Source organism: Athene noctua, chromosome 2, assembly GCF_965140245.1.
Source record: "Athene noctua chromosome 2, bAthNoc1.hap1.1, whole genome shotgun sequence".
NCBI classification, from domain to species: domain Eukaryota; kingdom Metazoa; phylum Chordata; class Aves; order Strigiformes; family Strigidae; genus Athene; species Athene noctua.
In genome coordinates, this window is record NC_134038.1 from 94,812,540 (window position 1) to 94,884,628 (window position 72,089).

At 45.0% G+C, this 72,089-nt stretch overlaps 1 protein-coding gene across 1 annotated transcript; it reads left to right on the forward strand.

Annotated features, from left to right (window-relative positions):
• Positions 1-5,224: 5,224 nt before the first annotated feature.
• Positions 5,225-31,944, forward strand: LY86 (lymphocyte antigen 86). Its single transcript, XM_074897891.1, has 5 exons — positions 5,225-5,465; positions 19,539-19,625; positions 21,084-21,212; positions 28,203-28,255; positions 31,194-31,944. Exons 1-5 carry the CDS (start codon positions 5,237-5,239, stop codon positions 31,287-31,289), a joined length of 594 nt encoding a protein of 197 aa, XP_074753992.1. The 5' UTR covers positions 5,225-5,236; the 3' UTR covers positions 31,290-31,944.
• Positions 31,945-72,089: the final 40,145 nt, after the last annotated feature.

The following is a 72,089-nucleotide window of genomic DNA, read 5'->3' on the forward strand; positions in this document are numbered from 1 at the left end:
TTACATCAAATTTTGTCGCTTTGCAGCAGTCTCAGCCCCAGCTCTCAGTTTGGTCCTGGAGCATTTGCAGGGACAAGGGGTGACTGCAGGAGCTGGGTGCCCACCAAGCGGATGCTGCGTTGGCAGCCAATAGGGCTGGTGTGTCCCAGAAACTTTCTCATCCCATGGAAGGGAGAAGCCTCGGGGATCGAGGCCCCACTGGTCTCTGCTCCTGCAGAGCTTATGGAGTGCCTAAGCCCCATCAGGCATCAGCACTTCAAACACCTCCAGCCTTGTGAAGATCTCAGAAAACAAAACTCACCTCTCAGATGCAGCTAGAAATGGGTGGTGGTGGCACATTAGCTTGCATTGCATTTCTAGGCCTTGTTGGGTTTTAATTAAAATATTAAACACACTATTACAAGCACAGTAGGAAAAGTTGACTTTTATGGAGAGTGAAGGTATCGCCTCTGAAAAGTCTCATCTATTTGCTGAGAAATTTTCACTCACTGTCTTTCACTAGCAGGAGACCCACGATGTGAAATATGAAGCAGAAAGCTTTTGTTGAGATGGAATTGCATGACAAAGGAAGAAAAATCAGTGAAGCTTTGAATGTGAAGCTTTCTCTGTGGAAATGTTTCATTATACGATACAAGTGTACACAAAGATGCCAAAAGCAAGAAAAAAAGATTTTGGCCTGGAAGAACTTAAACTTTGGTTAGGACTCACCCATACTGGACTTGCACAATAGAGAAAAAAAAATCTTTAAATAAAAGAAACTCTTAAGAGCAAACGCCATTGCTGAGAGATCAGGTGAGGCACTATCCGGGTCTACAATTGAAAAATTTTTGCAATTTGGCTAGGAGCACAGGAAAAACAACATACCCATAACTATTCTGGCAAAAGTCATAGTGTAGGTGCAGTCGTATGAACACAAGCAAGAGGCCCCGCTGGAGCACCAGGCTTTATGACTAGCTAAACCTCTGCAGGGAACCCAGAGATTAATTAAAACAATTGAAGGGCAAGGATGCTGTGTGAGAGCAAAACAGAACATAAAAAATCCACATAGCTTTGTTGCTCTGGTATGCAGGCTGCACCACAGATATGAAACTACTTGCATTAATTAAGGGTGGGTAGAGGAATCAAGGCTAAAGTAGAATAATTTGCCTTAGTAAGCGTATGAAATAGAAGAAAAGGCAAAAAAAGCATTGCCAGTATGAACCAGATAATTGCAGAGGATTTTTAGAATGCAGTCTTAGGAAGCTGCCTGTGCCTCTGCAACTGTATCAGTAATATCCTGTAAGGCCACCACAGCCTGACTAAAGGTGCTGGAAAGATCAAATCTGAGTACAGATGTAGCAGAACTAGGGAGGAGGGGAGGAGGTGGAAAGAGGCGTATTGCTTGGTTGCAGAGAGTTGGGGTAAAGAAAGGGAGCTGGTAAAGGAAGGACAAAGAGGATGGGTCCTGAAACAGAAACAAGGAGGAATAAGACATCATATCAGGTAAAGAAAAAGAGGGTGGGATCTTCTGACAGTAGAGGTACAGGCACCTACAAACAGCACTGAAGCTACCTGTGCACCCAAGCCCACCGGGACACTGAAGGGAAGCCCTGCAGACAACCCATACGACTCTCTCCATCAGGTCTGCGCCTGAAAGAGTAGGGGCGAGTAAAGAGGGACAGGATTGCACTCTGGCACCAAGTGGTGTGGGTGAGAAGAGTGGCACCATTATAACAAAATAGTTGGGTGTGATTTATAAGATCTGAAAATGAGAATTAGTTTTACATTGTTATAACTGTGCAAAATAATACAATTGTAAATTAATGGTAACTGTATCTATTAATAGTATATAATTAGACAATAGTATGTTGTTTAATCAATAGATGTTGCTGTCTGTTAAATCAGTTATGACAATATTGACTGCATTCTAAAAGGGGAGAATTGGACTCTGAAGTAGCAAGGAATTAAAAAAAAACAACAAAAAAATCAAAACCGAACAAACCACAAAAACAAACCAAAACGACCTCTTTATTGCTATACTTTCTGCAATAAACTGGTACTACTAGTGGCAGGTGTTAAAGGCTAGTGGTATAAGCTACCTGGGGAGAGTGGTATATGATTTGCTGATACAGTTGTATCAGCTGCCTTCTATCAGCCAACCCAAGAAGTCACAGATATTGATGTAAGATTTATCTGCTTATTAGTCTGCTAGCCTTATATCTTTTACTCTTCCCAATTATATTACAGATATAGTAATCTTCTTGATAAACAACAGGTTTTTCACTCTTTAATACTGCACAAGCATCCAAACAAGGTGAAGAGTGCTCTAGATAAATGAAGCCACTGCCCCTCTTTAAGTAAATAGCTTTCTTTACAGGCATTTTTTAGCTGCTTATCTCCATGGTCAAAGCCTTCGATCAGGCAGATAAAGAAACACGCTTGTTGGCCAGCTAAACAACCTGCCAAAACAGAATTCCCACTGCCAGCACTGATACCACTTCGTTTAGATGTAGTTTCTCATCCCACAGGCTTCGGCTGTTTGAAGGGAAAGCAGTTCTCAGAACAGATGGAGTTGGTAATAAAGCTCTTTCTAGGAGATACAAGGATTACACAGGGAATGAAATGGCGAAACAGTGTCTGGAGTACACGTTGTAAACTTGAACCACTCTAAGTAAAATTCCCTTCCCACTGAGAACAACATGGTGGGGCAAAGTGGAAGTGACAGCACAGCTTTCCAAAACATTAGCTATCGTGGCTGTTTCCCCTCAGAACATTGGCTACCCAAAAACTACTTGAGACATACATTCCAACCTCGCACCCACAAAAAAATCTTGTGACTTGTCATTTTGAGTCAGTGTCAGGAGCACTGCCAAAAAAAAGGATGAAGTAGCTGTCTCAAAAGAGCAAGAAACATTCTATGCACCAGACGGGAAAATGGTGCAGGCACTTGCCTGTGTATAGCAGAGCTCCTGAGCTCATCTACAAAGTCATATTACATTTCCACTAGGAGATCTACCCCAGCCATCCTGTTTTCCGCGAAGTAGGAAGACTTGTATCCCCAAAATCTAGCCTTGTCCTACTTCACTGGGCTGTCTGCTTGTGCTTAAACTGAAATCTCTGCAAGGCAAGGCCTAGACTCCTGGATATCTGCAGAGCAGCTGCCACAGGGCTTCTGCAAAGATGAAAGACCACTTTGAGTCAGCACTTTGAAAGCTGCAAGCACCTGCAACACTGTTCCAACAGGATGGAGTGGGCAGAGGGAAAGGGAGGTAAAGAACAAGCCCAGTGTCCAGGTACCCGTTCTAGTTCAGACTGAGGCTCCATTTAACCCAGTAATCTGTGCCCAGCAGTGTGGACAAGCAAGAATACAGAGAAGAGTAAAAGCAGGGCAAGCATGTCTGGTATTCCCCCCCACATATTTTCCAATGATTGTCATCTGAGGAAAGGTTGAGAGTCTGATTTGGTTTATTTAGTGAATCCCAGTGGGTCTCTCTTTGAAGCATTTGCCCTATCATTTGATTTGCTTTGTTCATTGTTATTGAGCATTAAGGTGACATTTTAAATTGAGGACCATGATGATGTCATTCCTAAAAAAAAAAACAACAACAAAACTGGAGGTTATGTTCTCACAGTCCTGATCTAAAGTACTTTGTATTGTGTAATAAATTGCTATTTCTGATTTTCTCTGTCTTTGTAGACCTCAGTGGGAATGACTTTCACTTTATGTGATTCTAGTTTAAAAGTATTACAGTAACCCCAAACATTGTCTACCCTTACTATTCCCTTTGCAATTGCGCTCACTTTCATCAGCTCACTTTCGTCAGGTGGGTACAACTAAAGTCCAGTCAAACCAGACAGATCTACAACCCAGATCTCTTTCCATGACTCATACACGTTCCATGCCTAAGGACAGTTGCCTGGATTCTCACCCTGCCCTGGGTGTAATACTTACCATTATGATAATATCCAAAAACATGAAGCAGGCCTGAGCCTCGTTATTCAAAGCAAGGTTTCTTGGATTGCATTGAATTGGCTTTTAAATTTAATACATCGTGGCTGAAATCTTGGCTCCCTCTTTAATCTATGGGATTACTTTTACTACCTTCATTCAGGCTAGGATTTTGCCTGAGGAACAGCTCTATTGTTCAGCATTATTTCCTAATTATTTTGTTAGGTGCTCTCCTGTTCAAAGTACATAGGCTTTTCCCTCTTTGACTTTACTCAGTGGCAGAGCAAATGATATCTCGGAGCTTTCAGAGCAAGAAAGACTGAGATGGCCAAAATGATCTTTTATCCAACTCTGTCATACTACAGAGCCAATTTCTCCTTGTCTCCAGCTCAGAAAAGACTATTGCAGACATTTGCTTTAGGGTTGAATTTAGCTTATAGCTTTTTTCCAGTTGGTGCTCTGTCCAGAAAAGACCTTTTTTGGCAACTGCAGTTTGAAATTCTATTCCAATCCTGGATCTTAAACTGAATTGGAGAAGTTTACTGGAGATGCAGAAACACTCCCTCCTTTCCTTACTGATCATTCCCTGTCATCTGCAACAGCCACTAATTTTTACATAAAGCACAGCCTTAAACAAAAAATCTAGTGCAAATAAGAAATGCACAGTATCGCTAGTGGGCAGTTAAATAACTAGAAAGGCAGAAAGAAAAAAATTAAGTCTATGTTTACCTGATAGGGTATACTGTTACATAGTACATTCTTAAAAACCATTGAACAAAATGAACATAAATACAGGATTTAGCATAGTCAAGTAGAAAGGATTCATTCCTAAAAGTTTCAAGGCTTGTTTATTTGGTGTCAGCTTCACCAGACACACTTCTCTTCCCTCTAGCAGATAGATTTGTTACTAAGAAGAACATACAAACCAAACGGTCTGCCTTGCAAAATTTGGTCTGACTGTGTGTGATTAAGATGGGGTGATTTGGATCACAATGTTTTGCAGCCGGAAGGGTTGAATAAGCCTTTCTGAAGTCTTGACCCAAATGCTTTGACTTCAAGTGAAGAAACTGACAGCGAGAGAAAAACTAAACAGTTTGCTGCATTGTTCCAGCAGGCACCGAAGCAGGGCTATGCTGTGCAGCGAGTAGGTGTGATTAGCTCATTTGTCATTAGTTTAAACTAACATGAAGCAGAAAGCAGAAGTCTAAAGCACACGGAAATAGCACCCTCCAGTTTTGATTAGCCTCTTGTTTATACCACATTGTGGTAAGCTAAGGCTGCATTGGCTCACTTAACCCTTCTACAGACATGAATCTGGTAACTCCCATCTCCCTTGGAGAAAGGAACAACTCCCTCCACAGAGGGTTCACAAGAAACAGAGAAGTAATCCTGCAAACTACCACCACCACCACCATCATGAAGACATCAAATACTCTTGTTCTCATCTTAGTCCTGCTTTACATCAATGCCAGCACTGAATGGCCTACGCACACAGTCTGCAAAGAGGACAACTTGGAAATATATTACAAAAGCTGTGGTGAGATTTTTAAAATTTCCATTTTCCTTTTAGCTGGGCAAGAAAGTTTTTCTTAATGCAGTGAGAGGCGCTTATAAACCAGGCAACGAATGGAAGGGTTACACTCCCAACCAGCACTGGGCTGCACAGCTAGAATATTTTCAGTCTTTCAAACAAAGCTGGTTTGGTGGACACACAGACACACACACAAATCTAACTGTATTTAGATAAAAGATAATAAAGAGTAAATAATGTGACCTAATTCAGAATAATAAACTGCTGTACAAAAATCCAGTTCAGCATGAAAGAGATGACTAGGATTTTCATCTTGAAGTTAGGTTAAAAAAAAAAAGAGGAAGACCCTTGATCTTTATGTTTTTTACCCCTGGGACACAGACTCTTCAACACACTGCTCTGCTGTTTTCCTAATGTGCGGCAAGGCTGTGGTGATGTGCTTTCTGTCCTCCCACTTGGAGTAGCAAGGGACCCAGCATGACAGTGGGAGGGATTCGTGTTCTCCACCGTTGCCACCGCGGTTAGCGAGACTTCGGCAGCAGCACTTAACAGAGGCATTTCCCAGGAACCATAGGGTTTTGTTTGTTCTTTAAATCTGTAGAGAAATGGAGCAAGCGGCACTGGGATGACTGAAAATGAATTCACTGAATGGTGCCTGCTTTCCACCTCCTGCTTTGCTGGCCTTGTGCCTCTCCTATTGTGCTGATCTGCTTTACAACTGGGACAAAGGGAATTAGATTCACAGACGCCTCATTCATTTTCCGCACGTGATGTGAAAAGCGATTCATGGCAAATGAGCACCCTAGAGTTTGTTTTTCCAATTCATCCTGATACAAAGAGTTTCCCAGGGGGCTTTTTCTCCCCTGTAGCTTTCATGCGGTTTTGCACACCCATTAAAACAAAGCCAGTGAGGGACAAGAGAAGTAAATAAATATTTGTAATGCTATTCTTTACTGGCCCACTCCCAGAAGACTGAAGTCAGGCTTCACATATTATAAATGGGTATACTGCATTAGGAAAATATTTAATTAGATATTGAATACAAGCTTTGGTATTACCTTTATTTTAGTAAGAATTCATTGTATGAGTTAATTCTGTTCCCTTAACAGGTTTCAGTTAGCATGAGATGCCTTGACCAAAGGTACAGGCTATAGTTTGAGTCAATTCAAATCATAATGAAATTTGTCTGCTGGGCACATGTCAGTCAGGCATTGCTTCGTACTATGCACCACTGGCCTAGCTAATAAAATGCATTTGTTTAGAGCTTGTGCCACTTGTTTTTATTTGCCACACACAGAAAGGTGGGAGGTACATTCATTCAGGAGGAATTCACAGTTTAAGAAGCACAAGCCAGAGATCATACAGGTCAGGTCCCAACACCGAGAGTGGCTTTCTGTTCTCCTGGGCACAGCTATAGGAGATGAGAAGATTACACAGACATGGAAACAATGCAAGAATTAAATCAGATTCCTTGTTTGAAGCCAGATTCCTCACTCCCTTAACAGCTTTAGCAGATTCAGTTGTGGCAACACACAGTGGCTGTCACAATGTCCTGCCCTGCCTTTTTCCAGAGGCTACCACACCTGTAGAATCAGACCAGCGGGCACCATCTGCATCTCTGCTGATCTAGCTCAGTCTGGTAGCTTCCATAAAGCAGAAAAATATAAGGTGTTTTGAGCTGAGCCCAAAAATCTACAGGTGGGGAAAATAAATCCAAACACACTACTGTTATTCCTTCAGAGAAGGCATTGCTCTTACTGAGCTCACTGACAAGCTCATAACAGTGCCAAAGGTGCCAATCACCCTTTCAGGAGAGGGCAAGCCTTGTTCCCACTTCATTTCACTGTAGAGCACATCTAGATGGGCAGAAGATACCTCCGTTCTCTAGCTCTGTCCCACCAATTGTTCTCACCCAGGAGGGAACAGACATTCTAGTGCCTAGGTTTGACAAGACCCTTTCCCAAAAAAGCCTTCTCATGACAAATTTGGACTGTCATCATGCAGAGTCAATGCTAGGCAACTGCCCATTCTCTTTAGGTATTTCAGGGGAAGACTGCCCCGCATGTGCCTTACAGCCTGAGAAATTCCCCATGGCACTTCCTGCTCCACTGAAGATGCCAGAGGATGACACATTTTTGGGACACAGTAGCCACAGTGAGGTGTCTAGTATGAAATCTTGGATAAAGGGTTCTCTGTTGGCTTCAAGAGGATCAGATATCACTTCTATTATTGTTACTATAAACTCTAGGATGTTATCAGTGAGTCAGGGTTGAATCAAGTAAAATTTAAAGAAGTTGAGAGAATTTTAGCCAAGTACTTCACAACTTTATTTCTGGAGCTGAATGCCCTCTATCAAGAGATTAATAGAGTTCAGTCTGAGCATTTCAAAAGGAGCTCAGTGTTTGTTTTTACTTTGCAGTTTATCAGATCCTCTCCTATAATGCAGTAAAAATCTGACTAAAGCCAAAATTATGAGCTAATATAACTGTGATAAATGTAGCAATCTTAGGTGGATAACTGAAGACAGAGAAAGCATAGCAATATCCTGTACCCAAGAGCAAGTCCCAATTCCCTGTTGCAAACAGTTGCTCCTAGCTGCTCCTGCCCCTATAATGCATAAGATACAGGTGTGCATCAAGTCCTCAGCCTCACTCCATGTTCTGGATCCTATAGAAAAGATCCACATTCAATGAAATGTTCAGTATCCGGGACCCTAAGGCATGCATCAAAAGAAAGGGCTAGACAAGACCCTAGTGATCAATAAAAGAAGTCAGACAAAAATTCTCAGCAGCAAGTTGGTGGTGAGAAACCCAGACTGAGAGACGGGTGGTCTGAAAGTAAAGTAAATAGACAGTATGCTGCCTCCTGTATATTAACCACAGGAGACATAACACTGAGACAGTCTATAGATAGCAAAATGCTTCCCATCAGTGCCACTCTTCCTCCCAGGAGCAAGTGACAAAAATGAAAGATCTCAAATGACCACAAATCACTTTAGAAACCTGGGCAGGAATCCTGAGATAAAAGCAACACAGGTTAACATCTCCAACTGAGAAAAGAGAACCATAATTGGCAAGTCCATGCAGAGGCATAAAAAGAACCTGCTACACAAATGGCTGATTTCTATCCCTTTTAATTTCACAGTGATTTTTACAGTAATAGCTCTTTTGATCTTTCCAGCTATATTTTAAAAGACAATTGTCTGGGAACAGAAAGGCAATGGTAGCAAAGTGCCCCAAGCAGATTCCAGTGCTATTCGAGTGTCAGGCATCCACCTGAAAGTGCAAAGTGCAATGCAGTCAGAGACTACAAAATATAACTCCTCAACGTGTCTACCAGCACCTGCTTCTAAACCATTCATGTAAGCCTAATTGTCTTAATTAGCCATGAAAACATTCTTAAAATGTAGTATTCAAATAGGGCCCTCCTCATAGCAGGTGACTGCTGCTGCAGACACATTAAAAACATCTTCCAACTATTTTTACAGCTCTTTCTTTAAATGTTAGCTGGGCCTACATCAACAAATCTGTGTCTCGGAATGACTGCTTTTGTTTCGACCAGCAAACCCAGACCAGTATGCTCTGAGATAAATAAAGTTCTACATTTAGATCAGGACACGGGATATTTCAGAGCTGTCTGCTGCCTGAAACTGTTTTCTTGACAGTGCAGAAAATGTTACTGATAAGGCAGAATGTTCTTAGAAAGGGGCTGGAAAGAATCAACCATTAAGGACTGTTTTCTGTGCATGGGAGTAAATAACAGGGATTCCAGGGAGATCTTCAGGAGAGTCAAAATAGTAGTATTTGAAGATGACATCTTGAGAAATATTCTCTCGGCTTTATAAAACACTGTTCAGACCACATGGGATTTTTTTTACTATCAAACGCATTTCCCAATTCATGTCTGACTTTGCCTTTTCTTCTTTTTTATCTGAATCAAGATTAATAGCCATTAGCTGCAATTTCAGGAGAAGGAGCAACCAATTAGTATTAATTTCAACTTCCAGAACCTAAATATGAAGCTTTATATCTGCATATCTACAGATTTAAAAATAATTTTTAAAAATATTTAGGGATATGGGTAACCATTTGCTTTAATTAATGCCTTCTGCTAGACAAAGCAGCAGGGCCCTACGGTCATCTAGAGAATTATTTTTACATGCCAATGCCTCTTCTTAAACAGAGCAAAGTCAGACTGAACTTTTGTCCACTGAGCTCCATGACTGCTTCTATAGCTCTATGTCACACTTCAAGCAGGGTCATTTCTATAAAGCTTTTTCCTACCCTACATTGCTACAGTTGAAGAGAGAGCAGCACTGCCCACTTCAGAACAAGGTTGCACCAGATTGTATTTGCAGATAGAGAAACTCTAATTTGTATGGCTTTTCTTTAAACTTGTCGGCTCAGATTTGGATCTCTGTTAAAACGGCCAGCCCCTTGAAGTCAGCAAGGTTATTCTGGTGTAGAACTGCTCTGTTCAGATAGTGCAGTACAGACACCCGCCTGTTAAACTCTTCTTTGAGGGAACTTTTCAGTGAGGGGAGAGGGAGAGGGAGAGGGAGAGGGAGAGGGAGAGGGAGAGGGAGAGGGAGAGGGAGAGGGAGAGGGAGAGGGAGAGGGAGAGGGAGAGGGAGAGGGAGAGGGAGAGGGAGAGGGAGAGGGAGAGGGAGAGGGAGAGGGAGAGGGAGAGGGAGAGGGAGAGGGAGAGGGAGAGGGAGAGGGAGAGGGAGAGGGAGAGGGAGAGGGAGAGGGAGAGGGAGAGGGAGAGGGAGAGGGAGAGGGAGAGGGAGAGGGAGAGGGAGAGGGAGAGGGAGAGGGAGAGGGAGAGGGAGAGGGAGAGGGAGAGGGAGAGGGAGAGGGAGAGGGAGAGGGAGAGGGAGAGGGAGAGGGAGAGGGAGAGGGAGAGGGAGAGGGAGAGGGAGAGGGAGAGGGAGAGGGAGAGGGAGAGGGAGAGGGAGAGGGAGAGGCCTATAACACCCATCCCTGCTCAATCAGCAATATCAGCATGTAAACAAACCTGCTAAATTGCCATCACTGTAGCACTAATTTTACAGCACAGCACTTCCTGTTTTCTATGTCATCTGACATTACTGGTCCATTTGCCCCCTTGGCTACACACTTAGATCCTTTAGTTAAAGGATGTAAGTAGTCTGATAGCTTCAGCTGTCAAAGAAAAGTCTGCAAAAAATTCTCACCTCATGCATCTTCAGGGCAAATGTTCTTCTAGACACTTGGTAAAAAAAAGGTTCTTTTTCCATTATTCTTTGGTTGTTTTTAGCAGACAGATTGAGCCAGATGCTTCTCTTTGACTTATTTATTTATTTCCCTCAAGCAGTCTCCAGCAATTGCTTCTGCTTCTAAATTATTTAAAGCCACATGACACTAGCTCCCCTCTGATCTTTTGTTGCATAGATCGCTAATGGGCAAACAATCAAAGAACTTAAGAATTTCACTTGAAAACATTTTTTGTTTGTTTGCTCTGTCCAAGCTGTCTTAGTGTCATAGCCTTGCTGCTACACTCATTTGGTATAGCTTACTTATTCCAGGGAGAAGTCCAGATGCTGACATGCATATTTCTGGCACCAGATCCTAACAAACAGAAGCTGTCATCAGAATTAAGGTAACATAGATATGAGTGCACATGCAAATCTTTTAAAGTTTTGGTCCCTCTGTGAATTAAAACTACCTTATCTGTTTTATTCTCTGCTTCATTAGAAAGGATTAAAACTTTCTTTTCCTATGTGACCTCTTAAAGTGGTTCTGATTTAATTTTACCTTTTCTTTCAGAGAGGTAAGTTTTAGTAAGTTTTAAAATGTAAATAGTAAGGAGGAGCAGGAGACAAATTTCATACCTCCAAGGTACTCTGGCAGTAACATTAGGTTCAGCATCTAGACTTTGAACCATTTAGCAAAATCAGTGTTAATGCTTTCACTGAGACTAGTAGCAGAGAGATTACCCTCAACTGAAGTTTTCCCACCATGCTTTAAATTTTCCCACCTAATTTAATTCTCTGAGGTTTCCTCATCAAATCAATGAATGTTCTGCATCATGAACTGTAAAAGAGGGTTGTTTATGTATGACAGCCCCTCCTGCTTATCTCCAGATGCTAAATCTCAACTAGCAGACACATTTTCTACCTATTGACTTCTACTTCTGTCATGTCTTTGGTTGTAGCTACTGAGTCACTAAAGAACTGCAAGCAGGAGGGGTAACAGCCTGCAAGGCAAGCCATAGGAAAAGGTGTTCTCCCCTTTGGAAACAAATAGGAGAGACATACCTAGAAAACTGTATATTGCATTACAGTCAAGTACCATGGGCAAGGCAGAACTGTCATTTGCTACTGCACACTAAATTTGAGTCTCTATGGAGAGAATAGTCTAGTATACTGAACAGGTGAGTCACAGCTATGTTAACAGTTTCATGAAAATTTGAGATTAGCTTCCTGTATTATATAAAAGTAGAAATTATCAAAAGGCACATTCACTGCATCACATCAGGAGCAAGAACAAACCACAGTTGCTCATAAATGCCCCAGTGTAAAGCTTTCTGTGTAGGCATATGAAGCATTGCTAGGCTTTCTTGACATTGCCACACTATCTCATCTAGCACTGTCATCAAGGCCTCAGAATAGCTTGGACCCTATAATGTTTACAGTTTACCAAATAAAAGAGAGGCAGGAGATCAGGTTCTCTCAGCAGTTTAACATCCATCAGCAAAAATATCCAGAATAATCTAAGAAAAATTAATACACCTTAGAAAAATGCAAAAAGGACTTCAGCATTGTGTGTTGGTGCCACTGCACCAACTTCAAGGATGCTTATGGCAACCTAAAACTTATGGGAGGAGCAGTGGCCATTGGGGACAAGAGACCTAAATACCCTGAATGGAACCATCGCATGCTAAATCCAAAACCTATGATCTGTCTCAGATGCTGCTTTAAACCCAGGAGAACTACCAATTGCCAAAATCTAGGATCTTGAAAGCTGCCCCAAATTAATTCAATGCATCAGCTTCCTCTTCACCTGAAGATGGATGGCTCCTGTCAAATGATCCAGCAGTGATGGGGCAGGCAGGAACTCAGCTACTTTCCTCAGCAGAGGGAGTGTGCCATTCCAATTATAGCTTACTGCCACACTCCTGTGGTGGATTTCAACCCATCCTGGGAAAATGGGAACATTTAGCCCATTTATATGCTGCTGATTACTGTTCTGTATAATCAGTGGTAAAGCCTGCTATCCCAGAGCATGGCATGTGTCTAACAGCAGGGCAGTTTCTAGTAATGTTTGGTTCTATTTCTGACACATCTGCAAGTTTGTTGTGAATCCCCAGTCATACTGGCAAGAACTGATGTCCAGAGATCTCTGTCTCAAGTAGAGCAATATGAAGAATGATAAAAAAAACATATGAAGAGAGGAGAGACAGATCTGATTAGGAATACAGGCAGTTACTATATACATCCTACTCATGCAGTGCATGGTGTTTTCTTACCAACAAGAGCAGAAGAACAAAGACTTTCTCTCTCTAATACATTCCCTGCTGGGCCCAAATTAATGCAGCATTTTCTTGTTACACTGCTGTATCTGAAACTTGCCCTGCCTTCCTTTCTCTCTCAAGCTAACTAGGCCAAATCAGGATTATTAAATACAAATACAGATCTGTATGTGCTATCTCTTAAAGCCAGTATCTTTCACTTTTGTCTTCTCAAACAGGCTTAGACAAGGCTTTGTTATACCACACAAAGCACAGAAACCCCCATTTCCAAATACCACCACTGGCAAAAGGAAGGTCTCCATGAACCTTCAGACACTGGACCTCCCCTTGAGCCCTGGCAAACAGCTCTAACAAGCCTGCTGTCAAGAAAGGTGGTTCCGGCAGGAAAAGCCAGAGAGATTCAGGTCAAGTCTTTGGCAAGGCTGCTTTATGCATGGTGGTGACACCTCCGTCCCCAAACACAGCCCTCCAGCATGGTGTTTTCTTACCAACAGAACAAAAGAATAAAGACTTTCTCTCTTTAATACCCCTCACATCTCCTGTCTTTACTGGGACTTTCCTCCAGCTCATGACACCATGCAGCTCCTTGCCCAGACCACCAGCAGCTACACAGCCAAAGGTGGCAGCTGGGTGACCTCAGCTTGCTACCAGGCAAATCGCTTCCTTTCTCCTCCATCTGCCATACTTCAAGACCTGCTCTTGTAGGCTAAGCCCTCCATCCTGCATCTGATCCTCACACCCCAAGTGCTGCTACTATTGCACTCAGCGCCCCAGCAATATGTCTGGAGAAGCTACCAGTCTTCTGAGTTACTGTTTCTGAATATTTGCAAATTTGGACATCAGTTATACTCAGTGGTGAGTTTTATTTGAAATAGCAAGAGACAAAGTCTTCATCCTTTATTTAAATTAATTTCATAAGACACTGGAATCATCTTGCTTCAAAACTAGGGCCAAACACCAGCCACTAATGCCTGTGCCTTAATGTAACCAAGCAGTGTATATTTGCTCTTTGCGTTACCAGTTTTCAGTATTCTTGATAGGAATGGAAATGATTTAAATATTGCATAAACACTTTTTTAAAGCCCTATTTTAAATTTTTCTTGCTAGCATTTTTTTAGTTTATAGATTATACTGAGACCAAATCTTCAGGCTTCCCTGTACAGTCATGTAAGTTTTATCAGAAAGGAAGCAGAGTTATTCACTCCATCAGACATCTCCAAGAGCTTCAGGTTTAAGCAGACCTCAGAGACCAGAGGTTGATAGCACTGTTTGTAAAGAGGAATTTCCACAGTCTGTACCCCAGGACATTAAGGATACCTGAACTGTAATCTTCCCTATTCCTTCACCTCCATGTTGCCTAAGCGAGCCAGAGAGGTGCAGGAGATAAAACATACCATGACTTCTGCAAAGGAGGCCAGAGTGCCTGTCTGAACTAGGCAAAAGCCTGGAGCTGGTTATGTCTGAGGTGAGCATCTTGGGATGAAGGATCCTCATGATAAACTAGTCACAGCCAACATGTGTTTCAATTTATTCTGCTTCCTTCTGACCAGAGGGCCACTCTGCTCCTCCCAACCATGTCTGGACATGACAGTGGCATGCACTGAAGGCAGGCCCATGGGGAAGTTCATTAAACTGAAGGTGCCCAGAGAAATCTAGATGCACAACTAGATTGCTGCTAATTCACCTGGTGCTTCTTCCTCCGTACCTTATAAGTAGATTTCAGTGTCAAATATAACCTTGAGCATTCAGGTTAATTTATTTAAATAGACATTAAAGGGAAAATGTTGAGTGAATACAGAAAGTCTGAGATCCCAAACAGTTCCTCATTCTTTCCCTCTCCTTTTATCACCTTGAATGTTGTAAGGACTAATGACTTAATAAAAGAGCTTTGAAGGTGAGTAGTGTTGGGTAATTACTAAATATGTTTCTTCCTTGTGCTAATTTCCAGCTTCTCTGGCACCAGTCTGTCCTTGTATGACTCTACCCAAGTGCAGCTATGTTACTCCATTCAGTTCTGTGCCTTATCTGTTCCTAAAAGTGTTATTTCGAAACCCCCATAGTTTACCAATTTGCAGTCTTCTCAGCACTGCAAGACTTACAGATGTGGACTCTTGCAAGCAAAGCTTGCCTGCTTGCTGCTCCTATTCACTCACACCACTGATTTTCATGCTCATTTGGAAACAATGTGATTTTAGAGTAGTTTCAGATGAAAGTAAAGCCAGTAGAGGATAGTTAACAAGATGGGGGGAGGGAGAGAGAAGAATAAAAGACAGAGGCTGTTGTAAACCAGCCCAGCAAAATTCCTATAACAGGTGGTTCCCATCTGGCCATACAGTTTCTGTAATGCCCAGTTAGTTATCTAGCAGCTCAGGCTCTGAGGGACAGAGCCATAGCAGGTTAGCACATTATCATTCCCAGCTGTCTGCTTCATCTTCCTGCCAGAGATCACCTCCCAGAGCACAGGAGGCTGTGGGGTATAATGGCAAACCCAGCTCAGCGTCCCGTGGCTTGGTGCACAGCCATGTTCAGAGGAGCATGAGCTGGTGACCCCACAATTGCAGTAACTGAGGCATGAAAGTATGTTCTCATCTGTTGTCCCTATTACTGGGGCAATAACCTCCATGAAAGGCACAAGGCTTGCATGCAGGAGGGTCACATATATACAGTACTGAGTATGACTGAGCTAATTTACCTATGAACCTCCTGCCAAAAACAAGAGCAGGAAAAGAAACTCTAGGAAGAAAAGAACAGGAACTCATCTGAGCTTCTAGGCTGTGCTACGCATGTCTGCTCAGTCTTCTAGAAAAACCCAGCCAAATTCATCGCTATGAGTACAACAGTAAGCAAGGCTGAAATCTTGCACTATGGTGCCACTACAGGTTACACGCAAGGAAAACCACATACCAAACCAATAGAGGAATCAATCTCCACTAGGGTACTTGGGGTGCTAAGGGTGAAACGGGAGGTGAGATGCATGGGGTCAGCTGGCACCACGCCATGTAAGGGGTGATCAGTGCCAAGATGCCAGGGATGTCCCAAAGTTGCCTCTCACAAAGCAGGATTGTACTATGTAAGTCAGTCTTCAGCAAGAGCTGTACATTCAGTGATAGATACAGTTGAGAGCAGAGCATTAGCTACAGCATCAAGTTCAAATAACAGCTCTAAGAGATCTTACAGTGCATTGATTGTTTACAAAAGCTGAGGACTTGCCCGTTTCTCAGATCAGTTGCCGGAAAGATTTACAACTGTCTAGAGAGAAACTTCAGTCAAAATCCTGCTCCCAGGCACCTTTCATGCTAGCTGTAAATATGTTGCAGCCCAAGCCCTGGATACAGAGACACAAAACCCACCCTTTTTCCCCTCATTGAGCAGATTTTTATTGATAAACCTCAACGTTTGCAAAATTTCCAGCAATGTTTTAAGTGTTGGTAATATATCAAAACTGAACTGGAAAAGCAAAACTCTGCAACCAGTTGAAGAGTTTCTAGCTTTAATTATGGAAGAAGGAGCAGATTGAAGGGAGTGGGTGGAGGGAAGTCTGGGAACATACAGTACTGTGCACTATGAAATGTTGCAGGGAAGTGGAAGGCTGAAGGGCAGCCCCACGTATTTTAGAGATTTAACGGTAAATGTTATTGCTCTGCACATGTGAAAGACATAACATGTATTTTTTTCAGTCTAACCAGCTCACTTCAGATTAAGGCAAACAAGGAAGAATAAGTATTAAACTTCCATAAGAGACACACAGTGACTCACAGTTGTGCATCTGAGATGAAACACAAAAATGGCAACTGCCTCAAGTTGCCTTTGCCACACGAGGGACTCCTCACTGTTTAAAGAAAGAGGGGTATGGCACACTACCTTAGTTTATAGCGCACAGCTGAATTTACAGTCATCTTCACTTATCAAACTGTTAAAAACCACAATTTTCTTTAATTTCCTTTCAGCAGCAACCTTTCTGCCTACATGTTTTGGAATCCAAACTCCCTGGCACCATAGCTTTAGCAACACAGCCATCCTTTCAACTGATTTCAGCAGGAGGCCCCCACATACACCACAATATCCAAAATGTTGGATTGCAAAGTCATAGCCTGAATTTCCAGAGGGAGATGGTCAGAAAATTAATTGGGGCTTCTTTTGCCAGTGAAACAGTTTACATTTCTCAGCAACAGAGTAATAACACCAAATCCAAGTGCTCCAATTCACGGATTTTTAATTTCTTGTATGAGCGCTTCCACGTGATCTTGCTCTCTGGGACAACACTTCTCTGGATACACCAGAGTCCTATGCTGCATCACTAGCAGCACAGTAGAAAACACCTACAGCTACAACGCACCATGAAATAGATCTGGCAAAAGAGCTCAACCCATAGAAAAAAACCCAAAACAAACAGAAATTAAATACCCAAACTAAAACAACTCTGGGGACAGGTTCATGTAAAAAGTCCATGCTTTCCAGAGAAGCTTGGTTTCATGAATATCCCCTTTTCATCCAAACAGTTACTGATGAGAAATTTTGAACTTAAAAATCAACTTTAGTCCTAATATCATGATTTAATTTGTTGACTAAAGCACAGCATTGTCTCTTTGAAAAGAAAAAGAGCATCATATATGTAGCAGTGCCATTTTTGACCATAGTTCCCTCTGGAAGTTACAGAGCCAACAATTTTAGTCATTTGACAGCCAGCACTATTTGCAGGCATCAATGCCCATATTGCTCTGAATCTGAGCAGCTGTTTCCTGAACCTTATCATCACACCACATGCAAAACAGAAATGAGAGGAGCTCTTGCAGAAGTCCAGAGGAAAGCGGAAACCAGGCCCTCAGAGGTGGTAAAGACCAGAGAGGAAATAGGCATAACGGTCCTGGAGAAAAGAGAAGTTTGACACACTTCGTGCTGGAGCAGGAAACTGCTCTGCTACCCAACTGCAACAGCTTCTGAAGCTGCAATAGCAAAGCAAGAACTGACGGGAATATAGAAAGGGAGGAAAGATAGCCCCTCTGACTCTTGTCACACTTCAGCTGATAAACAACTCCAGGGACTAACTTTTTGTCCCAAGCACATCATGCAACCGCAGAGACTGCTTTAGTTGTATGGAGGACAAAATCCAGCACAGGGACACAGAGCTTTGGGAAGTACCAATGCTTTTTATCTCCCTCCTTTAACAGTTCTTTTAACTTACCAGAATTTAGGGCTCCAGAGCTCCTTTTGGACCACACTGACAATCCATGTGCTCACAAAGCCAGGCTTAGTTAGAACCCCCAGCACTTTCATTCATTTCATGCTCCCCTCTAAGCAATCAGGCTTTTGTCACGCAGGCTTGATCCCTGCCAGCCCCTACAGCTGTGGGACACTGCTGCAAAAGCAGGGTCAGAGTATGAAGAAGTATCAAGATGCTAGCTCAGCCTCACAGAGGATGCTTGTGACTCAAGTTTCACCACAGCATCAAAGGAAAATTCTCACAACTCATTATTTTTGATTCAGTGAGAAGATTACCTCGAGCAACAATAACTTAGAAACAATTCAATTCCCAAGTCTATATTTTGTCACCACCAGCTCTATATAAGCCAGGGAGCCTGTGGCTGCTTCTGCACATGTTGCAGTTGCTTCTCTGGTTTACCACAGAGAAGGAAGTTGGATGCACGGGCTGGCTGGAAAACCACTGTGAGGGACAAACCTGTGCCTAAAGAAAGCCTTGAGGCTCAAGATTATATGCTCTGAACTGGCCAAATCTTTCACCTCTAGCCACAGCTCTGGAAAGTACTTGCACATGCTGTTGGTTGTGGCAGCTGAGCTGTCAGTTGTTGCTGTCGGCTGTCACCAGAGAGTGACACATTGACAAGCCTTCAGGCATAGCAGAGTCTCATGGAGGCTAGCAAGGAAGAAGATGGAAGTGGAGAGAAAGCAATTATGTTTGTACAAGAGTTTTGGAGCTTAATGCACAGAAAGGGGTACTGTAGGAACTGTTAAGAGCCATGTTCATGTCAGTCATCAGCTGACTTTGACCTTTGATCCCAGCTCTGCTAAAGTCTCACAGAAAGACTCCTGGGTTAGAAATATCACATGATGGGGGACCCAGCATGAAATACTGCTGGAATTCAGTTACACAATTTTATTTTTATTTTTGGACTTTTCATCCCATTTCAGGATTCAGTTTCTCAATCAGCTTCACCAAACCATCTTGTAATACAAATGAGTTAAAAAACATCATCATAACCAATTGTTCATCAGTGCTGAGGAAGGAATGGCAACGCACAGACCCTGGGAAGAGCAGCTGTGTTAAAACTTCACTGTTGCATGAGTACTGACTATCCAACTTGATTTCCCTGAACTTAGCTCATTTTCCCACACAGTAGATTTTAGCCACAGATAGACTATCATCTGAATGTGCTTCCAATTGAAGTGGCAGGAAGGACAGAAGTAACCATTAAACATAGGGTATGGGAGCTTTGAGCACATCTTGGGAAATTTTTAAGGAATATGTAATCTGGTTTTTATAACACTTCTATGTTTCATTGTTTTCTTCTATACAGTCAGTTTCTTCTTAAAAATACAGCTTGCTACCCACCGCCTTCTGTCTCCAAACAGATCCCCAGCAAGATTTTGCTTTCCGCATTGACCGTTGTTCTGATATCACAACCCACACCTTTAACATCAGAGCTGCAATGGTCCTAAGTAAGTGAATTGATATTGTCTTGTGTTGTAAACAGGTAATCCATGTGTGAGCGCTGGTATTAAGTAAGCAAGAGTAACAACCTCATATAAATATGAATGGGCTTCATTTCTGTGAAATTTCAACACCTGTGAGGACTACAGAAATGTCAGTTCTGTTACTGACTCAGCCTCAGACTACTATGTTACCCTAAGCAGGTCATATCTGCCCTCAGCCCCTATTCCTCTTCTACCCTTCATCTGTACATATGGATAGCCAAGGTGGGGGCTGCTCTTAGAGCTTGTTTTCACAGCTAAATCTTCTGAGGAGAGTCCTGTTAAATGACACAGCTACAGCACTCACACTCTTGTGTCAGCACCAGCGGCTCTTGCCAAATAGCCAAGGCTGACCCTTGCAGGTAGGAGACTGAAGGGACTCCGGCAGAGCAAGGTGAGGGCACCTCTCTGCCCCTCATGGGTATGCAGAGAAGCATGCTGGAGGAGTGCTGGGGAAGTGCTAGCCTGAGGCAAGTCATGTCATCAGCTCACCACCTGTGCTAGCTGAAATTATAGCCTTCAGCACTTGACTGATCAGCAATAAAAGGTCAAAAGCAGAACTGCATTTGAGCTAATGGGCTGGGTGCACAAGTTAATATTAGCCATAGCTTGCTTTGTGATCCTTGCACAGGAAAGCCATCTTCTTGCAACTGTTGGCCCCAAGCTCACTTAGAACCTCTACTACTGGAGCATACATATGGGAGGGCTGCTGTATGCTCCTGGTGCTGAAAATAAGTGTGTGCCAAGTGTCTTTTAGCATTTGGGGATGCTTCCTTGCATGAAAAAGGTCTCCCTCCTGTGAGACATGCTGCCCTTTTGCCTGGGGACCATCAATTTTCAGGTGGCTGCAAAGTTAAACAAGCTTGCAAAGTCACATTACAGGCATCTGCTAATACTTTTCCAACAATTCAGAGTACAAGACCTCCTTCTAAATCCAGCAGCCTCACTGGCTGTATTTATGCTAGCAAGTCAGGCACAAGCAGGCAACCTCCCAGCATCGCCAAGCTGCTATACCAGTCCCTGGCACAAGTTTGGCTTGGACCAGCTACTGTTTTCCCAGGCAGCAGGTACACACCACAGGCTGCTCCCAGGGCCCCATTGGATATGGTTCCTCTGCTAGGGACAGTAGGAAAGAAAGTTTAGATGTATGGACATGAGAATTACTATGCCAGTTGTCTCAGAGTCAGAGAATGGTCATGGGCATAGTTTATTTAACAATAAAGATATGTGCTATTATGTCCCTTAAGGGACTTAGAGACCTGTTCCTGAAGCATGGATTTCTATTTATCAGGAGTTCTCAGTGAAGAAAAAACACTTAATGGCTTAAATATCAGGGGGGAAAAAATGGAATCTTTTAAAAAAATAAAGTAGTAAACCTGTTTACCCTTGCACTTTTTTTGAGCTCTCCTTCTGCTTTATGTGTAGGACACAGCATCAAGGAACTGTACGTCAAGGTTGACCTGATCATAAACGGGAAGACCGTCTTAACCTACTCAGAGACACTTTGCGAGCCGGGTCATTCTAAGCTCATTTTCTGTGGAAAGAAGAAAGGAGGTAATTTAGGTAGCATTCTAAGTGTTTGATGGCTACTGAATACTCCAAGCAGGATGCACCCGCTGTGCTGTTGAACGCACCAATACATCGTAATGTTCTGTTTACTTCAACAGCATGTTAATGGATGACAGAAACACAGTAGGACAGAGACATTTTAATTTCAGAGGCTGCTTTTTTCCCTAACCTGTTTGCTTGCTTTTCTTCTAATCACAGAATATTGCACACACATGGGATTTTAAAGTCCATAAAAAGTAACTGTGGTAATGTGACCCCATCCAACAGCAAAGAGGTTCGTAATCCCTATTTATAGCCACATGGTTGTCATGTGAGCAAGAAGTATGACAAAAATAAAGGCCAGTTCTGTAAAAGAAATGGCTGAGCAAACAAACAAGCCGTTCTGAACATGTTCTTCACTATTAAGCAAGTAACACTTCCTGTCCTTAAAGGCAGTTCTTCACTCACTTTAAGAGGAATTATGCTTGAATAAGGATATTTGGACTGAGATGCTATTTGATACGATCTATAGTCTGCATCTTGTTTCTGCTCAACATGTGCCTATGTGGCAGTCAGATTATTTCATTTCATGACAGTCAAACTGCCAGACGGTGCAGACGTGCAGTAATTGGTTTACAGTGACATTAGCTGCCCACAGAAAGCAGACATCTACGGTCCCAGGTGAGCCTGGGCACTTATCAAGGTCCCTTCTGCCACGACCCAGGCCAGGTAGTGCAAAGCTAGCTATGGTCATGCCTCTGAACTGTCATACTGACTTATCTTAAACGGTTATTTTGAAATCCCTCTTACATCACTATCATCTCTTTAGGCTGATTTCAAAATAAAAAGGTAGAGCTGCAGGGAAGTTTCGGAGTCATTAGAGCACCAGTTAGTTTCAGAAGCTCTGCTTTCCTTCCATTCACTTGCATCTCCATCCTGAGAACACTGCAATAACTCATGTGCAAGGGCTATGGCTTTAAAGACCATGCACAGCACTACTGCTAAAACAGCCTCTGGAAAAATTACTCAGACATTTCAAACAGCATAGAAATATCACAAAGAATGATAGAAAAATGCTGCATGAGCAACCAATTATGTAAATCCTGTAAGCCAAATAGACAAAAAAAATTAAATTGAGAGGTTTCTTCAATTGTGTATTGAATTACAAGGGGGAAAAAAGCCACCCACAGACATATTGAAAAACTATCTTATTCTGATGAAGTACTAAATAACATCCTTTAGAGAATACATTAAGAAGTAGAGTCAGTCCCAAGCTTAGCACAAACTGCTATTCACACATTAAGCCACAAAACCACAACCTCCTGGGGTTTCCAAGCCCCTTAATCTTAAACTGACAGGTGATTGTTTCTACTAATTGAAGTACATTATGATATAAAACCATAGTTGGTTGTTTAAATAATACTATGTATCTTCATTTAGAAGCATCTCTAAGTTAGTGCAAGGACCTCTGCTACACACTTTTTAATACACATCCTCTTGTTCAGTAGCTGGTTTTATTTAGCTATTAAGTCACAGTGGGAAAGAAGTGAACTTTCTTAGACTAAGGTTCAAACTGAAAATACGGTATTTCTTAATTAGTTGACATTTGATTCTAACCCATGTTTTGGGACACAGAATTAAGCTGAAGACCAATTTGAGGCAATTCAGCACAGCCATAATTTACCATGTTAGCACATCTTTAAATATGACCTAATATCTATGCAGAAAGGACATTGTGAATAGCCAAGTATGCAGCCTAGCAAAGGGTACAGAGGAGCAGATAGCCCTTTCGACTGAAGCTTTTCATGGAGACCCCCTTTTTCCCTGTTGTATGGGCAACATTTCTAACATTTGGCCAGACCTGACGTGAGTTTAAATATAGTTTCACACAGAATTTGCTTGCCTTCTACAAGGAGGCCAAAAAAATCACCTGTTCCTCCCTCTCCCAAAATGAGACAGAATGTACTGCTACAGGCTTTGTTGGTCCACTCACTCATGAGGACAACTGGAGCAGTTAAAAGAAAGAGAGGCTTGCAAGTGCCCGATGTGGCAGTCTTGGGTGTTTGGGGTTGCTTTTTTTCTTTGCTCACATATAATGCTACAGTTTTACCATGACTGGAAATACTGTAGGAGACTTAATATAGCTGGAGGTTTCATGTTCATCATAATCATATAGTATTTACTATTTATGTTAAGCAAAGGTCAAATCTGGCACTGCTCACTGGGACTCCTAAATAGGATTCCAAGATCTTTTTTCTTTGAGCTATATGCCTGTTGTGAAGTTGTTAGCTCAAAGGTTGCAAAGAAATGGTCCACCGTTCGTTTAAGAATAATAACAACAAAACAGCTAAATTCTTTGTGGCATAACATGAACTCAGCTCTTCCTCTTTTTTAGTAGGAAGTGCTGGTTATTCCCCATTTCCTCCAAAGAAAATGGTTACATAAGTTTTAACATATTTCCTCATGCAATCACCAAAATCAGAGAAAAAGATCTACCAGGGTAATATTTAGCAATGTCCCAGCCACAACTTGCAGGCTTAAACAAAGCTTCTTGACAAGATAGTTGCATCCTCTGCAAGTCCACAAGTTTTCTTTCAGGCCCAACTGATAAAGGCACCATCAGAGCACTTGCACCATCCCTTGCGCATACTCCCAAACCACAGAGAAAACCCCCCTTGCTTCTGACCTCCATTCTTTACATTATTGCCTTTTTCAATATGTGTTACAGTAAGCAAGTTTCTAAAATAGTATTTGTGAATAGAAGTAGAGAATATAACATGAATTACAGAACTGGGTATCACATTGAGAGTTTAGGTACATGTTTCTGAGAAACTAACTATATCACAAAGCTAGGTCTTTGGGGCTGATATAGAGTGCCATCTTGCTTAGCCCCTTTATCTCACTTTTGCCTCCCCAGTAGAGAGAGTGGATGTTTCTCACCCAGCTATGTATTTATATACGTTTTTCTCACTCAACTATACATGCATAGCTGGCAGTTACTCAGATCACTCCTGCATCCCTAAAACTCACAGAAGCTGTGTGTCAGTTGCATGGGTGCAAGATCGTGTCCTAGAAGAACTCCAACATGGAGCATTTAAGTTCTAAAAAGACTTAAAACATAGAAAAAAGAAGAGGTGGGTGCAGATGTACAGGGCCTTTATATAGTACAGGAGTGTGAGAACGTATCAAGATTTTTCAGTGCAAGGAAGATTTGAGAAAGAGGAGTGAGAATTTCATTATAGGTGTTTTGTCAGGAATGAGAGGCATCTTCATGATAAATGGTAACTAGTAACTTGAAGTAATCCTCAGGAAGTTCTTTCTTACACATTTGAAAGCTCTGCTTCCGCCTGGAAGCTACTAGAGGCCTGCTCACTGGCAGGGAAAAGGACTAAGTTACTTTTGGTAGAAACAACAGTGAAAAGCTGCTACAACAAAATCACCTCAGAACAGCAGTACCTGAGAAATGTTTTCCAGGATGCTCTACAGAAATCACCTTCAGTTAAGTCTTTAAAAGAGCTGAAAATGAAAGGTGGACTGAAAGCACGTCACTGATGACAGCATGCTTGACGGATACCATAGCTTACCAACAGACCAGTAAAGACATAGAGGAATTTTTAATTGGAAAAATGCACTTGTGATTTATGCTGTTCTGAATGTTCGTGCATTTGTTGCAACTACATCTGGGCTTGCTCTAAAAAGACCACAGAATTCTTTCAATGAGCCAGGCTCAGTGTTTGTGACAGTTACACTTACTGCAGCAGATGTGTTCATCCTGTTTCAATGAAGGAATGCAAAAATGTATGAATATATGGAGAAAAATTTATATGAAGGATGCTGTGATAAACTACGGTCCTTAAAGCCTTGGAGGATGTTTACACTTCTGGAATTATAGCAGAAATTCTCATGTGAGAGGAACATTGAATGGGCATCCAGCCAGCATAGGCACTGAGGAGGTTGCCATGGTCTGAAGTGAACATGACTGATGAAATTCAGCAGATCTATGGATCCACAGTATTTTCTGGCAGGTGTCAACTAGATGAAGATGAAAGCTGCCCTTGCTCTCCTATCATGACATACTTCCAAAGCAGCATAGTCCTTTCCTCTCCCTATTCCTTGAAAGCAAGAAAGGTCACAAGAGTTATCTAGAGGTCTAGTTACAGAACCACAGAATGGCTGAGGTTGTGAAAGGACCTTTGAAGGTCATTTAGTCAAACTCCCACCTACTCAAGTAGGGCCACCTTCAGCTGGTTGCTCAGGACCATGTCCAGGTGCAGTTTTTGAATACATCCAAGGATGGAGATTCCACAACCTCTTTAGGCAACCTCTGCCAGTACTCAGTCACCCTCACAGAAGAAAAAAAATAAATCTTTCTTGATGTTCAGAGGGAAGCTCCTCTGAACTGCTTCTTGTTCCATCACTGGGCACCACTGGAAAGACCCTGGCTCTGTCTTTTTTACACCCTCCCTGCAGGTATTTGTACATATTGACGTGCTCTTCCCTAATCTTTCTGTTCTCCAGGCTGAACAGTCCCACCTCCCTCAGCCTTTCCTCACTGAAGAGATGTTCCAGTCCCTTAATCATATCAGTGGCCCTTCACTGGACTCTCTCCAGTAGCTCCGTATGATTAATAACTGTGAACCACTGCAGGACCCCTGGTTAGAAAGAGCTAAATAAGGGCAATGCTGAAGCATAAAGCGGTAAACATAGACCTCAAACTGAATACACAGCACCTAGCTCCACAGTTGCAGGCTCCCTAAAAGATAGTACAGCCCATAGTGACTCCACTGATTACCAAGCAAAGGCATAGCTACCACACATCAGAGCAATTGTGAAGCAGAGCCCTAAGACCGCATTCATCTAGCTCTGATGTAATCATTATTTTGCCACATCAAAGTCGGGAAAAAAAATAGCTTCTACCTACACTGAAGGAGAGATTAGCATTGCCATCATTTCAGAAGCAAATTTATGGCCTGATGACTCCTACTTCATTTTAAAGTATATGTTTTGCAGAGCTTGAATACTGCATATGTATGTTTAGGTTCTGGATGGCTTTCCAACAGCCTAGGTGAGACCCTAACAAGCGACATGATCCAAGAGGAGCTTCCATGTCTCTGTGGAGAAGGAATTTTGGGAAGGGTGACTGTTTACAGCCTAGTTTCCTCTCAACTCTGCTGCCATCCAAGATTTGCTAGGCTCACAGTCGACTGAAGGAGAGAGTCAAACAAGGCTCTACTGAACAAAAACCATAAGCCATGCCATTACATGTCCATACCACCCTGAAGGTGCAGCTCACAGTATGGCTTAGCACACATCACCACACATACAGCTCAAGTCCCAGGGGAGACACTCATCAAGTCATGCAGTCTGCAAGTGCCTTTAACTCCCATTTAGACTCCAGCAAAGTTGTGAACTGAGAAGTGGGCTGCACTGTATTTTTAAGATTCTTGAGTCACCGCTCTCTTCTGCGGAGATGTGTCAGACTCAGGGACTCTTGTTTCATGCACAGAAGCAAGTAGTGATGCCGACTGCTCTTTGAAAAGCAAAAAGATTTCTTGGCGCCCAGGTGAAGCAGCCAGGGATGGAGAGGGAAATGAGTACAGTATGAGTGCTGCCGCATAGTTGATCAGTTTGAGAGTGACAAGCTAAAACGTATGTATTCTATTCTCTGTTTTAGAATTAGGTTTTTCAGGGAAACACTGAGAAGTTCTGCATCTTCTCCACCTTCCAGGATCATCATTACATTTAACAAACTCCTCATTAATGCAAAGGTGTAGAACGTTGATAATGTTTCAGGTTTCTCCTATTCTTTTTCCTAGTTTATCTTACAGTCATGATTCTTTTATACAAGTTCGTTACACAGCATTGACTAACATTTCATAGCATGTGTAGGGAAAACCTTCTGCGAACTCTCTTCCAAGTCACACCTCCGGCATGGTGGGACGGACCATACAACATAAACATGTTACAAACCTTTTTGTGCAACCTTTCACAAGAAACAGTTTAAATCAGCACAGTGAGACTGGACTAAAACAACTCTCTAGAAGTGACAAGCATCAAGATACCAGCACATACTCATATAAATATGATGAAACACTCCTCTGTCACTGTCAAAGTAAAGAATATTTCACAACACCTACAAAAGAGAATCCTTAAACAGTTCTTAGACTTTTCCACAACTTGTGGAGGGCAAGTTGTGCAAGAAATTCTGAAATACTGAAACATCTACAAATTTTATTTTCAGTCAAGTCTGCACAGTTTAGCCAAGTAAGCTATGAAAAAGTAGGAGGAACTGCAGAACAGCTTGCTAATTCTGTCCATTAATGCCAAAGTTGCCCTTTCTTCAACAGCAAAGAGCAAGCATGCCTTGCGACTAGGGAGATGAGGATTGAAAGGTGGAACTCCTGGGCTCTATTCCAGTCACCAGCACAACTTGTGATGGCTTTAGTACATCATGTAACTTCTTGGTGTAGGCTCCCTCAGCAGTGAGATAGACATGTTCTTATTACTTTAAGGTCATGTTCAGCAAGCAGTCAGAAGTCCACACCTACAGAAATACTCAGCTCATATTGGTTTCTCTTCAATTTACCAAAACAGTATAGTTCAGCTATTGCAGCTGCAGGTGTTTAATAGATCATGCCAAAGGATTTGCGTCTGGCAGTCCCCCTCCCTTTTCATTTCCCCATTTGCAGGATGTGTACTGACATAGGAACACCTACCCGGTTGTGCAAAGCCATACCCCCCTCCTCCACTCAGATAGGAGTTGCAGGCCCTCCTTGAGGCCAGGCTCTGCCTTGCTTTCCCCCCATAAGGCAGTACGCATCCTGACAATTCTCTCGGGAGGTCTGTTGCAAGACAGTGTAGTGAGCACTTTGCAGCTCCATAGCACTTGTCACTGGAACGCTTTGAAGTACTATTACAAAAAAGCATCTACAATCAGCTGCCTGTTTCCTTCATATGCTGCATGTCTAAGCACTCATTACCATTTTTGCTTTTCAGAACACCTCTACTATGAGGGACCAGTCACACTGGGATTCAAAGAAATCCCACAGGTAAGTTGGTCACAGCTGCACTCCCAAACAGAAGGGCTTTCTGGATGAGGTATGGTCAGAGGACTACCAGCAATCACATCAGCATATTGCAAGCTCCCTCAGCTGGCACACTGGATCTGATAGTGTTTAGGTAACTAATCTTTCTCAAAATGAAATCAAGTGGCTTTGCTTAAAGCATTAGAAAGCCATCACTATCCAGAGACAAAAGGATTTCTCAGGATAGACAATCCCCTCTACCAGCACTGAGTCATACAGCCATACAGTACTTTAGTAGGCTCACCCTCTATTACTCTTAAAATAGCCAGAAAAAACGCAGCTCCAAGGGTCTCCTGAGAGACTAAGGCTGCAATTCAGCTCATGCCTTAGTGAGCTAAACAATTTGGAGAAGCTCATTCATCCTCGCTGGCTATAAAGTTTAGATAACTCTTGCAAATGTATGTGTTCCACTGTACATACATGGTGTTAGAGATGGAGGTCTTCTAGGTTGCAACTGAAAGCACAAGTTATTGGGCCAAGAACATTTTCTCTGGACCTACAGAGCCTTAAAATAAAAACATAATTTCTTAGAAAGGTGAGAAAACAGAAGTACTCTAGGCACTGCTCTGATTTTCCTGATCATCCACTATAGATGCTTTTTACAAGCAGCCTTCTCCATACTCAGCTACATCTCCTACTAGAAGGTCAACCAAATCCCACTGCAAAGCAAGATAGATTTCAAATGCTGAACACACCACTGTGTCTCCTAACTGGATACAAAATGAAGCTATATTTGACCAGTAAATAACAAAGAATTTTTAGCCCCACACATCAAGAGACTGAAGGGGAGGAGGCAAGATCTGGACCAGGGAATCTGGTTGAGAATGTGGTGAAGAAAGAATCAGTCACCACTGTGAAAGCACACAGTTCAGGTGGTCAAACACTTCTTAGATACACTCACACAGAGAAGCACAGCATGAGCTCTCAGTTTTTCAGCAGCAGACATAAAACCTATGTCAGAGCCTCAAAGATGAGGTCTGGGGCCTTCTCAACACTGGCTTGGGTCCAGGTGCAGGAAAATGAGAAGACAGGATCAGAACAGGGATATATAACAAGGACATGAGTCCCAGAGAGCTGGGCTTGCCAAGACCTGCAGGGGTGATAACAAGGATACCTGTCTTCTGGGAGGATTGAGTGTCCATAACAGCTACCATCTCGTGTGTCTTAGTCTTCCCTTGGTGATAGTGGCAACCACACCTTTATTTTCCAAGACTTTCATACAGGGAGCTGGGCCCCTTTATGCAGGCTGTTACCCCACCCAGCCTGCTTCCCTAAAGGCTACATCTAGAGATGTTGTGTTGAGCAATGCCTTTTGATCTCTCAAACCGGAAGCTCAATATGAGCTCACCAAGCTCATACCAGTCAGCATCCTGCTCCAGGAGCAGGTTTACTAACATACTGAGGACACTTACGTAGTAAATGCTCTAGACAAACTGACAAATAGGTCTTTAGACCAAGAGGAAGCCCTAGAAACATCCACACAGACCAGTAAAACACCAGTTCTGGGAAAGTTAGCTGAATTTGGAACCAGAAATTCTAAAACTGTTCACAATCCTCTCAGTAACAATTCTTACCCATAAGCAAAAAATTATTCTGGAGGAGGAAAAATATCTAATCACTAATGAGCAATGGAAACGAGTTATTATAAACTCCTTTCCATGAATGAAACTATAAGTTTTGGAGAATTAACATGCTTGGGAGAAAGGGAATAAGAAGCCTTTTTTGTTAATTAATCAATCAGACAAATAATGCCATCCTTCCATGCTAGCAATAAGGAGTTATTCCATGCAGCAATCATCATCTGCTCATTACCAAGAACAGCCTCATCTGAGCAGCGCAAAGGACATTTGCACAGTCTGCACAGCAATTACAACAAAGCTGTGTTCCCATGAGCGTGTTGCCATTGGGCCTCTCTCTAAATTTGGATGTTACACTTAACTTGAACATCTCTGTGAGGACACAGGCCAGTTATTGCTTTAGAAATCCCATGGTAAAAGGCAAATGCCAAGAAACCTGACTCATTCTAGCTGTGCCTCCCTTCTACTCCACAACCAAAAGAATCCTAAGCAAGGCAAGAGCTCTCTATGGTTCAAAGCCAGGGGGCCACTGCTGCCAAGCTCTCCTACCCCAGGTTTTGGTCCCCTCCACACTCCAGAAAAAACAGAAATACCGCAGTGCCAGATATCTAGAGTGAATGAAATCTAGCTCACCTCTTCATCCAAATCTGTTAAATGAGCCTTGTCACCTTCCCTGTCTAGTGCTTCTCCTTCAAGTGTCTGAAAAGAGCAATTTCGACCAATAAAAAAATTGCCATGGCTTCTTTAAGGTTGAGATTTTTGCACTTCAATGATACTATTCCCCCCAAAGCCTGAATTATTAGTTTTAATTACATAATTTGAAATTAAGGCTACTCCTTGCTTTATTTCATGGGAATTCACAGATCGAGTCATCTGTACACACATATCCCCGAAGGTGCTTGTACAAAAATTCCTATCAGTAAGTGCACATGCTAAACAACAAGATCCAAGGAAGAGAAGTGCCAGACAGCTGAGCACCTCATCCCCTTCCAGTTACTAAACAGCACAAGACATATTGTGCTTGCTCATAAGAAACATGAGAAGTTACACAGATCTGAAAGGAATTTTTATGCATCAAAACATTTTGTTCCCCTTGCACTGTTTTAATTTTGAACTTGTGCTGTCAGCATTGATATCCCTGATGAAAGTATTTTGGCAGAAAATATGGGCAAGTCCTTTACCAGTTCTGAAACATTTGGACAGGAAATGTTTTGGAGGAACTTCATGGGAAAAGTATTACTCTGTTTCTAGGACTCCCTCATAGAAACAGCAGCAGTACATACTACTGATGGGCTAATCTCTTGCTTTGTGTTTGTCTCATACAGGGAGATTACACTATTTCAGCAAAACTGACTAATGAAGATCACGTCACTGTCGCTTGTGCTCATTTTACTGTGAAAAATTATTTAGATTATTACTAGCAAAAAAATCATTTCATGAAAGCTACAGACCACCAAAGCTATTCAAGCCAAGTGAGCTGCTTGCATGCTACAATGATTCTGAAGGAAATAATCCCCACATGGTGGTTCTGGTGCTGTTCCTCTTTATCATTCACTATTTTCAAGAAGTCACTAGACCCTCTAGTGGCAATTTTATCTCTAAATATACATTGTAGCCCACTTTTTGCTTCTAATATATACAGCTGCAAGTAGAAAGTATCTGATATCAACATTCTCATTTAAGGATGAAAATAGCATGAGGTAGAACAGGTGAGAGCCTAAACATTTTTTTGCAGTAAGTTATGAAGGTATCCATTTCTAACACAGGCTAAAGACAACTTTCATGTATATCACATATTATACAGTTACAGCACTCAACATTTTCAATCTTCCCTGGGGCCCACCTGGAGCCTCCAGACAGTATAGATTGTTATAAGCACAGAACAAAGACCAAATAGGATGAACATGCCTTTTTTCCAGTGACCCATGTCCTGTCACTGGATTTATATCATTCAAGTCTTCTGGAATCTACCTGGAATTTTTTGTTCTTTAATGCCTTTTAAGTGATATGTGAATCATTCTGTACCTAAGCCATGTACTCTTCTTGCTTCTCAATAAATTTATAATGAAAGAATAATTTTTTCTCATTTTTCCTTGCAATTCTAGGATCTATCCAAAGCTTAAAGTGTGGGGGAAAGGGAGGGGAAAAAGATTGAAGGAAACAAGTTAAATGAATATATTTTTATATGAAATATCAGTCACATTGACACACATTTTATGTTAGCAGAGGACAAACTGTTCTTTTCTTTGAGCACGAAGCCCCAGGAGAAGTAAACACAATGTACACTCCCAGGTGCAGCACATTCCCAAACCCTCTCATTCTAGGAGCCTTTGTAGCTGTCATAGATGATGGGTAGGTAGATAACCAAGCATAGGGCAGCACACAGAATTAGGATATTGGGTTGGAGTGTGGAGACCTGTTTGGAAGATGGAGAAGGATCAGGAGTAGCGCTAAGTTCTGATTTGGAAAGGTATGGGCAGGAATTAGAGGCACAGGAGGGTCCTGGAGCTGAGCAGAGGCTTACGAAGAACGGTAGTGAGCGTTGGGCTGCATGTCTCATCTTGGAGAGGTTCTGCGTGTACAGCTAGGGCAGCTGTGGCTTACAGCTGGCCACACAGGAGCTCCAACACATGACCTCCATCCTACACACCCACATGCCACAGCTCAAAAATTCCTGAGCAGCAAGAGTATCCCTGCTGCACAGATGACCAACGCTGCAGAGCAGCCAACAGCTAGCAGCAAGGGATAGTGCCTTGCTTCCCTTCCATGCAGTGAAATTCTCACCTGCCATCCCAAAGGTTAGCAAGTCTGAGGCCTCACAGAGGGGAGGCTTACTGCTGTTGAACATGAACCAGCAAGCATCAGAAAATGGGATAGAGCATGCTTAACACACTGTGGTTTCAGCTCATTTCTAGTACACCTTGATTTGAAAAAATAAAAATAAAAGAAAAGCCAGCAGGGTTCATCACAGCTTTGGCCACCAATCCCCAGATCAGGGTTCAACTCTAAAGTGCTGATGCAGTTTTGGAAGCAGTACATCCAAGTTACCGCCATTGCTGTTTTACATCTTATAACAAAAAAGTATCACAGGACAGACACACACTCAGTTTTTTGTCTTCATGTCAGTAGCTCTTCACATTCACATCTCTCCCCATGGTTCCCAGAAGATATCAGAAGAGCCATACCTTAAGGAGAAGCTAACAAAACTGCATTCAGCAACACTCACACAAGAGTCCACTTGTTCAGCTCTGTTCCACCGTAACCACACAACAAAAGCATGACTAAAATCCAAATTCCTGCCACCAAGCTTCTTGATCTGTTATCTGATAAAAGATTCACCAGATGAAAAAACAAACTCAGTGCTAGTTTACACTTCTTCCTGAAATCAATCCCATAATAGCCAAGAACCCCTTGGCCAAATTTTGCCAGGCTCCTTATACCCTGAAGCATGCCTGGAGGGGTCCTCAGGCCCACCCCCAGCAAATAAGGCAGCCCTCACCTCCACATGGTGCACTGGCTGCCCTAGAACATCTGTAGCAGAAACTGCTGCAGGGGGTCTCAGCTGCCCAAAAAGTAGGAATTTAATCTCTAAAGCATCAGATTTCTGGCCCTCAAGATCTTCCATCACTGACCCTTCACTTCCCAGCTCACACACAGGCACTGCAAATCCCAGAACCAGCTGAACAACATTTGGCTTCCTATCACAAAAATTGCTTGCCCTTTTCCTCTTGGAATTAAGCTGAAGAGCCAAGACTAAATTATATACCCAAACTCCAAGGCTTAAACTAGAGCTTTCTCCATAGCAGAAGAAAGGTATGTTTGCTGTACCACAGAGCCATGGAGCTTTGTTGTCTAAAAATCATTCAGAGCTTAGCAGCTCAAGGTCTCAGCTGCTGTCTAAATTAAAAAGGGCTCTGCCCTTTCAGCCTAAGAAATGCCTCGGTTTCTTCCTTGAATTCTTGTTTCTAATCAGACACCATTGTGCATGGCCAAGCAACAAAAACAGGGCTCATCTTCATTGATCCCAGCACAGTTAATGAAACCCCTGCTGTCCCAGTAGGTCTGTGGTGTATTCACACTATCACACCAGAATTCAAATACATTTGGCAGCTACTGCAGTTGTCTTCTGAAATTGCCTCAAAAAGCTTAGTAAGGGCACTGTAGCAACACCCAGGCTCTGAACATAGCTCAGCTGTGCAAGGTTGAGAGCAATATCCTGCAGAGATTTGCAGCCTGAACAAGGAGGCTGTTGGGTTTTGCCAAAACAAGGATCTGCACATTTCCAGCCAGCTCTCCTTGAAGTCAGGGGGGTGAGGCACAAAGTGAACCCCACGGCCAGATTCTGGGCTCTCAGCCCTTGCTGGCAAGATTGCCTGAATTGGAAGTGTCTTTATGCTGTCACTTCTGTTATGTTGAAAGATGCTACTCATTGCATAAAGATCCATTGTTTAAACTTCTACACTCTCCAGTGTAGCCCTAAAATAATCCCAGAGTGGCACCATTTTATCCTTTTGATAGTGCTCTGCAGCATGAGAAAGGGAAGCAAGGGGAACAGGATATCTAAAGGGTGTTATCCCACCAAAAATAAAGTTTTTTGTCCCAGAGGACACTGGGAAGGTAAAGCATAAAGCTTTCTTCACCCTCAGCTCTCATGCAATGGACTATGATGAAGAATCCACCTAGAATATAGACCCCAGTCTCTTTAACAGATTATTCTGAACTAACCTTCCCAGGATTGATAAATGCTTCAGTGAGACAGATGGGCTAAGAGTCTGGTCCCCAGGAGGTCCCACAAGGCTCAGGCAGACACAATGATCAATGTGCGACAAATACACTCAATAATCAGTTAAAGCTGAGTTAAATCAGCTACTACAGTGTTTCTACCAAGTCATGCACAGCCTAGTCGGAGACTTCTGTAGCTCAGCAGGCAAAGTCCAAAACTGCCAGACATGAACAGATCTCCCACCACTCCTTCACTAGCACACCCCTAGATCAGCATGAAGGTCCACCCACAGATCTTGCTTTCGCCCACCCAGCCTTGCTACATGGCTGTACACTGCAGAGACTCATTTCTGTGCAGCAGCAGGATGGGGCTTCTCTGGAGGGCAGCTCTCAGATTAACATGGCACATGCCATAGCGTTCAACACCCCTAGAACAGGAAAGCCTTCCTGGACCCCACATGATGGATTCAGTACCTTGCTCAGGCAGTGCAAGAGAGCTGTCTGTGGCAGATATGAGGACAGAAAGCCACCTATAGACACCTGGGAGAGCGAGGGGAAAGTCTTGCTTGGATTGCTCTGCCAGCCTTCCAGATGCTCCAGTTTCCCCTCATACCCACATTTCCAGGGAGGCCCCCAAAAACAAGTACTCTGGCCTAGGTCTGGCTAGATAATGCAGAGCCTTTTAGAAATATGAATTGTAAAAAAATGTATTACGAAGCAATCCTCTGCAGACTAACACCCACGGGATTAATTTCCTGCTGTCTGCTCTCTCACCTTGCTGCTCAGCCAGACTTCTCTGTTGAGGCAGGGGACACTCTGGTTCTTCAGCACAGCTCTCAGCCAGCAAGGAGAGCCAAGGTATTAGAGCAGGTAGATTCAAGCCCAGCTCCCCACTTGCCTCTCTAGTGTAAACACATTAGGAGCTGGCCTTAAACTGAATCTGAACTCAAGCACACTGTCTACAACAATCTCCCCAACAGAAAAAAGAAAAATATAGAAGGGACAAAAATGGTGAGAAAAGAAACCACGTAAAGAAAGTCAGAAATAAAGCTGCCTTTGTTCTGCTCTTAACATATAAAGTGAGATGCAAGATGTTAGCATAGAAAGATCCTGCTCATGAGGCCTTCAAACTTTCTCCTCCCTCTGCCTCTCTCCATGAGGCTACTGCATTCCTTGTCCATGTTACCTCCTCCCAGAAGGAGGTAAGTATTTGTCCAGAAAGTGAGACTGGGTGAGCTCCCCCACCAAGAGACCAACCATGAAGTCTGAAAGGATCAGAGAGGAGCCATTGTTTCAGCCAGAAGACTAATTGCCAAGAGGGATTCAAACGTCTCTAGCTGGGGGAGAAGGGGAGAACCCTGAACAAAGAGATCAGAGTCTCCTGAAGGACCCAGCCTGAGGCTCAAGGTGATTTCTGCCAGCAGGGTATTTTGTTGATAAGGATTTCAGAGCTACTCAGTCTGCCAGGCATGAGCCTGCAAGGTGGTAAAGCATTCCCTGTTGGCCCTGTGATAATGCCCGTACTATCTAGTTATACAATGAGCCTTAGGTTGTTTTCCTAAACCAGGCAGTGGCTGGCAAAGCTAAAATAAGCTACTGTTGTCTCACGCTGCAGTAAAGCAGCCTCACACATAGTTTCTTTCTCCCTACTGATATTTTCCTTCTTCCACTCAGCTGCACAGACGATACTCATGCCATCAATGCAAGAGCAGGGCACTCCCAGACCAACCAGGGAACAACTTAAAAGAGGTTCAAACTCCAAGTGCTTTGATCAGGAGAGTGGCTCCAGCAGAGCCAAAATAAATGTTTGCCAATAATCCTGTGCTCTCTGTTTGCTTGTGTGACTCCCATTTTATTAGCTTTCCTATAGTAAATTTTACAGCTGGGGTTAGCAGAGTGATAAAATGCATGGATTATTCTTCGTTGTTGCTGGTTTGCTTCTCCCCAGTTTAATGCAGCTTTACCTTGAAAAACCAAATACTTTGATCCAGGATGTTCTCTTGCCCCTTGCAAAACCTCACCTCCTTCTCCTACATGACAAACATCAGTTCAGAAAACAACAGGCTGCCCCAGGGCAGGAAGAGAGAGAGAGTCATAACCAGGTTTCCCCACTGAATGCTTGAGATGCTCTTTACCAGAGCACCCAAAATCAAAGATCCACCTCAACCTTTGCACCAGTGATTTACCCCCTCTGCCCTGCCTCCCTCTAAGCAGTGCTCTGCCTGGGGTCCTACAGGTCCCCTCAGATGCCAAAACACAAGTAACTATAGGATCAGGACCAGAGAAAATTGTCATCCTATAATTTGATTTCTCACCCCATCATCACTGAAGCAGAAGCTCCAGTATCTGTGCAACAGGTTTTAATTCAGCCCAAAACACAATGCTGTAACTTTCTACTTTATTTCCATTTGGAAAGCCAAGAGAAGCCAACAGAACGGGCTTGGTTTGCCTTTATTTTTTCAGGTTCAAACTGCTCAGATTGGAAACTACAGTAATCTGCATCATTTAGCTGGAGACACCTTTGTTGTATCTAGATAAAAATCAGCGCTGAACCAATTTATTAACTGTGGCACAACCAAAGCCGAAGAAGCTGTCAGTAGCTTTCTAGTCCCAATACGGAGTTCCTATTTCTTTGCAACAGACTGAAAAATTACTACTTAGTCTTTACTGTTGACTTTTATGAATGGAAAATAGTTTTGCCCCAGAGCTTGTATTTGTTATTCATAGCTTGGTTTGTTCCCTAATAAACAGGGAAGTAGTATCAAACTGAGTCTCCCTGGATGTTAGGGGACTGCAGCTCCAGATCAGGAATACACAATACTTTTCCATTCCTAATTCTTTCATCAACATCACCAAAGGTAAACACATAGCAAGAGATACAAGAGTCCAGAAATACATCAGTACCTTGTGGATGATGAGTACAAATAAACAGGCCTAGAACCACTACCACAATGAGCATTGGCACTGCAACTGCAGAAGGTGGCAAGCAAACGACACTGCAGAATTTTTTTCAACTCCAAGTCACTGCTACTTGCTCACACAGTTCTCTCATACAGTAGTGTCCACAATAGCAGACTGCTCCCAGTGGACAGCAAAAAAGAGCAATGTGGACACAAACCCCAAACACAGCCAAGGTGAGAAATGTAGGCTTTTGGATATCTCTGGGTTTAACCATACCAGAATATTCTGTGTCAAAAAAATAATCTTAGTGTCTACCTGTGATGGCAATTCAGGGAAATTTTTCTACATTGGCTTGATTGAAATAGCAATCTCTGTACAGACCTTCACACAACTGATATCACCATCAGGACTGAGAAGTATTCCCTCTGCAAATTTCCTGGTTTTTACTTTCCACTTAGGGCAAGAGAGCTAACCAACAAATACTAGAGTTTGAAGACAATCTGCTCGATGTCTGGAAAGGGTGGAGGCTCAAGGATGGATTAAACAGAGGAGACTTTCAGATCCACACTGGGGTCACACAGCAGAAGGGACTGGTAAGAAAAAGACTCATCATGAGCCATTTGGAAAAAAGTCCAAAACTTAAATTGTACCTGGATGATGGGAGGGCTTCAGCAACAAAACTGGCTGAAGGAATTCCTGGTTGTGTCAACAAACTGGACTCGCGCTGTAGCTCTATTTACTTATTTTAGGCTCAGCCAGTTCTCTGGCCTGGCTCATACCACAGACCCTTTAGTTCAGCTGAAGGGTTGAGGTCGCAGGATGCAGCATTCCTCACATTAAAAGCATTGTTGAGGTTTCTGCATTGCCCCACCACAGGCTGGAGTGATGCTCAGGAGGGACCTACCACACTACCAGATTTTTCCATCACAGTCATTTCAAGATGTTCTTGCCTCTCCTGCTTCCTCAGTAGTAACTACACCCACAGAAAACACCATAGGACGAGACGAAAGCAAGGAGGACGGGGAACAATGAAATACAGATATAAATCCAGAGAACTTGCCAAAGTGGTACAACAGAGAGAAGACTGGAAACCTGGTCTACTGTATTGCATAAGTGATTATATTTTGTACCATCTAGAGAAAAAAAAAAACCTCAACCCATGCTGTTACTGGAACCTCTGCAAAGACAAATTGTTTCCTTAGAGAGGGAAAAATGCTGCCTGTAAGGTCCTAAGCATCTCTAAGTGCTCTTGAGAGTACCTTGAAGCAGCTGATGTGCCTCAGGAAGCACACACTGCTGCTGAAGGCCCATCCCAGCTGCACTGGGGATCATCACAAACACAGCACTCAGGGCAAAGCACCGAGGCTACTGGAACTGCACCCATGCTACCTCAGTTATGCATTCCCATCCCCTCCCTTGCACCCACACTGGGTTCACCCTGCTCTGCTGCACGCCTGTTCACAAAACCACACCAACAGAAAGCTGCTCTCCTCTGCCTTGTGCTTTCTGCTGGTTTATCTTCTTGAATTGGCTCTGCAAGGGTCATAGGAGTGGGGAAAACAAGGTGGGAGTTCAGAGCTGCCTAAACTGCTGCAGGACTGCCACCCACGTGCAAGACAGTCCTGAATCCTGCTCAGCTTCATGGAAACTCAAGTGCAGCGGTAAAAATAAGGCTGCGAACCCCACCCTGTAGGGAAGCCTCCAAAGCTGAGACCCTATTCTGGTACACTCCCTATGGGACAGCCTTTTCGACAGCACCCCAAGCTCCAGCTCCTCAGTCCCAGGCAAGTGATCACCCTCCAGCTGACACCCCATCTTGAGGAGGAGCCCAGCCATGCTGCCCTTGCATCATCCTGGCTCAGCAGGCATTGCAGCAGCACCCAGTGCAGCCTCAGCAGGGCTGCCTCACTACATCCATGCTGCCTGTGCTAGTTGGTGTTAACAGATCAGGGATCTAGAGGATGGGGCAACAGATACACACACACCCCATGCAAGGGAATCCTAACCTTTTCCTAAGGAAAAAGCTTTACACCAGTGCTATAGGAAGGGGCGTTTCATTTCAAAAGACCTTTAACTGTCATCTTTAATGTTTTATGAAATTTAAATATCAGCGTTTGGACAATTGATCTGACCTTAACAAAGAGGATCTGTCCCACCCCACTATGAGTCAAAATGTTCTGAGCCCCCCCCCCCCATCCCTGAGAGAGGGGTTGAGATCAGGACTTCTTTTTATCCCATGCAGATGAAAAATATTGAAGACTTGTGGTGTTTGCATGAAGTGGAAAATCCCTGCTCGGGACAGCCTTTGCACACCAAAGACCGCTCCTGGCTGCTGCGCTGACTGGGTATAAGCTGCAGCCGATTTTCCCCTCCGCAGCCCCGCACCGCGCTGCGCGAGAAGTCCGGGGGGACCTCACGGCTACTGCTGGTAACTAATAAGTGTGGGACACGTCAGTGCAAAGCTGGGACATTCCTGCCTTGCACGGCCATCCAGGAGGTGGCACTGTTAAACTACTGAGCCTTGCCACTAGCCTTTTTTTTTCTCCCCTCCTACCTCCCCCCAGTAATCTTTTTTCCTGCCTTGAGGACGGCGATACACCATTGCAAAAACTTGGCCCAAAAAAAAAAAAAAGCTCCTTAGACGATGACTTTATGATTACACGAGTGTTTCTCTCTCGCATCAAGATTTTAAAGGGCTGGCTAGCTAAGATGGAGATGTTTACTCGATGTAAGGTGATGTTATACAACTTTCTCCCTCCAGCGACTGCCGGAACTGTTTCGTTTTAACCCTCTGCCACCTGGACCCAGCCCATTCAAAGTCCCTTTTCTAAATTCTTTTAAACAGCCTACACCCTTAACGCACAGCAATGCAGAACACCTACTGAGCTCCAACCCAGCAGGCAAACAATGAAAGCGCTTTATCACAAGGGACACGTTATCGCCCCAACTCCCGCTCCCTGAGCAAACAGCAGCGATGGCCAGGGACAGGAGCACCCCTCTGCCCACTGCCCAGCCTACTGGACAGCAAAACGGCACAGGCCTACCCTCCTCAGCAGCTTGCACCGAGATCTGCTGAACCGAGGGGACATACTCTTTCCTGCAGAGGCTCAACGGGTCCCTAATCCCAAGGGAGGAGGCAGCGATGCTGCAAGGTTTGCCAGAACTCATCTGTCGGCACTTTCATGTCCCAGCAAGGCCCCACGGGAGCACGGCTTGTTCACTGAAGGGAGGTGACCGAACAAGCTGCTGCAGTTCACAACACTGCCTGAACTTTATTCCAGATTCACAGAGTCAAAGGTGGGAAAAACATTGCCAAGATGCCCTGAAATTATCTCCACTCACACTTTGATAATGCAGACACCCCCCATTTGCAACACTCACTGAAGTGCAGAGCCCCACCATCCAGGAATTACTGCTATTCCTGCAACCATTTCATTGTTTGTTTGCAGGAGAATGTTGACAACGAGAACATAGTTGCTGGATTTTTACTTCTCAAACTTGTTTAGCAGCAGTGGAAGCAACAAGTCAGAAGAAACTAGCCAGCCATGACCTGCTAGCTCTCCCAAAGCTGCATCTGGCCGTGGTTGGAGGGAAACCAGTGGTCAGAGGCTCAGCATGGGAACTGCTCACCTAACACCAATTCTGCTTTCAGGACTACAAGAAGTTCACAGATGAGTGCTGCTCCCTTGAGCAAGGAGGTCCACAACTGCTCAGCCTTCCTTTTTCAAATAACAGCCCAGATGAGTCATAGCAAAGATTGCAGTGTCTGTGTCTTTTTTTAGCAATTTAATAGTTCTCATGGCCACTTTTTTCCTCCCTGAAACTTAGCCTTTCTCTACCGCAACTGTAGAAACTACCATCCAATTTTGCAAGCTATGTGCTCTGGGACAGTGGTGCTCAAATTTCTAGCTAGAGACAGGCCACAAGTTCTCACCACATGAGTACTACACACCTAATCTTCCCTGAACGTCACATAACACACACAGGTGGAAGAGCTGACCTGTGTATATGCAGTTGGCTCAACACCTCTCAGAAATGCTGCTGGTATTCACACAGCCCCACACCCACCCTGCTTCCACCAAGGCCATCAGGAGGATGGTCCTGGGCTGGCGGTACCAGAGCAAACCATTTTCCAAGAACTCCTGGGATTCATTAGAGAGCTACCCACAAGCACCGATTCTTCTGGAAACTAACCCAATTGCCAGCTTTCCTTAGGACCTGGCAGCCCCTCCTCTCCCACAGAGAGAGCTCACACCTGGCCTCCTGATACAGAAGAGACCATCATGAAACACAGATGGGCCTGCAGCACCTCAGCTGCTACATCTGCCATCACCAGCAGTGTAAGTGACCTACTGCCTGCTTTGGAGGCCCCTACAAACAGGCAACAGGGACCAGGCCACAGACTTTATGAATTGCCCCACTGGGCCCTTACTTGTTGGCACAAGTCTAGTGTCATACACCAACCCAGTGCAAGTGCCTTGAAAATAGAAAGTTTCCAGTTAAGCAATCATCTTGATTTTTATCAAAGCCACTTTCCTAGCACTTTGCAATGTGAGGAGATATTTATCACTGAGGCATTAATGGCTTAAGTATCATCAGTGTCCATGTTAAGAGATTATTTCAGCCTATGATGACAAGACAGAGCTCCCTCTTCCTGACTAGAGTAACACTAACTCCAGCACAGTGCTACTGTTATCCCTTCTGACCTCAGCAGGCAGCCAAAAACCTAGGGAGCGGTACAAGCAGATTTGGTAGCTGAATGAAGTGTTCCCTCCATCCCTTACAAAGAATGCACAAATTCCTTTTTTGTCCCCACGCCCACCGTGAACACAGCAGAGATCAAACAACACAAACCAATGTATTTGCTCACATTCTCATGTCACCTTTTGAAATTCATACTCTGTTTAAAAGATTCTTCAAACCTTGTCAGTGGCTCTGGCTATTCCTGCTGCAAGATTCAAGGGCACTGCCAGTGGAACACTGACCCCTTCTCTGCCAGATAGTAAGCCTGCAGAGGTGACAGCTGAGCATGACATGTACCTGCTTCCAAGCCACCTCTAGTAACAGGCTGGTGCACTAGCAAACCTGTCAATGCCAACAATTAATACAGCTGCCCATCCTCTGCAAACAGATTCACTGTCATTAACAGCTTCAGCTGCCAACAGAAGACTCACAAGATATTTTTTTGCCTGAGAATCACCCTCAGATCACTGCCTCTTACCTCCTCACAACCCCCATCTGAAGCTGTGCTTCTCCCTCAGGCCAGCGTGACCATCCCTAACATCCCACAGCAAGATGAAAATACTGAAAAAAAGATTAAAATGTCACTGTTGGGAGGGTGAGGGGTGTTGAGTTTGTTTGCGTCTCCCCAGGTAGCTCACTTTAGAGTCTGGGAAGAAAACAAATGGGGAGATCTGGATGGTGTGTTCAGCAGTAGTTCAGACAGCCTTCCTCTAGCATTAAAGGGACACCATCCTTTTTTTCCCTGCTTTTCTCAATCCTTTTGTATTTGACAAGTCAATAGCCAGCAGAAGCCCCTGCCTCCTGTCATGAATGTGTGTTTGGGGCAGGGGGGGCTCCAGTACTTCCACCTTTCACCTTCCATTAAGGACCTTATCTGTTTCCTGCCATAAACAGGGGGCACAGATTCTTTCTCCACTCCAGTTTCAGCAAGGTTTAGTCTATTTACAATTTCACCTCAGTCTATTAGTGTCTGCAGCAGCCCTCACAGAAATCAATAGAGAAGAGCCCATTTCACTAAGGTGGTGATTAGATTCCCTCTATTTCCAAGCAGCCTTGAAGTATTGTCCTCTGCTCTTCATCACTGCTGTGTCCTGCAAGCAGGGGTTGAAAGGACCCCTTTTACTTCTGCTCACCTTCACAGAAATGAAAATGGAGGAGGACAACTCTGATCTGAAAACCCCTACTTCAACTTGTATTGCCCTAAATAAGATCAAGGCAGTGGTTTAATTCTGTCTTATTGAAATTTTAGGGCTACTCACAAAAACATCATTATTAAATTGGGTTGCTGCTCTTTTTCAGGGGAGTTTCTGGGGGCTTAGGAAATACTTGATCTTCTCTCATGAGCAGGAGAAATTAAGTGTGTTTCCTTTCAGGTCCAGGGTGTGATTTTTCTTCTCCTCTCCTCCAGCTTTAGGAATGCCAAGAAAGCTAAACATAGCCGCCTCTGGTTTTGCAGAGATCAAGAGGCTTTTAGGGCTGAGTACCAAGTACTCTCATGACTTTTGTGGGGGGGGGGGGGAAAAAAAAAAAAAGAAAGAAAGAGTACTGAATGCTTAGGAATTCATCTCTCCTAAACACTTGGGCACCAAAAGCACTTACTGCATTAGTTTCCTCATTGCCAGGATGCCTTTCAGGGTGGTCAAAACCTCTGTATTAAGATTTAATAATACTAATGACCTGTGTAGTGCATCCTAACAAAAAAAAGGAACACCCTCTTTTTTCCTGCAACTACAGTATAAAAACTTTAAAACAATTCTTAATCATGTTTATTCTCACACTGTACTAACAGCTGACACAAACGACCCTGAACTATTTTGTCAATTGACTTGAGCTCAGTAAAAGAATAGACAAGCAAGCTACATGATGAAGAAGCTGTTAGATCCCCAGATTATTCCTATTTTAGTAAGTGCCAGTGTTGCTAATAAAAACACAAGTGATAGTCCCATGAATACTGCCTTTAGTAATGTCCAATATTCCATAGCTTGAACTTCATGGTAAGAGTAGTTATTAGCCCTGTTTTGTTTCTAGGGAAAGCTGAGGCTAGTAGCACAGCTGGGAATCTCCAACACTTCCAGATTCCCAGCCCAGCATCCCCACTAGAAACTAGCTGTCCCTTTCCTGTTTCTAACATACCTCTGGATCATCAAGCAAGAAGTTGCCCCAAGAGAAAGCAAGGAGCCAGCCTGTGACTCAGCTGCCCCCAGCCTAGTTTTATCCATCTCCCTCTTCCAGCAGAGAAGGACAGGGACTGTGCCAGCTCCCCACCCGCACAGGCTGGGGCAACATGAGACCTCAAAGCTGTGTGAGCTCGCAGGCCTGCTTGTGGCTGAAGCCCAGGTGAGCTGCAGGCACGCTGTCAGGAGGCTACGCCAGCAAACACCAGTGTCTTTCCCAACTGCTGCCGGAGCAGACAGCACCAGGTGTGCTGCTGAACCAGCCCGGGTGTGGCTCTCATCCATTACAGTCAGTCCCCAGGATACTTCGCCCTGAGTCAGCCGCTGGCAGAGCTCCCAGGGAGGCAGCCGGCTCTGCATCTTCCATTGCAGGGCAGCCCTAGCAGTAAGGGAGAGGATGGGCACACAGTGGTACACCTCTGTTCTGGGACAGGATCACACCTAATGTTTGCTAACATACACTTTTATAGGAGGGAATAAACACTGTCTAGAAGCAGTTGAATCAAAACCAGGTTTGAACTGTTTGGCTACACATGCACAAACCCATATGAATGCACTTATGGGAGCTGACAACCAGTTTTTATCTGGTTAGCGCTCATCAATTAATTACAGACCAGCATGTCTACACCATGGTTTCTCTGTGATTTAGCCAAGTCAATTTTCCAAAACAATTTTAACTAAGCCAGTCACAACTGAATATGTAGAAACATATTTCATGATCTGGGACAGCAGAGTGCAGTCAGGACTCTCAGGCACACAGGGCACATAAATGCAGCCCTTCCAAATCCATTACAGAAACTTGCTGCGGCTGCTTACAATATCCATGCCCACCTCAGCCCTCTTGCAGGGACTGCTGCACTCTCCAGCAATGCTGGAGGAAAAGAGTACATGCCTAGGTCTTATTTGCTCTGGGTTAGAAGCTGGTGCATTAAGCCTGAGCTGCTGAGGAAGATTTGTGCTCAGACCCCAGCCTGCAAAGGGAAGGTAACAGCTGAGGAGCAGTAGCATCTTAAACAGCTGCAGCTGTTTCCCCAGTGAACGTGATTCAGAGCTGCAGTGTTCAAGAACTGAAGCTCAGAACATAGCAACAATTCCTGCAAAATATTTTGCTTCTTGTCTTTTTTTTCCTTCTCCCACACACAGCTTTTTAACCTCTTGGTGCCTATGCCGAGTTCCTCCCTAAAATAGGTTTCAGGGTGGAACATACTTGCCACTTGATCCGTGGCTTGCTAAATTTAGCCAAACACAGACTGCCTGTATAAGATGGTTCTCTTGAAATGTCAGTAGCCACACATAAAGTTGCCAATGTCATCCAGGAAGTGGGACACCACAGCAATTATATTTCTTACTTAAAATAATAATAAAAAGAAACTTTCATACTCTGTGGAGAGGCAACCATAAATTTAATTCCAAAAAAATAGAGAGGGAAAACAAAGGACAGATTTCAGCAAAGCAGCACTTGAGCCAGAAGAAAACCTTTGCATTTAACAGAATTAGAAGAGATTAAATCTTTGAATTTGTCTAGTCACTGAAAGCTAAAAAAAAGATAGAATAACCCATTTCAAATAGCTTTGCATTACAAAGTTAAAGTGGAAAAAAGACCAGTAGTCTAGAGGAAGGGAAGACATGGAAGAAAAAGAAGACTACACCAACATAACATACAATTCAACCTTCTTAAGTTACCAAGCGTTTGATGTCAGCATCTGACTTTGTAAATATGTGACTTCTTCAGATGTATCAAATACCCAACTGCTCCTCTATCCAACAAGGCACTACAATCCATGGAAAGAGTTTTCCTGGAATCTTTGCAGGAATGATGCCATTGGCAACTACACAGCCTTTCTTTTGTAGTCCATAGGCAGCTGTTTCTCCTTGAACCCCTTGCAGCATCATAGAGAACCAGGTTCTGATACTGAGCATCAGCCTAGGTCAATGTATTCCCAAAGCAGCTTTTTTTAAAAAAAAATAAAAACAAAAAAGGACAATTGTCTATGAACTTAAGATTCTATTTAGAAAAATATAAGTAATACACTTCTTTAAAAATGGCCTGGCAACAGTACCTTCAGAGTAGCTTCTGTAGATAGATGAAATATTGGGTGAGCCTACCTCTCTATAAAGAAGAGGGCAGAAACCATGTTTCCAACCACTTCATTTGCTGCCTCCCCCCCCAAAGGGAAAGTAGGAGCTGCTAGTAAGACCAAGTCCAAATCCTTTTCCCTGATAGCTAGAGGGCCAAATATAAAGGTGATGAAAATGGTGGGTTACACCACCTGCTGCTACTGTCACTTGACTAAAAGCAGGTGAGCAACTTGGGACAGCCCTAAAGGCAAGGGAGTGCTGAATTAACCCCATTAGCTCCACTTTGCAAATACCCACCCTGCCTTGGCAGACAAACCTGCTCAGGCTCTGTTGGGCCTTATAGCTTGGAAATGATCCCAGCTGTAAATAAGCTCCTCTCTATCAGCATGAAAGACTGGTCACCTGCTATACATTCAGGCATGTGATGAACCTCCATGCTGTGAACTCAGCTCAGCTAAGGGGAGGAGGCATCTAAATGCAAGTGCAATTAAGGTCTTGTTAGCATGTAAAATCATCATGGTTCCTGCCCAAAGTCTATAGCAAATCTAAGCAGAAGTAGAGCTAGGCTGGTCTAGGGCTGCTGAGGTTCTCATCCCAGGATGTACAAAAAAATGTAGGGCCTAAAACCTGGGGAAGGTTAAGAAGCATCTCTGGATGTAGGGCTCTGAGAGGAAGCCAGGGTACAGGTATACCAGGGCTGGAGAACTGACTAGTTGTGTTGGCAGAGGCAATCTCTTGTGTCTGACTGCTGCTTCAGCCAGTAAAATGGGATATTGCGCCCTCCTGGTAAACACAGTCCCCAGCCTTAATGATGCTGGTGTGGAATAACTTGTTGCGTCTCAAATTTAGCTAACTGTCTGGGCAACACAGAGCTATTTTCAGGGCTAAGATGCCTGAACTTTTCCTCTCAGAAACTGAGGCAAATGAATGAGAGATTAACTGTGAAAAATGTATGCACATGGAGTAACGAAGCTGTTATTCAATATCATGCAACGTCTTCCCATTTGAAGAGCTGCCTGACTCTTCAGATAGATAAGCTTTTGGCTGTGATGGGATGGCTGTCAGAAGGGATAATGCAGGGGTTTAGACAGCAGCGGGAGAAGAAAGTGTTCGCTATGCAACCTGTGGTACAGATGCTGTAGCTTTTTGTCATCAGTATTTTGCAGAACTCTCCATAAACTAAACTGTTGACCTACTTGCTCAAAGTCATGGGTAATTATCTTCCTATCCAATATAAATTAGCAGGATGTGGGTGCCACTGATACTGGGACAGTGTAACTTGTATCATTTCTGGCATTCGGTGATCTGTAAAATAATTCTAACTATGTGCAGAGAATGATTACAGCAAGAAAAAGGGGAAGATGCATGATTAAAACAGGTGGGTGGAGCCACCAGCATCAAAATTGTGCTGATTCATCTCCTCATATTTTACCTTTTAAACTTAAGCTCCTATCCTCCCCCCACTAGATATTGCTAGGGTCAACGGAAGATCCAGCAGGCATATAGTTTCGTAGTCCCCAAGGCAGCAACATAAAAACATTCACCTTTTTTTTTTCAGCTTACTTAGAACTTTTGGAGTCCTAATGACTGTGACACAAATCAGAAAACTGAACTGAGTCCCTTGGAGATGTTCACCAGAGTAAAATTTGCAAGCTAAAAGGGAATCAGGGCCTTTATTCTTAATTAATTCTTATTTAACTCAAATATCTAACAATCAGTTGGATGAAAATCTCTCTTTGTTTAACATTAAACAGCTGCTGTTCCATTAATGCCTGCGTAAACTACTAATCTGGGTTCCCCAAGGAAGACCTCCAGCAAGAAAAATCTGAAAGAAATATCGGATCTTAAAAACTGTGCCTCTTCTTTCTTTAAGAGGTGAGAGGGAGGGAGGAGGGGGTTCAGAAACACTTTCCTTTCCAAAACTTTCAGAGGCTTTGCACAGTCACACATTCTCTTTAAATTCAGAGTTCCTGGCTGGGGGCTTCTATTTTTCATGGCCAACCGCAGCAACAAGCTGCATGGATGCATAAACCCCACAACCAGCGTGAAGAGGATAAGCCTGGCAGGGAAGCACAGGGCACAGTCTGAGCAGTTACTGTCAGATTTGTAGACCTGCAAACTTCCAATCCTAAGAAACAGACCTGAAGCATCATCCTGGACCAGAGCTCCCCCAGGGGTGCTAATGGTTTCAGAACCTGAGGCAGAGCCTTTGACTGCAGGGCTCCTGGTCATGGTGTAAATCTCCCTGTCTGTTGAGAAGAGAGAACTGTCCAAGCCATGGCAGCATTAGCCAGGTTACACTACTGTCTTGGCGGACAGTGGGGTAAAACAACCATCATTTAGTCCAGTGCAAATGTTATCCATATTAAGCCTGTGCCAAGCGATTTGCTAGTTCAGCTAATCTGAATTGGCTGTGGGTATCTGAATGCAAAATAAGCACTTTCCCCTCTTTAATTATAGTCTTTATGTTTCATGATTTAGGTTGCTCCTGTCATTGTTTGCAAGAGAGGATGGGGTTGCATAACAGTGTGTAACACGATACAGCTGCAGATGGGGCTGCTCAACCAGCGCAAGCCCAAATAGAAAACAGCTTCTTCTGTTAACTAACAGCTGAACAACAGCAGGGAAATCTCACCCATCCCTGTTCCACTGGTAGGGGCAAGGGAAGGCCTGTGGGCTGTCCCTTTGCCCTGTTTATATCCAGCTTATTACAGCCACCAGCATCTTGGCAAGATTCAACAAAATTCTCTCTGGTGGGTCCTGCCTAGAGGAGGAAGACAAACTAGTTCTGTGCAAAGCATTGTTTTTGATGGCAATGTCAGTACATTTATTTGAAGAAAATGGGAAAGTCACCCCAACAATTTCACTTTTCATTCACCAAGTGGCAAACCTGATAGGTTGCCTCAGGCAAAAATTCAACCTATGTCAGCAGGACTGTTGGGTTTGTCCCTTTCCTTCCCCTTCCCCTCCCCCTGCCCTTGCCCTTCCTCTTCCTCTTCCCCTTTTCTTTTCAACAAGGCCTGTAGGATCCAGTCCAGCAACTCTTCAGCCATCATATTCAGGTTGGGGATTAGTCTGTACTTGACTGGATCCTCATTCTTCTGAGGCAAATTCTGTGGAAAGAAGGGACAGCATTGTACTGAACAAGCATCACTGTTTGCTTATCGCACTTCTGGGGCCTTCAGGAGGCTCTGACACCAGAGCCTAGGACCAAATTTTCTTCTTGCGTTCTTTAGTGTAGTTCCTCTGAAGTCACTGCTTCCAGATAAGCTATGGAGCATAGCACAACCTTATGTGGACACTTGGACTGAGTGACTTATTTTTAGCTCAAAGCTCTACCTTAAGAGTTGCCTGTTCTAACAGTCCAGAACAACCCTTGGTGGTACCTGTGAAACTTTCCCTATACAAGGTGTTGTGCTTGAGTGGTAAAATATTAAAGTAAATTAGTTTAAATTCATACAACTGCTTTAAAGTGTTGCAGATGTGTGGATGTTCAGGTTAGTTTGTATGACGCCTTACATCTCAGTGTTTTAGTGGCAGAAGCTGCACAGATGTAGCCATTTTTAAATTCAGTGCAGCTTCTGGGGTGAAAACTACACTGCAACTTATTGCTTTCACTGTTCAACCCAAAATAGAAATTTTAAGTATCTTGACTGTTATTCTGGAATATGAGGTGTAGGATTTGTCAAATGAAATGAACAGCTGCACATGCTCTTTGCTGCACAGACACAGAGTGGGGAATTTAGAAGCTGATGAGTGCTACTAGATATAGAAAGACCACCTGAAAACCCCATGGGTGCAAATTCACAGGCACAGAGATGTGACCTAGAAATCCTTTTCACATGTGGCTCCTAGTTCAACGTGTTGCACTGACCTATAATGGCAGCTTAGAAAAAGCAATCTGTCTAACAGAGCAGTTTTTTAACCTGGTGCATGCCCAAACCTGATCCAAGCACATCCCATAGCACTTTGGCTACCAAGTGCGGATTGCTGTTAAACCGACTGCTGCCTACATTAGTCAGGAACATTGCTTACTAAGTATGTTCAGACTTCTGGTTGTCTTGCACCCACCTATTATCTGATCTTAAAAAGCTACCTGGCATTCCCCTGCCAGTGAAGGCATTGCAGATGGCTACGTGTCAGAATTGCAGTTCTCTGTAGATCAGGTTGGTCTGTAGCACATCGTTCTCAGTTCGGGCAGTGAGAGAGGAAATGGAGAGCGGTAAAAAAGCATCTAAAACATGGCCAGCTAAACACATGACTTCTATGCCAGTTCAATTTTCTTGGGACTTTCCCAGCATTTTTACCCCAACTGTTTGCAGCAGTGTTGAGATTCAAGATTTCTTTTTCTGGCCCAGGCACCCTAATAGTTCTTCAGCCTGGCTGCAAAAGTACATAAACAAGGATGAAATTCTGGCCCATGGAAATCATGGCAAAACTCCCACTGATTTGAATGAAGCCAAGCTTTCACCCCCCCCACCTTCCAAAATGTACAAACCCAGATTTAAAATACACTTTATAAATAGAGCACTAAAACTGTTCTTTCCAAGCTGAATAGAAGAGGGAACATCAAAGACTGTAGCCTTGCTGTTTTCATTAAACTTTCACTGAAGCTGGCTGACTGTGATGAAACAACAGTTGTGATCCTGGATTCTCATTGAGATTGTTATCAAAATTAGCAAAAGTAGTTAAGTCAAAAGAGGGAGAAAGCTGTGAATGAAGTTACGCTCCAGCCCCTGGAACTTTCCTCCAAGAGCTCTCAGAGTGTTTGTTTGTCTGCTTAACTGCAATTCATCTTTTGTTTTCCTCTGTTGCTTACAGCCTCCAGTCCTCAGTAGGATGCTAGATTCCTTGGCAAAGAGATGCAGGCTGTGTCGGTACCATTCCTTCCAGATATCTTACTGCTTCCCTTGTGCTGCTCCAATACAGCAGTGTACCTCCAGACAGTCTTAAAGATTTTGGGTTTGGGGAGAAAACCAAAAGAACTCCACAACACTCAATGAGCACCAGTCTTCCCAGGGAGCCCATGCTGGTTTTGGAAATGCTCCTGAAGGAGCAGCATGCTGTACCTTGCCTGCAGATAAGCAGCAGCAAGCCATTCAGCAGGGAACCCCATGGTCCCCTCTTGGTAAAAAATTTAATCCCTGTAAATCAACAAGGTAGGCAGGGCACTGATAGCTTTCTCAGAACAGAGCATACTCTTATTACACTTCTGGTAGTAAAGTAGCTGAAGTTGACACTATGTGTCTTCGTTACCACAGTAAAGCATTTCACAAATAGAGCTGTGTGAACTCTCTCCAAGCGTTTGGTAAGTCCAGAGCAGTGTCTCTCTGACCGTGTTGTGCAGGTCTCCTGAGGTCTGCAGAAAGCTGATGGAGTTCAAGAGCTGCGCTGTTGTTATTCTTCTTTGTCTACCCTCTAAACTGCATCTAAAGCTGTTAGGAACAGCAAGTACTTCCGTAACAGGAATCAAAGCAGGATGGGATGTGGCAGAAGCAAGGAGCAAAAGACGGGGTTTGCACTGAGTGCAGGAAGAGGGACGTTATAGCATGAAGAGTAATGAAGAGATCTCTCCACACTCTCTCTCCCGAGATTTGTCCCATGCTATGAAATCGCTGGAAAAACCTCTGAGCTAAGCAGATTTCTTTCACTGAGTGCACAGAACCTGTGCTGTCCTAGGGCTCGCGGGACAGGCAGCCATTAGAGGGCAGCAGGCATCTAACACATGCATTGGCGGGTCCCTTTCTGATGCAGGATGTCCCGAGCAGCAGAGCTCACTGGGCAAAGCAAGAGAAGAGGGATTTAATTAAAAAAATAAAATAAAATAATCTCTCCTTAAAGAAGCACTGTTAGCCAAGCACCTACCCACAGGCAGTACAGCCACATACCATCCTATGCCAGGAATAAAAGTGTTGTAATGTCTCGTCCTGAATGAGCCATCCACCATCCTGCCCAGTTATTATCCTGGAGATATAAGAAAGAATTAAATTTCTGGCGAACATCCTGATTTAACAGCTGAATGGAAGTCTGGAGTGAAATATTCATCCCATGGGCTGCCCTCAGCCTCAAGCAATGAAAATAGAAAAGCTGGGGGGGAAGGCCCAAAACACATGAGCTGGGATACTTGTGACCACAGTGTTATTTGTTTTGCCAGGAGCAATAAAAGCTGCCAGCTAGGTATGGTCTCCATCGCTTTATGTCACCTGGTCCTCAGGTGGGTGGCCTGCCTGCTGAAGGTGGGATGTGCTCAGAGCACTGTACAGGCAGAGCATCCCCTGAGCAAGCAGCATTATCTTCCTGGGAGGGAAGGCCGGGCTCCTGCTCCAGCCAAGCACCCTTCAGCAGGAGGCACAGTTTCACTGGCAGCTCTTCTCCATCCCCCTGATGCGAAGGTGAAGTTTCTCAGCGAGTGTATGCCATGGGATGGAAATAAAGCCAGACTGGCAAGCCAGCAGCCACTCGGCTTCCATCACTGAGAGAAACTCACTCATCCGCTCGCATTGCCAACATTTTTAGGCAGCGAGATCTGAGGCCCAAGTCAGATATTTGAAGCACAACATGATGCGAGTGATTTCAAGTGACAGACACGCCCAGAGAGAGCTTTTCGGCCATGGGCTAACTCCAGCGGCTGACCACACTCTGCGCCAGGAACAAAATGTCCGCAGCCTCCTGGGGACACCCTGCGCTGCTGCAGCACCAGCCCTGGGGAGCTGGCTGCACTCCCGGGCCCTGGCCTCACAGCCAGCAGCAGGCCAAGGCAGCCACCTCCTTCCATACCCCAAAATCCCCTGTCAAAGCTATTACAGGGAAACCTCTCCTCTCCCAGCCACGAAACAAAACGGGTGCCAGCACACCCCATCTCAATGGCGCTTCTTCCCTTTCCACGTTGGCAGACTGAGACTACTATGGCCATTGTAAACGACAGGCTGGTGAAAGCCCTGCATGGAGATCAGCATGGCCCCATGCTGTTCACCCCCAGCAGAAGCGCTAACATGGCTGGCGAGGGCCCATCCCACAGCCGCTGCAGGCCCAGGGAGGGCAGCACCAGCCCTGGGCATCAGGCATCTCCCTGGGGACAGGGACAGGCCCAGGCCCGCGGGTAGGCCCATGGCCGGGTGGTGCAGGGCTGTGGGGGGCTGGAAACCGGCCCTGCTGGGGTGTTGCTGGGGCAGGGACCAATGGCCCTGGGGGCTGACAGGGGGTCCTGGACCATAGGAGAGTCCTGGGGACCAGGCAGGGACATCGGGGCTGTCGGTGCCCTCAGAGTCCAGGCAGGGTGGGAGCTGCAGATCTGCTGGGCCACCTCCCCAGCACACCACCAAACAGGCTCAGGCACCTGTCTCCTGCCAGGGTCTTGAAGCCCATGGCTACTGTGCCCAGCCTGCATGCACAGGTAGCCACAGCAATACGGCCTCGCCGTGAGATGCTCAAGCCCCCCGCCCTCATCCTGCCCTCACTGTGCCAGCAGCAATGCTTGACATCCACCTAACTTCCCACCTCAGTTTCTACATGCCAGGTTTATGATGCCCATTTGCTTTTGTGTCAGCATTGTCCTTTAACTGAAATAGCTCCTCTTCCTCCTTAGCATTAACCTCCAGAATGTATTTATAGAGAGCGATCATATCCCTCTCTCAGCCTTCGTGGTGCTGGACTAAATAAGCCAAGCTCTTTTCGTCTACTTTTATAACATCAGCTCTCCAATGCCCTAATCCTCCCGCTGCCTTTCTTTGCACCTGTTCCAGCGTGAATCAATCTTTTTTGAACGTGAATGACCATAACTGCCCTGCATTGTGCAGATGGCATGTCACATTGCTTTCTACAACAGATTAGTATTTCCCTCTCTCAAGCATTGGCACTTTGGATCAGGCAGCCAGGGACCTCGCCTGCCTCTTTCCTCATGGACACAGAGACATCTTGAATAACAAACTAGATCCTGAGAGAACCACGATGTGCTGGGGCAAAATACGACTTGGTAACAGTGATATGAAGAAGCACATGATATAAACCCAGGAGCATCATATTTTAAGAACTAGAAAAAAATATTTGGGAGCAAAGCTGAGGACAAGATTTTTAAATGTTCAAGAGCCAGAAAAATCAAAATTCTTTTTCTGTGACTATCTTACACTTAGAAACCTGTCAAGCTGAGTATGGAAAAAACATTGTGAAAGGACTGTGTGGAAAAGGAGTGTCATGAAAACCATTCACAGACAGTAAAATTATTCTTACAACAGAAGAGCTAACCAAGTAAGATGTGTGCTATAAAGAGCAAACAATGGCCACTGTCCCACATGCCTTTTGCACCGTCTCTGAGTGACTGCATTACTGTTTCCATGTGGTTGTGTGCTTCTTTATCTTCTAGTATCCCTTTTGACACCCACCACAATCAATCCCAGTATTTCCATCTTTGATCCTTCCACGCTCTGACTGGTGAAAGGAGGCAATTTTATTTCTGTATGTGTAGGGTCCTAAACATCCATTACTTAGAGCAACTCCAGGGCTTCTCTGAAGTCCAGTTTTCTGCAGTGACCGGCTGGGGATCCCAACCACAGCCCAGACATACTACATGGGAGCTCATATCACATCTGACCAGACAGCTCTGTTCCTTTCTGAGCCCTGCAAACACCAGATGCCTGCACTGATAAACGAGGATAACCGTTCCACATGTTTTCAGCTACTGTCTTTATACTATCCATTAGGATGTTTCAGAGGGCTAGAAAAGTCATGCAACACATGGACTCTGTTTTCTAGTGGAGATGGGGAGGAGATGGGGCAAGGAAATTTCTGCCCAGCCTCCTTGAGACCTCCCTGCCCTAGGAAATGGTCTTAGTGCCACCAAATAGTGTAAGGGTAATAGAGCAAAGCCACAAATCTTCAGGCCCCTCAATTGCACCATCAACCCAAGCGTTTTTCTTCTCCCATTTGTTTTCTGTACTAGAAGGTCTTGTCTGTTTACAAACGGTGACCCCGGGGGAGTGTGCGCTGACCTCCCGAGGGGACACCAGTGCCCTCCGTCCTGCCATGCAGTCATCCATGCCCAGCCCGTTCTGCTGCTGGTCACTAGGGGCCACTCTCAGAGCTGCTAAGAGCAGCCAGCAGCTGTGTCTTGTCACTGTCCTCCCCTCCCGCCCCTGCCTGCTGCCCTGCTCGCTGGAGCTTAGCTGAGAACCAGAGGGGAGAACTGAGAGGGAGGCAGAGACAACTGGCAGGGATGAGGAGTGGGGCTGGTACTGGCTGAGAGCGGTGGGAGGGGGGAGAGGAGAGGAGCAGAGGCTGTAAAAGGAAGAAGAAAAACATGCTGCTGCAAGTCCTTCCCCCATGGAGTCTGAAGAGAAGAAAGCTGACTGCTGACAAGGAAGATTAGGAGGCCCTCCCTTGCCCGTGCCAGCCCATCCCTGCAGAATACTGCTGCTTGGGTCCTGCCCTGGGACCTGTGGTGGAGCAGAGAGCTGGACTGGGGCATGGGAATGGAGGGACCTCCAGCTTGCTTGAACACAGATGGGGCACATGCCTTGTGCGCCCGGGTTTCATCTTCCCCCAGATTTTAGCTGGAGGCAGCACCCCTTGGGCTGTGCATCACCCCATGGCTTCCTCAGCAAGGGAGGATCTATAATGAAGAAAAGGGGCAGAAGAGGAGGACGCGCTGGGAAAGGCAGAGAGCAAGTGAGGCCAAGACGGGCCCTTGCCCCTGGAGAATCCCAGCAGACAATTCTGAGACGCTCTCCTTAATATAGCACCATCTGCCCAGCTATTTTCTCCCCTGGCTCACGCACAGTGCTCTCCACATTACAATCAGCGTGGCTGGCATACTTGAGCTAGCTGCAGCTGAGCGAGGTCAGGCAGGGAGCAATTGCAGCAGAGGCACAGCAGTGAGGACTTCAGCCCCAGCTCACAAAGGCAGCCAGTTCTCCAGGTCTCTGAACTGTTTTTTTGCTGACGGCCATGCTGCTCCCTCTTCCCTGCTTTGACCTGTACTGACTAGATCAGCTGGCACATGCTGCCTTGCACCAATTTTAGAGCAGTCTGGTCCCTGGGGAGCCTGGCTTTGTGCAGCAGGGGCTGGTATGTTGGATGGAGAGGCAGAACAGGTACACTTGGGCACTGGACTGAGAAACAGTTTGGCAGGTCTCATGATTTTGTCACAAGTCACATTGTTCCATATTTTTTCATCACACCTGAGAGACAAGAGCTTCGTTCTTCTGCACAAACACCACCTTGCAAAAGAAACCAGTAAGACAAATACCATGTTTGTGGTTTGCTGTTTATTTAATTTTCTGAGCCTTGCAGTTTTGAAGGTAAATTCCTTTTTCTCTGATTCAGGATGGTGGTAGAAGGAATATTAAAACACAACACATGTCTGTTCTCTGAGGGTGTGGTTGCCTACATCTTTTTATCTTTTGGGGTTTTTTTATCTTTGCAGCCTTTGTGCTCTCCGATGCAGAACCAGGGCTTCACCTGTTTCTGTGTTTACCCTGCATCTCACAAAGTTTGAGCTGCCATACAAATAATAATTGCAACAATTTATATGGCTGAGCAAAAGCCTTATTTTTCTTTTCCCTAAAATGGGTGTGACACAGGGACAGACTGGGCAAAGTTTATGAAACATTTTGTACTGAGTGCTGATTGCTCCATCTTTTAGACCAAGTTAGGGCTCCCGAGAAGAGAGGGAATTTGCCGGGGAAGTTCCAGCAAGGACCAGTGACTCGCCTGGCACAGCAGAGGCCTGTGCTTTCCTTGCAAATATAGTGTGATGTCCATCTACATGCATTGAAACCAAATCCAATAATATATTTCCTCTCATATGAAGTAATCCTATAGCACAAATCAAGATTAATTGACATCCTCATGCCTACCACAGCTGCACAAATGGTCAGTACAGCACAAGTGGGGCCTGTTCGCTAATCGTGAAGTAGTAAGAGCAGACCTTGGATTACTGTGGTCTATAGTAATATATCACTTTCCATAAAAAGAAAAGAACATTGTGCTCTCTTTCCCAACACTGTTTCACCCCAGCTCATCAGTTGCACAGCAATCACTCTCCTCTCCCAACACTTGCATGGCAGACAGAGCAGTTTTTAATCCTGGAGAAGTTGTGCTGAACTGAACTAAAGCTCAAGGAGCAGGGAGAAACAGCTGGGAGCAAGGGGAAGAGTTTTTACAACAGAAAAAAAAACGCAGTACTAGGGGAATTTCCAGGTTAACAGAAGTCTAAAGGCCATTCTGTCCTTTCTAATGGCTTCAAAGTGCTCAGCTGTGTCAGGGACAGAGAGAATGCCTGACAGAGGGAGCAGTCTCCTTGCTCCTTAGACTAATTTAATCTCTCACTGAACACTCAAAGGTGCTGTTGGGTTACTGCTCCATTTCAGTTACAGTAGCCTTTTAAGGCACATATGTTATGTTCTTCTATTGTGAAACCAGTCATTTTGCAAACTGGCTGAAGTTTTTAGTCATTTTGCAAAATGCCAGGAGATAATAGGTATGCACGTGAAATCTTCACCCTCTGGCTATTACTAACCCCCTAACTCGAAGAGAGATGGAAAAGTATTCTTATGTTCATTTCCACAACCAGGCAATCTTTTCTAATTACTTCTAAAGCCAGTCAGCAACACCCGTCCCTTGACAGAGTTAACCAGTATTTTCACAACTGACCATCAGCCATTACATTTCAGTCTTGCCCATAACATCTGCCTTTGTCTCCTGGTGCTCTGACCCACCACAACTCCATCACCCATACTGGCCTTCCCCAAATAAACATTGATCAACTGCCTGAATCAATCATAAAAGTTTCTTTCCATTAACCACAGGAAAACTGAAGAAATGGTCACAGAGAAAGAGAATGCATTTCAAGTGGCCCAAGCATAAGGAACTATACACCAGGAGAAATACGTCAGTTCCCCGATCCAGGATGGAGATGCCACCATCTCATACACATTCTGCAGGGGAAGATCAGGGTCACACACCAAATGTCAGTCAACAGTGCAACACCTTTAGGAAAAAGGCAAACAACATGCTGAATGTCTAAACAGGAGAAAAGCCCTCGGGACAAGTGAAGTAATCCTTCCACCCAGCACTAGCCAGGCTGGATCTGAACTGTTCTACGGTTTTGGACACAACTCTTCAAAACCAACCAACTGGAAAGAGTCCAGAAGAGAGGTGTGAGATAGAACAGAGTTCTAGAAAACATGGTCAGTGATGAAGGACAGAAGAACTGTGTCTGTCTGAGAACATCCCAGTCAGTACAAAGTTGGTGGAAGCACAGTCACACACAGAATGATCTTTTTGATAGCTGCAGTGCACAAGGATGCCCAGCATGCCAGTGTTTGAATAAGTAGTGCAATGACAATGACAGGCAGCTTGTGAATATTTCCAACTTTCTATCACTTGGTGTGGTGATGGAGCAGAGAAATCAAGCAGTGAGGTAAAACATCTGCAATTCCTGTCGCAAAGAGACTAAACTCTTAGTCACTTTGTGAGTAAAATGTGTTGCAAAGAAAACTGCAGTCATTCCATGAAATTATTTTACAGGATGACTAACCCCCATATGAAAATATTTTTTAAAATTATTCTAACCAATTGGGCCATGCTGTCGTAATACCTGAGCAGCATGCAATCTCAGGGCCCAGCGGAGACTACCAAGGGCAGCTTGCTTCTTTTTCAAAAGGGCAGAAGTCTCCAAAAGCTAGTTTACGTGATTTGACCACAGAAACCACAGGAGTCTTTGGTTGAATCAGTATCCAAAATGAAATCTGAGTTTAAGCCCACTGACATCTCCATGCATTTCCCACCTTTTATGCCATTCTTGTACTCATTAGGACAAGTAGTACTGTAACTATATATTACTCAGCACAGTAAACTACCTGGATCCTATGGGAAGTAACACAGCTTATCCCCCCAAAACAGGGCTAAATTTAGTCCTATTTTGACTTTTGACCTTTCGGGGAATTTGAGATTCAGACTCTGGGCTGGTGACTGAAGTCACCTCCCCCCGCAGCCCCTGCAAGGCAGATGTGCACCCATATAGTCTGCATCAGATTAGGAAAAGCCTTTCCTCGCTACTGACGTGTGGGCAGAAACTGAGCATGGAAGTATCAAGAAATATCAAGAAAAAATATCCCATTATCACAGTCCCTGTTGTATGGAGCAGAAAAGGCCTAGATGCTTTCTGTTTAAATCCTTGTTTGGCTCGAGGCACGTGTGTACACAACTTTCATTTCCTCTCCTCCATCCCCACATTCACCCAAGCACACATTTCCCTAGAAGGGGGCTGCCTGGCACTCCTCAGGATTGTTTTCTGACTACAGCAAGCAGACTCTCTAATACAAAAAAAAAAAAAAAAAAATTACTTGAGTTAGATTTTTCCTAGCAGCTCTCCTCTGGTGCCAGCCGGACCCTCTGACCAGAACTTCTTCTACACGGCTGCTGGTGCTGCACTTCAGTGTGGCAGTACCCAGGCTGGGTGCTTGAGATGACAGGGATGCATGTAGGTGCAGCAGCACAGGGCAGCAAGTGCTGCAAAACCCCGCCAGGCAAACTAAGTGAATGCTTCAGCAGTGAGTTCTCGCCTTGACACTGCGCTGCCCTGGCTGAGCTCACAGGCGAGCCCAGGCTGGGGAGGATAAAGTTAACTCTGCTCCATCGGCACAGCCTGCGGGGTAGATTGATTGCAGTGCAGACACATCCCAAATTTCTAAGCTTGCCGGTCAGCCTCAGGACTCGGCACTGATGCATCCCCAGAGAAATCTGAAAAAATAACTGATTCCATAAAAGTAGCCTATCAGCGTTAACTTCCAACAGGCTTTTTCCTCCAGTTTATGCTGACAAATGCAAAGGCTCTCCCCCCGCAGCTATCGCAACTGTCTTGCCCCGTCAGGACCCGCGGCTGTGGAGGCGGAGGTGTGGATTTGTGGCACTGGCTTTTGCAGAGTATAATGCTGAGCCTCAGGGATCAAGGGTTATGACATTTTTATGGCCCCTCTTCTCCCCCCACATATGAATATGAAGCAACTGTAAGGAAAAACATCTGGTTTCACTTTTCTTTTCTCCACCACTGTTCCCATCTGACAAAACCTTAAAAACTTGCCAGTGCTCTAGCAAGCCGTGTGTGCCAGCAGCCTGCAAGGAGCCAAGTGTTTTTTGGTGTCATCACAAGCGAGAGTACACTGCCCTGGAAGGAGCAGCTCCATCGTTGCTAGAAGGCAAGACTACCCGGACCTCGTCCCACTGACGGGTGCACTGGCAACCCTCCTCCATTGCTAGAGCAGGCTGAAGGGTTGCTAAAAGGCTGCCCCTCCATCTTGATCTCATTACAGGCTGTACCTCCAGAGGGAAATGTGGGCCACTGCAGGGAACGATGCAAGAGGAGACAACCCCTGCTACAGGCAGGGAGAGCAAGCTGCGAGGAAAAGTCCTGCCTCATCTCAGAGTACTCAGAAGGGTTCTTGCAGGGTGGCAAAATAGGCTCGCTTTATTTCTGAACCGCAGCATGCTGAGAAAGGCTTGTTCCTGCCTCTGTGCAGGGCCAGTCTGCACCAGAAAAGAGAGATGAGCCCAAAAATCCAGGTGGAGGCCCCCGACTGTCAGGAGCTACCCTCACAACTTCTGGGTCCAGGTTGGATCCACACTGGCAGTCAGGAGAAGTGTAAAAGAGTACAAACTCCAAGGCTGGTCTGGCAAAGGTGGCTGAGTGCCTGTTTCCACAGCTAGACACCAAGAAACACAGCCTAATCAGTTCCATCAGTTATCTTATTTATCCAAGGAAAGACAAAAATAAAATATTTCCAGGAATCTGAAAGCATTTTTCCCTTATCTATAGGAGAGGAAGGCATCTATGCAACAGGCAGTGTAGCAGCTCTGGAAAACCTCTAGAAATAATCTCCTTCTCAGTCTTCCATCTCAGGATCTCTCATCTTCAAACCCCCAGAGGAAGCCAAAAGGACTATTCAGACACACCTCACAAAAGAGGGTCAATTGCTGAGTGCTGGCCCCAGGGACAAACTGTTGAGTACCACCATCTGCCATGGAGGCCATGTGATGTGAGGGTGCTTCACAAGGATGAGGTCTCAGGACTGTGTGGTGATGAAGATCATATGTTAGGCATTAGAAACAAATCTTAACAGTCGGGCACCCAGATAATGAAACTGTCCTCCAAGGAAAGTCTCTGAGGGACAGGAACCTAAAGTGCTCATGGAGAAGGATATTGAACATCAAGGCACACAAAGAAAATGCCTGTTCTGTGCTGTGGGCTGCAAAAGAAGACCCAGGGTATTGTTTTCCAGTTTCTTTCTCTCTTTTTGACTGCCCTTCTTGACTATGCCAATAAAAAAACACCACTCCCTCCTCTTATTCTTTTTCTTTGTTTACTTAACTTTTTTTCCTCATAGCAACTGCATAAAGCTGAAGCCATCTGATATTTCCAAGTAACCAAGGCCATTATTCACTGAAGGCACTGGCCTGGATCCTAATTGCTGCTGGTCTCATACTCAACACAAGCATTGCAAACAGCTGTAAATATCTTTGTATAGTACTCCACTTATGTCAAGCCGACCCTAATTCTTACAAGTCCCGTGGGATACAAATAAAAGTTCATCAACACACTGCCAGAGAAAATAGGTATGCTAGGTACACTTTGGAAGGACAAACAGCACCAGGAGAGGAGACAGGTAGAAATACAGTTTTACATCCTTTTCCGAGGCATGCAAAGGGTAAGCAGGTGAAAGGAGTCGGTAGTGACTGGTATCTGCAGGCCACATGATGGGATGAAGAGACCTTACAGCTGAGTGACACTAGGACAACGAGGACTTTATGAATCATGTCCCATACCCAGAGAATGTCTGAGGAGGAGGCTGGAGTGTCCCCCTTCCGATATTACCTTTCCAAGCCTTTGTTCCAGGCATGATGCTATTCTGGCACTACCCAAATTCCTCATCCTGTTTCCCGCTATTCACACAAAGGGCCTGTGTTTCATAAAAACCTTTGTTTAAGGCTAAAGAGCATTATAACTGCCAGGTAACAACATAGCATTATGCAGGTGACAAGGTCAGTGTAAAACCCCTGCTAAGGTGGAGAAGTCTCTGCTTTGTGCCTCTCCTTGCCAGACTCACAGAAAGGACAAAAGGACAGGGCAGCAAAACACATGACAAAGTGCAAAATATGGTGCTTTTGTTTTTAATCTACTTCACGGCTATAGCCAGAGGAATGCAAAGAGAAGAAATCATAGTGCAAAAACCTGTCTGTTTCACAACAAAAAGAGGTAGTCACCAAAGTATCTTTTGGGTTTTTTTTCTTTTCAAAATACAGTCCAAGCTGGAGATGAGGAGGGAGGGACGTCCAATTTCTTATCAGCTCCCCAGAGAGTTAGGCACTTATACCACTCCCTCATCTTTTCTTGCCCTTACTCTTCAAATCCTGCCCATTCCCTGTGCAGTTTTACACTGCCCTTCTGCTCTCCTTGACATCTATCACATGGTATCTCCCTTTTCTGCTCGCTTCCTCCTTTTCTCTGGTCTGCTCATGCATTCCAGCTTCCCTCACTCATCCATGAGTTTGTTGGAACATCAGCATTCCTCTGATGCCTTCAGCCCCTCATCCCACGTGGCTGCTTGAGCCCTGCCAAGGGGCTCCCGTCCTGACAGTGGGGCTGCAGGAGCCTAAACCCGCTGCTTCTCGTGGCTGAGTTGATTCAGCCACACAGAAGAGCAGAAAATTTGGCAAGAGATTTCAGCCTAGCTGGGGGAAGCAAAGAAGTCACAGTGTGAAAGTCCACTGCTACCAGGAGATGGAAATCAGTACAGCTGGTACTGTGTGTTCAGCTCTCAGCCAAAGTCCTTTCTCTCAAGGTTGTGCTGACAGACTACAAAAACAACGGCTGAAAGCACAGCATGAAAGCGAGCGATGGGGAACCTGCCCCAGAAGAAAGAATCTGCAAAGAGGAAGGTTTTAACATATTTTGTTTAGATGTCAAACCCTTGGCAGGGACTTGTCAGGAGGGAGAATGAAAGGTGTTAATCCAATGCACACCTAGTGCTTCTTCATACACATGTGTATTTCTCCCAGACTTTCCACATAAGTGTTCTCTTTAAGACTCAGTCCTTAATGAGGGACATTTCAGAAGGACAGCCCAGCTTCCCCCACCTGCTCCAAGACAGGACACATGCTGCAAATGAAGACATGTGGCAAGCAAATTTTTACCAGGAACAAATATTTGCCATCGTTCTGGAAGGCTGCTATGCCACGCTACATTCTTCCTGGCACGGTAGAGTGGATAAATATTCTCAGAAAAGTAAGTAGGTTTCTGCCATCGCAAACGGCTGACAAACACTTCAGGCCACTGAACCCTGGGTCTTCATTTCTTCTTGTCAAGTTGGAGGCCCTACCCTGGGTAGGACTATGCACACAGCTGGCTTCTCATGTGTGCTGGCGGGAAAAAATTGCTAGAGAGGTAAATAATAGTTGTTAGAAAGCTATGGACACCCAGCATGGTGAAACTAGTGTTAAGGGCTGCAGACGCATGTCCCATGCTAACTACCTACCTCTTAAGATCTCTCAAGATTTCCACTGCCATTTCATTTAATCTCTTGCTCAAGTGCCACGTCTACTGGGCAAATGAATTCCCTCAGTTCTCCTATGCCAAGTTTCACTCCAGCGTGTCAAAACCACTGCTCTACACTGCAGCATTCCTTTCCAAGTGAACTATTCCCCTCCTCCCTCCTGCGGGTCTTGCTGATGGCAGCTCGAGGTTGTATAACTGCATGCTCCCTCCTTGATAATAGCAAGAACCAGGATTTCCTGGTATGCCAGAAATGGGTTTGCCAGGCCTGCCTGTGTGAAAGGGGTGGGACAGGAGATGAAGCAGCCATCGGGTGCTACAGCTCTGAGTCGTGTCTGTGCACCTTGACGTCCCGCCAGGCTATAATAAGAGAGACCTGCAGGGAGCAACATATGTCAAAGTTGGTAATTTTCCTTCCTGCCTTCGCTCCTCGAAACCGCCTCAACTGGATCAACGCCCGCCCAGTTCCTTCTTTGGATAGCCAACGAAGCATGCACACCACAGGAGCAGCTGCCAGCTCCTCTGGAAAATGTACAGATCGAAAGATCACCTGTGAGTGCGCAGCCTTGGCGTGAGCTGTTCTGCACGTCTGCAGCTTGACAATGCTGCTGCGGCTTTGGGAGGCAGCAGCCGCCAACCGCAGTGCCGACTGGCCACTCACAATCCACAGCCAGAGGCACCTCTACAAACATGCTCCCTGCAGCAGGGAGACCTTGCAGAAGCCTCCCAAACCTCCCCTCATTTTTTAGCTGAACTGTGCTAATAATGCCTTGTCTCCCCTTCCCTCCCCCGGCAATTTCCAGCTTCCCTGGACAGCCGCTGTGTCAGTCCACATCTGGAAAGGGCATCCCCGGACTACTAGATCTGAGCCAGATGCAGGAAAGGCTTGAAAGCTCTCTTGCACTGTCTTCTTTCAGCCTTCCTTAGTGCATGCCGTGCTCACACCGAGACTGCAGGTGACTTCAGGTGATGCCCACTTGTGCCCCCCTGCCACACCAGGCATTTGGCTGGGATGCAGCCCTGGCACTGACGAGTTGGGCTTGAAGAACTAACTGGTGCCATTTTCTGTGGGGCCCCCAGATTTGGTCTTCCAAGCAGAATTATCAAAAATTGCACAGAAGAGCCCCAGTCTCTTGAGGTTTGCAGAGGTTTCAATAACTTATAAAGCATCCAGGTTGATAACAGCTTCTGTGGACATAATTCAAATGTCGCATAGTTTGAGGCTGTCCCATCCCTCATCAGGGCCAAGCTGGTTTAAGATTTCTTGTGAGGAAAACTGATAAATTAATCTGACCAGCAATCTTTGAGCTCCCAGAACTACCAAAGCAGATCTGATTTGCTTGTCCTCCTTCCTTCTGCCTCCCTTCCCCCCAGCTGCTCACAGATGTATGTGGCCCACTTCACACTTTCTAAGCCCCTACATGAATAAGGGATCTGCAGGCAGTTTATTTCTGTGACATTAAATCCAGGGGAAAAGGGAGCATCGGTGTTGTCATCACATTACTGGTTTCGCCACGTTTTCTGCATCAAGCGCAGGCAGGCTTGCAGCACTGCTCAACTCTGGGGTGCTCTTGGAGCCAGCAGTGGAGAGTCCAGCAGCTCTTTTGACAAGAGCAAGAAAAACCACATACTCACACCAACTAACTGAGATGATTTATTTTTGAATGCCATATTGAGGAAGGCACAGTGTGAACAGAGAAGCACAAACCCACCGAGACCTAGAAGGTGCTCCAAGCTGTGTGTTGCTTTGTGCCTCTGCCTGCCTCTCAGTTGTCTCTGTGAGTGATTCAGAAACCCTGTTTAATCAGACTCAGCTCCCGCCATCTGTTAAGTGAGACACTATAGGGACCGGGTATTGTAACATATTGAATAACAGAATTACCTTTGATTTAGTGTACTTTATGTATCATGTCCTGTTGCCATCATTCACAGTGATCAGAATGAAGCTTTAAGGGCTTCTTTTCTCTTTGGGGTATAATTGTGCGGTAACATAATGACTCACTGCAGTGGCTGAGTGGACCACAGTGACCCTCTGCATCCCCCCAGCTCTGAGTCACAGGCTGGGATTATAGGGACATGTTTAGGATTACAGACAAGCACTCCTCCAGAAACCTCCTTCTCTCTCACCTCTGCCAGTATCTTTGCTAACAGAGGTTGTGTACGCTCTTGGATGAGGTAGAAAGGCTTGAAATTCAGGAAACCCCTACACAGCCTGAGACTGTATAGATCAAAGGTACCTATCGATCAGCTGCGTCAGTGACACCCAGGAACATAAAGATGGGATGACATACATTCATCCATCCTCATGCCAGGAAGTGTCTTAATAGTAAAACAAAAGTGTGTATTGGCACTTGGTGTGGGCGGGTGTTTTGCAGGATGCCTGACACTTCTGAATGGGCCCTCCTGATGGCACCAAGCAGGGGCATCGTTTTACAGACCTTTGAAATGACATGCTTTGTGCTTTTGAAGCAATCACATGTCTGTTGTGGTGGGATGGCAACCTTATTTTTTGAAGACATCACTCACACCGTGAACCCCGCAAGATACATCTCAGCATGGTGGCTCGGGGCCAGGGCCCTTCTGCCTACCTATGCCAGACCTGGCTGCAGGCGTGGGAAGAGGGAGTGGGCTCCAGGCAAGCCACTGCAGGGCAGTGCCATGGACAAGGGCGGGGCAACACACACCGCAGGGCGCTGGGGTGGGGACAGCCAGGAAGGGGAGGCCTCATTAATGCGATGGGGTTGATGACTGCATTAATCTGAAGGTCTGGTGGTGCTGGAAATCAGAGATGGTGGGAGCAGAGCTGGTTTCAGTCGCCTCTCACAAAATCCCTGGCTAAGCAGTAGCTGCCATTTTGGCAGAACATCTGCAGTGGCTGTAGGGGATGTATACCCCACTCTGCTTGTGAAACGCCTCCCTGGGTGCTTCAGCATTTTGGCCAGGCTATTGCTGCTGAAATACCTGACCTGGTTTTATGGGGATGGATAGAGTCACACACAAGCATCAGCATTTGGAAAGTGACTCAGAAAATCAGCTACAGACTTAAATGAAACGCATTTTTAAAAAAAAAATAAAAGGAGAAAATTAAAGAGGAAGAGCTGACATCAAAGTGAAGACCCAGAAACTGATGGATTTCACACTCAGTTGATTGTTTCCATTAATTACACAGAAGGAGCTGTGTACCAGACTGCTCCCCACACACAGCTGGAAGCTCAACAGTTAGCAAGGCCACAGGAATCAGATGTTGCAGAGGATCCAGTTGCACCATACATTTCCACATCTTGCTCAAGCTCCCCAGGTGAGTGTCTGGGTTTGGTTTCTGCGGTACCGCACCGTATGCCCGAAATCGTCAGGAACAGGCGTGTTCGTGCCTGCTACCAGCCTGCTGCATTTGCCTCCCCGCGGGGGAAGCGGGGAGGAAGCAGAGAAATTGTTGGGTTTGCATTTCACAACTGCCTGCAAAATCCAGGTTGCTGCACGCACCCCGTGGCCCAGCCTCTCGGGCGCAGTGTGATGGGAAGCGGGAGGGAGTGTTTACACAGCTCGCTAGCTGCTCTGCAGTCACTATAGCAACCCCCGAGGGTCAGTTTATAGTAGGAGAGGAAGTTCAATTTTGGGGAGTTCAGCTTTCCAACGCCAGCATCAAGCATGGCTAAAAAACAAAAGGCCAGGCGGTGGGAGGAAACACATTTAAAGGAGCTTCCTATGTGCAAAACCACCCAAGCTTTCTCAGTCACCAGGAGGTGCTGCATTCCTTTCCCCTCAGTCAAAGGCACACCGCCATCCAACTGATGCCTGCGTTGGAGGGTTATCTCCCCTCTGCCGCAGATGCCTGTGGGCATTTGAGAGCAGGGCAGCTGGAGATCAGTGCAAAATGGAGCCACAGTTCCAGAAACACCGCCGTGCTGGCACCCCCAAGCTGAGAGCCACAGGACTGATGTCCAGAGCGTACTCTGTTCGCTCCAGCTATGCAAAGGCTGTTTGCAGTGTCTCCTATGGCAGAAAGAAACAATAGGCGCTGCTCTTTCTGGTCTGGAGGTAAACCATCAGATGTCCATGCATTCAAACTTGTGTGCCCTCTGTGGAGACACATGTTTTTTTGAACTTGGCATGCTGAGATTTAGTCTGTATCTGTGCTGCCAGTGATACCCTGTTTAAACCCAAAATAAATGACAGATGTCTCTGAGATGATGCCTAGGGAAACACCCTCTTTCCAAACACTGCCGTCTTCCCCAGACAGCTCTCCTTGACCTGTATGGCTCCTTGCCCTGTTGTATCTCACTACCAAAATGGCCTGAATACTGCCCAAGAGCTGAAAGAGCTTCTGTCAGCCATTGTTATGACAGTGGGAGTGTCAGAATGCGGTCACCCTGGGGAATTGTGTTTTCTCAGGGCAAGAGGTAATACACACAGTATTTCCTTAGCCACAAGGGAAAACAGCCTGTGGCCTGAAGTGGTTCTCTCTTTGGCAGTTCCCATCACTGGGTCTGAAGCAGCAGAAGAGAAAAGGCTCGTTGGGGCACTGGGGGCCAAGGGCTACTTTAAAATAAGGTCCACCCCTAGCTGAACACGTTCAACACTAGATGGGAGAACAGGCCCCAAACTTGCTGAACTTCCCAGCTGAGCTCACTGCTGTGCTTTATGCTCCAGGGTTTCAGAGCAGGGTTTCAGTTTACCTACCTACCCTGCATACCACCCCTGTGTGATGGATATGAGGTTGTAAAGGGATCCTTGCACTCAGCAGCTGTTGGAGAAAAGGTCCTGAGGTGTCCTGTGCTTGGTCAAGGACGTAGGGGACGTGCAATGGGTACTCCTCTGGCTGGCCTTGGCCATGGTGGGAAATGTAGAAAGAAGGAATCCTAGCAAATACCAAGGAGGTGTATGGACCGCATGGTGTCAGGACTGCACTTCCCAAGGCCCATTTTCCCCTCTAAAATGACAAGTTACATTAGCTATGGATCTTTCCAATAAAGCTCCTTCTTCTGCCTATGATGATCTGTCCACCAGCTGTCTGGGAGCTAAGCTGGGTAATGGCCTGCTGTGCAGGCAGAGCTTGGGGGAACCAGGTGTTTCCCAAAGGACCAAAGAGGCAGCAAGCAATTTCCCAGGGGAAGAGAGAGAAAGTGAGAACATGGGGAGGAGAGACTGTGAGGATATGTGTGTAGGAAGATTGGGAATTGTGATATATTATGCCAGAGAAAAACAGGCAGAAAGACACAGCATTGTGGAGGAGAACAGGGTCCAAGGATGGGAGAGGGGAGAGTGATGCCATGAGACACTGTGCAAGAGAAAGAAGGATCACTCAGTTGGGAAGGAGTGAGGCATAGCTGAGGCCTCCAAAAACAAAGCGATAAAAGGAGAGGAAAGATAATGAAAGTGTGATGAGAATGTGGGCACTGCAGGGAAGGAATGTCAATGAAGGCTGCAGAGATGAGAAAGGTGGCTTTCTGAGGTGAAGGAGTTCATCTGGCCATACAAAGATGTCAGATTCACTCGAAAAACAGATGTATTGAAGGTGCAATTCATCTCATCCCAAAGCAGATGTCAGATACATCGTACATCTACTTCTCTCTGAAAAGGAGACCTACGGCAGTGACGTCAGAAGAAGACATCCACACCACACAGGTCAAATTTCAGTGAAGGAATCCTTTATGCCTAATAATCTTCTGCTCTTGGGTGGCAAGCGGAAGGGCAGAGCTTTGGGATGAGGGATGAGTGTGTGTGTGTTTGAGGGTGATCTCCTGGGAGATTTTCCCCGGGCCAGGGTGTTGCCCAAGGAAACATGAATAGGTTTCAGTGCTGCTTCACTCCTGAACTCATCATCAGGGAGGACTCTCCCAAGGAAACTCTACAGGTGGGTTTCACTTTTGCTGGCAACACCCATCTCACATGTTTAACCCCACAGGCTTTGAGCAGGGGATGCATACAGGGCCAGCAAGCAAACACTATGTCCAGGAGTGACAAGTGAGCTGTAGGACAAACCACAAGAGCTGGTGGCACAGCCTGTGGGCTGGCATGGACCCTCGCCTTGCCAGTGGCTATGACATGGCAAGGATGCCCACAGGATTAGGCACTGACCCTGTGCAACAATGGCAAGTGGGCTTTGGCATCTCTCAAACAGGCTGTGGTTCAGGAGGCCCTTCTGCCATTGCCCTCTCCCTCCTGCTCTGTGTGTGGATGAGTCAAAGCAGCTCCTGGTGTCCTCAGTGTCACCTGAGTCCCACACGGGCTGCTGCTAGCCCTGGTTACAGGACAGACCTGCCTGATCTCCTTACAGTGATTAACAACGGCCCTTCAGATGGTTTAATGTCACAAGGAGTCTTTCTACAGGCTCGGCTCACATCCCAGAGCAGCGAGATGTCCTTCCTCCTCCTTTTCCCATGTCAGTGAGCAAAGAGGGCTCATCCCTCTGCCCTGGGCTCCATTCTGAGGTACCCCCAGCTCCCTGCATCTGCCTCGCTGTACAGCCCACGTGTAGCAGGTGGGGATGCTGCAGTATCTGTTGAAGCGGACCACCTAGTATGGAAAAAAGCAGGAGGACACCCAGGTGACTGAGACACCAGCAATGCACACAGCTCAAAACCTGGGCATGGCTCTTTGGAAATATTACTGGGGGGGGGGTGGGTGTACCACAGAGAGGCAGAGGAAGTGTTGTCAACATACCTTTATTAATACTGTATGAAGAAAAATACCCTGAAATAACACTGTCAAGTTTGGCAGCAATTGTGAGGCACTTGCCAGAGAGGCAGAGGTCTGTGTGAAGCCCAAAGCCAGGCACAAATTTAATCCAGCTTCCCAGATGTTGCTTAAAGGTGTAAAAATGAGAGCTTTGGTAGTGGCTCACCATCTGCTTTGAGGTACATGTAACAACACAGTAAATACCATTTGCATGTATTTGAAGATTTAATGTTCAGATATGTGGTAAGGATAGCATAAAAAAGGTTAGAAACAAGTAAAGTTAAAAACAGGTATCTTCATCTTTGTTGCTACTGCTACTTTTTATGGAAATAACACATTAGTTAGACCATAAGTGGTGATCACAGAGGGTAAAAATAGTTAGGGAGGAAATAATAGGAAGGATGTTAACATTATAAGTGTTTCTATATCCTCACCTGTGCCTGGGTGTTGCCACTGCACCCATCTCAGAGAATGTTTATTGAAAGAGAAAGAAGAGATTCTAGAGAGAGATGACAAAAATGTTATCGAAAGAGATGGAAAAGATGTGGAAAAATCTTCTACCCCTTAGGTTCTTCTGGCTTGTTAAAAAAGGTTTATCCCCTTCAAGCTTAGAGGAAGCTGAAACAGCCAGTTGCACAGAAAAACCTAGAGAAATATTTCTGTTTTCCCACTCTTGTCACTTCTGTCCCAGGGACAACCTCTCCATCTTAAACTGATTTGCTCACCCTGAAGGGTTAACCCACCCCAAGGCACACCTCCTGCCACAGGCTTAGGGCTCAGCACAGAGCCTTGAAGGCAGGCCAGCATAGCTTGGCCAGTTATCTTTTGAGCCCTCAGGTTTCAGAATAAGATGCTAGTCACTGAATGATGATTGGGAAGAAGGTCCCCCTCCAGGCAGCTTAACCCTTAATGGTCTCATGTGAAGCATTTGGCCTTGGCCTGAAAGCCATGGATACTCAGTACTGGTGCCACGATCCAGCACAGCACTTCTGCCCTCCCAAAAGCATCATGTGGAAATAAAAAAGCCACTTCAATTTGTCCTTCACTCTACAGTGAAGACAAAAGCCTGGATGGTCTATTTCTGGTTTCTGTGAGATGTTGCTCTGTGTGGGGAAGTGGAAGCCAACTTCCCACAAACATCCCAGGGCACCCAGTCTGAGCCAGCTTTTGGAAAGGGGGTCAGGCATCAGCAACACACCTGAATGAGCAGTCAGACCTTCTGAAAGGCTGGGAGGTTGGCCAGCAGCACCCTGGTGGGAGCTGGCACAGGATGAGTCCTTGTGAAAGTGCAGCATCCTCAGCTTGTTCAGCTTAGTGTAAAAGGCAGAGCCTCAAAATGAGTCACGTTTGAGACTCCAAGTGGGAGACAGGGAGCTATGTTT

Bases quoted from the DNA above. Each gene is read 5' to 3' on its own strand.
- LY86 (XM_074897891.1), top strand. From the start codon at position 5,237: ATGAATCTGGTAACTCCCATCTCCCTTGGAGAAAGGAACAACTCCCTC. The intron at 21,213-28,202 runs GTAATTTAGGTA...TTTGCTTTTCAG, and splicing joins CTGTGGAAAGAAGAAAGGAG to AACACCTCTACTATGAGGGA. The intron at 28,256-31,193 runs GTAAGTTGGTCA...TGTCTCATACAG, and splicing joins GATTCAAAGAAATCCCACAG to GGAGATTACACTATTTCAGC.